This window comes from Oryza brachyantha, chromosome 7, assembly GCF_000231095.2.
Source record: "Oryza brachyantha chromosome 7, ObraRS2, whole genome shotgun sequence".
Lineage (NCBI taxonomy): Eukaryota > Viridiplantae > Streptophyta > Magnoliopsida > Poales > Poaceae > Oryza > Oryza brachyantha.
In genome coordinates, this window is record NC_023169.2 from 4,189,287 (window position 1) to 4,261,375 (window position 72,089).

The window sequence follows — 72,089 nt, forward strand, 5'->3', positions numbered from 1 at the left end:
TTCACAATAAGCTTGTTTGATTATTTAGCATACCTCTTCTCCTGTGTATCCCATAGAAAATAGTAATTAGTGTATCACTGAAATTGAAATATTAACAGATGAGTGAACACTTATGAATTAACATCAGTGCAAAACTGGGTGGGAGTTGTGAAATCCTTTGTGGCCTACTGCTTCAAAGGTATGTTTTGTTCCATGCTTTGAACACAATGACGTTTCTCGGTTTCTGTCGCTGCTTTAGCTTCTTTAACTGATACATATTATATCGGTTTCCATCATGTATGTCAACTTAATTTTAACGCCCTTCTTCTTGATTTTCCTTATTAATTAACTAAGACTGATGTTTGTTTTGATCTTTAGAGGTATTGTAATTGCACAGCAAATAGTTGGTTTTTTTGGTTTGATACGGTATCATATTTTTGTTGATGTGGATGGGGAATTTTTGTGCTTTTCTTTTTTGGTTGAAATTGGGAATTCAGAGTACAATGTAGCTGCTGCCAAACTATTGGTAATTTTCCAAACTATCCAGAGTAAAATGCGAATTTTACAGGTATTCTTTGGGCGGCAAGGATAACAAATCAGTACTTCCAAACTATTGGTATGGTTGTTTTACTAAACTTTCTTACTTTGCGATACCATTAATTTCAACTATATATTCGTTGAATGTGAGAGAATGAACTCCACAAAATGATAGTCGGGTTCTTATGACTGTGGAAGATTTCCATTTGACGATTGATAAGGAGGTAGCTGATGACATCCATTAAGATGACATATTTGTTCTGATTCAGTGAAGAAAGTGTTAAAAATTGCTTTGCATGGTAAGTTTACTGGAATGTGTGGGAAATTATACTATGAATTAACTATTTGACTATTTTGTCTTGCAGGTGCTCCCACGTTAGCAAGTGTTTTGGTTTATCCCAATAATTTCACCACAAGTGAGGAAGGTAAGCAATTCTGGTATTCCCTCTATTCATCCAGTTTACTTTATGTTCACAAGATGCAACATGCAACCTTGGAAGTTGGAACTGCATTATTCTCTGAAATACAGAATCATCAGCGCTGTATTGTTATCTTATATATATGAACTAATTGGCCTAGAATTTTCTATGGGTCCTTTTAAATCTTGATAACACAAGAATCTGCAGCATCTGCATATCTCAATATCAGAACTGCAAGTAAACCATTTCATTCATATCTTATTATAGCGTATTTACTGTCCAGAGGATTGGTAATGCGTAGCATTTGGATTGACTGATTTCCAAAAGAAGTATTACGGAAGTGTTCAACTGCAAAAGTGTTCAACTGAATTCACCTTTTTTTTTTCCTTCAGTGAACTTGCAAACATCAAGAGCAGCAACTCAATGACTGATTCTTTGAATTGTACTACTTTCTTTCAGTAAAAAATGGAATTGCTACTGCTGTTTTCCCCATCATCAGACAAGTTTGATACTTTATTATATCGTTGTGTTAGTATTCAGCTACCACACTTCCAAAAGATCTTCATGGAATTATTTTTTTCGTGTAAAAAGTTTGTTAAAGATTCTTAGGTGGTTTGTCGGTTCCTATTCTTTGATCTGATCTGAAAATTTTGATTGATAGCCAAATTGTCTTATTTGAAGTATGATATACTAAGAGAATGTGATTAGGGTTTAACTCCTGAACTAATTTTCAGATAAGAAATTAAGTGAATTTCATTTCATTTTTGAACCTGCTATGCTGCTAGACACATAGCAAATATATACATCAGGTAAAAACACTCAAAGATGAAATTCTGAATAAATAGAAGAAGACAGCTTTATCTCTATATAAGTTACAAGATTTTTAGTCGTTGTGGAAAAAGAGGAGTACTATTTGTTGAATCCTGCCCTCCAAATAACCTTTATGCCTATGCAGCAATCAGATTTTTCAATTGATAAGAAAACATGTGCAGCACTAAGTATCATAGCAATTAATTGACTGCAATAACAATAATCTAAACTATCAAGCCACTCACACCAAACCACAATCCCAATCAAGTGTCAGAAGCAATTCATAGACATGGATTAGAATGCATCGATGAAACCAGATAATTGATTAGAGCATCCCCAACTGCTCATCTAAATTTGGTCATCCATATCTTCATTTGGATGATCATCTAAAAACTTTTATCTTTCATATCTCTTTGTACTCCAGTAGATCATCTATATATATGTTATCCTCCATATCTATTTGGAGAATTGGAGAGAGAACATCTAAATATAGAGTTTCTCTCTCCTAATATGGATGACATCCAAAAATAGATGATGGGATAGATGTTCTACTGGAGCTCAAATTTTACTTTTCATTCTCTATTTCTAGAATGGAGGATGGAATGGATGAGCTGTTGGGGATACTCTTAATAGGCAGCCAGCAGCCAACAGTAACATTATATTATCATATTGGTTTATACCTCTAAATCTGGCCACCATTTAGTTGGTTCATCACAAATCATTTGTAAGTTGAAACTGGGAGTAGATTACTTGGTCAGATTTCATCAAAATGGTGGCCTGCAGTATAAAATTATAAATGTAGTTTTGGTTTTCATTTGTAAGTTTGAGCCACTAGACAGAAGCTCCATTGACTGACTGGATAGCTAGCCTAGCTGTACATATGAGCAAAATAAATGGGCAATTTGGCAGGGATATGTGCCTGCCTCTTGTTGCTTCTGAATGATTTTGTCAGTATGAAACCAAGAAAGCGATGCTTCACCAAAAGTCTATAAAGATCAGGCATGCCATCCGTTTTTTCCCTTGTCCACACGCAGCAAGCGATATATATGCAGTGTGAAACTGAAACTAGCCAATTAATTGAAGCAGGCAGCCAGGCTGCAGGTGACATCAAGAGCGGCAACTCAATGACTGATTCTTTCGATTGTACTACTTTCTTTCAGGAAAAAATGGAATTGCTACTGCTGTTTTCCCCCATCAAATGGTTCTTAATTAATTTGATCTTGTGTTAATTACTCCCTTCCAATCTTTGATGACTTGGTCAGATTTCATCAAATCTGTTCCCTGCATTATAAAATATCCTCCTGCTACTGCCTAGCCTTCACTAATCTATCTTACTACACGTTGGGTTGATCAAGCTTGATTTGCATGGTTGGTCGTTAAACATGTAAATATAGGAACTCTGTTGTGCTTGATCTGCATATTACAAATTGATTGGTTGATTGGAAACTATGCGTGTAATTTGGTGGATTTGAGGTTATAGCATTGTTATTGATAGTTGTGTGGCTGAGGCGCCAATTGATGTTCATTCACTGGAACTGAATTTTCTTACAGGGCATTGTATGTCATATTTTGAAGGGACAACCTGGTGATTATATAGACCGTAGAATGCCAGTTTATTTGAGGTTGTGATCTGACAGATTCTGGGAACTTATATGTTTTATCCACTATTACTTTTGTTAGTTTTATGTCACTCCAATATCAACTTAGTGGCTTAGTGCTTTCTTTATGGTATATAACATGATTCTATTTCTAATATTGTTACTTCATTATTCAGTTATATACAGTACATTAGTGTGACCTAAGCTGATTATTTTCACTAATCATTTTTCTCAATGCCATCTCTATAGGTTTCTTTGCCAATCTATCAACTCAGCCGGTGTCTCATGAGCTTCTTCAACAGTATGTATACATGAAATTTTTACTCATATTGCCACCATTTAATGGAACATATGAAAACATGCACTTCATAGCGGCGTGTCCTTCATTCTTGTAGTTTCACTTAATAAAAGGTTTCACTTGATAAAATTATGTGATTAACGAGAGAGTTGTCCTCCTAAACGGTGGAATCTGGACCAACAACAGAACCTGCAAATTAGGTCTACATGTAACTAACTAATCAGTTCAGCTCTAGACATGGTCTGTGAGAAAGTTGCTTCACACTTAATTATCTGCATGGGAGCTTATATTTTTATTTAGCCCGAATATTAGTTTTTTTTGATTGACATACAGTACACTATTTTTAGGTGATAGGGAAAATATTTGTCAGCATGTGGGGCCAAATGCTCTTTGGATGTATAAAATGACATTTTTCTAAGAATTATAATGGTATATTTATAATTAGTTGAATTGTAATAGCATATTTCTAAACTGCATATTTGTAATAGACATACAGATCTAATTAACCCTTTATCTAACCTATAGTGCACCAACCGCGGTCCTCACTTCTATATCCTCACCTCTTAGATCCAACGGTACATAACAGTTTGTCTCAAAATCAAGAGCTCGGATTGTCCGCGTCGTCCCTCACCCATCTACCCTAGCAACGTGCCCTCCCCTTCCCTCTGCCCCAGGCCGCCTGGCTCCGCCCATCATGCTGCCTCCACATCGCCCGCAGCGCCTCCACCGTGTCATCTCCGTCGTCGTCGCCGCTAAATTTTGTATTATATACGTACATATATTATTTAAATTATAAACATGTGTATTCAGATTAACTCACAGGTGATTGCGGGAGCTATTTTTTGACACGGTAGTATTTGTACCACTTCATCCGGTTTTTTAGATGCCGCCAAATTTTGGACCTATACAATATCATAAGTCATTCATAAAATAAATAAACAATTTGTTTGGGTCCAAATTAAATTATTTAATTAATATATACTCATGTATAATCTAATCTACCCTATATAGTGATAAAATATATTAGAAACTTTCTATGAAATATAAATTTGTATTAAAAACTTTATATATGTCATGCATAGACAAAATCAGTCTATATATTAGAAGCTTCCTATAAAATATAAATTTATATAATATATAACTCCTATAATTATGCTATATATACACATACAACACAACCAAGGTGCTGCCTTTGATTTAAAACTTAGTAAAAATCAACCCCAAATTTAGAATATAATTTTATTGATTTTTTTCAAACTCTACTTGTCTTATTTTTGGCCCGGAACTCAAATCAGAAATTGATGTTAAATTGATGTTAGAAAATACGTGAGTCATGTGAAACCTGTGAGTTATGTGAATTTAATATTTAATATTATTTTAAAATTAAATATACTTGATATTTAGAAAAAATGGAGTTATTTGAAACATGTGGTCACTTTTGTTACATTTGTTACAAATCTGATGATTATAGTATGATATAAATAGGTGAGTGACATTTGTTATAAATCCGATAATTGTAGTACATTATAAATAATTTTGGTATCTCATGACATATATTATTTAGAAGCAAATAATACTATAGCTATCATACTTTTCATGATCAGTTATAGTTAGGTGTTGTTTGGTTCGATCTTGTAAACATGAACGTAAATGGGAGTAATTCCGGTGCTATCTGATTACATCATATCAAATTGCATTCTTTGTTTGGTTTGATGCTGTAACGCATACGTATCAGTGCACGTTGTTTGGTTTTGGCGTGTGGCTAGGTAACAAACACGGCATGCGGCCAGGTAATAAACGCATGGAGCAAATAAGGTGACCGTTGAGAATTTAAACTGTGCAGACAGGTAACATAATGACCATTCAAAATTATGTGGCAAATTGGCAGGTAATAAACGCTTGCAGCAAATGCATAATGTGCATAATGACATTCAAAATTCAGAGTATAACCATAATTAGACACAGTTAGCAAACCACATCACAGTTATGAGCTTTAAATTAAGAAATTTGGATATTCAGACTTCGGCTGGTGGTCGTTGTCAGTTCTAAAACTTCACTAGAACAAAAGGGCAATTGCACTCAGTGTTTCACTTTTAGCAATGGAATATGTAACAAGTTCCTGCAAAATAGATGACCTCATGTTTGGATTCAATGCAACAAGAATGTAACGAGCAAACTCATAACTGCTAGTACATCAGTTTTTGTTCCTTCTTTCTTCATCTGGTAATAAAAAAGGCATATATCAGTGAAAAAGAAGATTAGAATATATAATACACAATGTCTTACCAAGTATTCTAATATACTAACAGTTGATACATGGGGACCCATAAGGTAGAGATCAAAGACCTATACTAATCATGCTACACCTCTCTAGCAATTTATATATGGTTTCTCTTGCATACGTGATAAGAATAACCAAACAAAACATATAGTACTCATATAGTTCTATAATTGCCATTTTCTGTTGCATGTTTTGCTTTTTTGGATAACTGAATTACAAGTTTGTTAAACCAGCTAGCTAGGGAGAGTTTAAAAAGTTGGCCTTAGAGTGAAAACGCTATTCTAGTATACAAAGTTGCTGCACAGGAAATTTTGAAACTAACATTTTAAATAAGAATGGATGAGTTTTAAGAAAACATACCAACAAATAGCAAGCACCTCCATAGCTAGCCATAGCTAGCAGATCTTCTTAGTTTCTCCTTTTTTATTCATCTATTGGAAATTTTTAGAAATTAGTAGAAGCAAGATCACATGAAGTTAAGAATTAGAACAATAAAGTTTGACTAGTATTTTCAGAAACTGAAAAGTGATTTACCAGCGAGTATTTTCAGCACGTATTTCCTCCTGAGAGACTCTGGAAGAGCAAGAAGCATACTCATTTGTGTCGGCACTTTTACAAAAGCAGTTGCAGCATTGAAAGCTTACATAATTATAACAACCTATAAGATCTAATTTGCAAAGAATTTAAGTAAACACAAACCTCAATGAGCCCTATAGCTATTATATATCCCTTGAGTAAGAGTGTTGCGAAATTTTGTCCATTCATCAGACGTTGAAATAGCTAAGATAAACTCAGGTTCAGCGAGTTCTCCCTCAAGGACATCCAAAGGTACCTCATCTGATTCCTCATCCTCATCCTCTAAAGGATCTCTAGACATATTTTGCAGAATTAGGTTGTGCAAAAGAGCACAAGCCATTATAATAATACAAAAGTATAACCGTAGTCATTATATTTCTAAGCCCTAAATTTCTTCTCCGTGTTCTACTACTCAAGGGAAGACGAGCCATAATAGTCTACAAAAATATAAAATAAAAAAAATAACGTTATATCCAGAACATATCCAGCTAGCACACATAATTAAAACAATAAATCAAACCAAGATTAAGTGTTTAAAGTGATCTAGAGGAACAATATTTAAAGTGTTCTAGAATACAGAACTAATTGAATACAATATCGATTCGGGAACAGTATTTAAATTGTTCTAGAGGAAGGACACAAGAAGCATCAGACAAATCTGCCGATTGTTAACTATGAATAAATCAATGGCACACCCAGAGTAAGAGCTAAAAGATGAAATGTGCAGCATATATATTAGCGTGCAGTTATATATTTGTAATCCAAATATTTATTTATGAGAAAGTAAAATTTCAACAGCTTAATACGTGCTGCATAGGAGAGAGAGAGAGAGATCGATCAGCTGCTGGCAGCTTGATATTTGTAGATCGATCAGTCAGCTACATGCAATTCTCCATCAGCTGCTAGCTACTCCACTAGCAGCTGCTTAATTGCTGTAAATTAACTCCACCTGATTGGACATTTGGAATGCATGCGTCGACTGTCTCTCTCTCGTCCGAAAAGGAAACAAGCTAATCATGCTTAACAAGAAGTATTTGAATAAGGAAAAAATAGTTTTTCTACCAGGTACCTGAACAAACCGCGACGGACGGACGGAGCGGACGCACGCAGGGGGGTGGTGGTGGCGCCCGACAACGACCTCGTCGACTGCTTCCTTGCCTGCTCCCCCCCCCCCCAACATACCTCGCCACTGTAGAACTGCTCTCCCCCCTCACCGGCGGCGAGTGCGACGGGGGCGGCGGCGGCAACGTGTGCGACGGGGAAGGGGCAGCGGCGGCGTGTGCGACAGGGGATGGGTGGCGGCGGCGGTGACGGTGGCGTGTGCGACGAGGAGGAAGCAGCGCGACTTGCCTCCCGTGCGACGCGAGAAGACCTAGCGACTCGCTTCCCGTATCGTAATCAGATACACCATGGGCCAGGAGCGGTAACGGATCGTAATTCGGCTAGTATTCGATTACCGGCTATCTGATTACGTGCCTCCGCGAATAAACAGCTCCTAACGAATTTGATTACCATGGTAACAGATATGGGCTAAAAAAAAGGTTCAACCAAACAGCTCCTTAGTTATTTGTGTTACTCTTGCTAATAATTATTAATGTACTGCTTTACGAATTACTCATTCTAAATTATATTTCAAATTGAGCACTTTGTATTTAAAAATGATACCTTAAACGCTATTCTTTTATAATATATTATCGAACATATTAGGTTACCGTAGGGTTAGCACGGACACATTACTAGTAAAAGAAAAAAGCAAAAACACTTTTTTGCAAAAAAAAATTTATAGGTAAAATTTTTATATAAATATCCACTCAAAAGCGAAAGTTATAAAAAACACGATGAAAAAAATCACAAATTAAACCCAAAATTAAATTTAAAAATACAAATTTTGGCTTGTAACTGCAATACGATATGATGGCGCTGGGCCAAGAAAAAACCTTCCTACGCTCCCCTGCATCCGCATGGCCCACCACTTCACTTCGTAGCTGCTTGCCCCTCTCTCTCTCAGCCGTTGCTCTCGTAGCTTCTTGCCCCTCTCTCTCGGCCGTTGCTCTCCTCCTCCTCACCTTGCGACGTGATCCCCCCTCGCCGGAAGATCCGCCACCGTCCTGCCGTCTCCGTCGCATCCTCACTCGTCGGTCAGCCTCCGTCCATCCATCCATCCATTCCCCTCATCTCTCGCTCGCTCTATCCACGCGCAGCTTCTTTTTCCTTCTTTTTGTTGTTGTTTCTCTTGTGGAATTTGCATCATGAACCCTAGGTAGGCTCTCCTCCACATCTGGAAGCTTCTCTCTTAATATGGCTTGAACTTAATAGTAGTAGCATTGTTTAGTTTAATTGCTAAATTGTTTTTAGGTTTTGGGGTTCGACTGAACCCCGTGTCCCACATTAGATCTGTCGTCGCACGTCACCGGTATGGTATTGCGGTTCCGCTCCGGTGAGGCGCGAGGTCAGTTTGATGGCTTTTTGGCACATCGCGTGTGCCATAGGGACATTGGTCGTGAGTCCATCGGGTGTTCTGGTACGAGGCAAACACTAGAATAAAATGTAACGTTCTCAATCTAACGTTCTCCGTAAAATACCACTCTGGGATATTTTGAGCTGTTTTTGATTTTTTTATCCAATAGGGTACATAAAATGTCATTTGTACCCCTATTCTATTTGGGTCTTTTAACTATTTGCCACTCTTACGGAGAGGCACTAATGGGATGCCACTCTTCCAAATTTTTTTACAGCAATACCATGAGTAAGAGATACCATTTCTATAAATTGCCAAATTTGCAGATGTGGAGGTCCACACCAGCTTGCCAACATGGATCAGTAAAATAAAATAACACCTAATGCCCCTGAGTTCAGCCTGCTTGTTTATTCCCAAAACAATAAAAATAAAAGGTCTAAGTTGAGTGACCACCTAACTGAACTTAGTTAATATAATATTTTAGCTAATATACAAAACTGCAACAATATTCAACAGTACATTTTCAGCAGGTATACAAGCATATATATGTGGAGAGCCAATCTTTATCCAGTATGAACATGCACAATGCATCAAAGCACACAATCATATAACTGATGGTTCAAGCATTGCAGTATTTCTGTAAGGAAAAAGAAAGCAACCTTTGCGGCCGAGATACATGTAAATTCAGGAATCGAGCAAGTTATGCTACCATGAGCAGAATCATCACACAGAAAAGTTCAGAATAAGTAATTCAGCAAATTATTTAGAAAAAAAGGTCAGACTGTTGTCACACACAACAAGCATTTACACAAATTGAATAATAAGAATCATCTAGCTAACATGAGCATCCCTTAAGCCATATGAAGCATCCAGTAGGCCATATGAAGCATCGGAGTCGCTCGGCTCGACGCTCGGAGCAACGGCGCTCGCCCGGAGCGGCGCCGGTCGGCGGAGCGTCGGTCGGCGGCCGACGAGAAGCAGAGCAGCGGTGAGCGCCGACCGGCGGAGTGGCGACGACCACCAGGTGATAGAGCATCGGCAGGAGGGAGAGGCGCGAGGCACACGCACGGGAGGGTAAGGCAGTGCGATGGTGTATTCCATTTAACCAGGGGCAAACATGTCTTTTCATTCCACTGGTCTACGTGGCGAGCTGATGTGTACATTCACATGTGTAATGTCTCTTACCCATGGTATTGCTGTAAAAAAATTTAGAAGAGTGGCATTCCATTAGTGCCTCTCCGTAAGAGTGGCAAATAGTTAAAAGACCCGTCCTATTCTGGATAGATCCAGAACCAGATCGGCCTCTCTTCTCGTCTCCTCGTACTCCCCGTCGGCACCTCCTCCCGGTCGCCGGCGCCATCTCCGGCTAGCGCGGCCTCTCACGGCTCGCGGACTGCCCGGCGTGCCGGCTGCCGCCTTCAACCCCGGCCGGCGCGCACTCCCCCGCCTCGCCGACTGCACGCCCGCCCCCGTCCCCCCGGTTCCCGCCTTCGCACCGGCCACTGCCCCGGGTACCCGGCTGCCGCCGCCACCCCTGGCCGGCGCGGCCTCCACCGCCTTCCTCCCGTCGCCGCGGCCTGCACGGCCTCGCCGGCCGGCGCGGCCTCTCCCGGGCGCCCTTAACTCAGCCTCCAGCAGACTCTGGCCGGCCCGGCCTCCACCATGGAGCAGCAGAGCAATAGGTAATCTCCACCATTGTTATTTACTTCTTGAATTATTTGCTTAGTGTAGTGCTACGATTTGAGTTAGTGACATGATTTTAGTGCTTTGGATTTGATTTTAGGCTTCTCTAGGTAATCTCTGCTAGGGTTTAGGGTTCATCATGGAGAGTAGCAGGTGTTTCCATGTTACACTTTGTTGACGTTTAGATGAGTCATAAATCTACACTTGTTGATACTTCCATGTTTATCTCAGTATTGTTTTGAGGAAAAAACTATGCACGTTTTGATCGTTTCATCCATGGTATCTAAGCTTGTGCTATTGGATGGTGAGCGGAATCCTTGTGTTAAGCACATAATAATTGACTGTTTTGTTTACAAAATAGAGCAGGGGCACTATAGTCTTTTCACATTTTATTTGATGGCTAAAATAAAGGAAAACAGCTCTAGAAACATCATAATGACATTTTGTAGGGAATGTTACAGTGAGGATGACATTTTAATGGGGAACATGTAAAGGGTGGCATTTTATAGAGAGCACATGTATGGAGTGGCCTATCATAAATTTTCTCAGATAGGCTCTCCTCCAGATCTGGAAGCTTCTCTCTTAGTATGGCTTGAACTCAATAGTAGTGGCAGTGTTTAGTTTTGTTGCTAAACTGTTTTTAGGTTTGGGGGTTCGGCTGACCCCCCCGTGTCCCACGTTAGGCTCTCCTCCAGATCTGGAAGCTTCTCTCTTAGTATGGCTTGAACTCAATAGTAGTGGCAGTGTTTAGTTTTGTTGCTAAACTGTTTTTAGGTTTGGGGGTTCGGCTGAACCCCCCCCCCCCCCCCATGTCTAAAGTTAACAACATTATGGGTAAGCTTGTAGATTTTTTCCTTTTCTAAAGTTAACAACATTATGGGTAAGCTTGGTTCAACACGTGGACCAGTTGGCTGCCTGGGGTTGAATTTTCTTGATCTTTTTTTTTTCATATCTAACCCAACATTTATATCTGAGCCGAGTTTGCCACGTGGGCCAATCAGCTGGTATCATTCCGGCCAGCCTGAGATTATTTGATTTAATGCGTGCGGTTGTGCTCATCTCATAGTCGACAAAAGAGATTGTGGGTAAATGACACCTACATTGTCACAAGAACATGCAACCCCCTTCCCCCTATTGTGCACAGATACCTGGGTAACCCTTCCTATGGGATGCCATCCTGTAAATAAATCACCATCTTATTCTTTTTCCCTTATCGAAAGTGACTTTTATCGAAATACACTCTAATCTAAGGTAGTGAGTGGGTGTTATTCTCGGTAAACTTTTGGTTATCATAAAGAATCCAACCATCACTAAGCGTTGTTAATCTTTGTTTTTCATGTAAAATGGTCTCCACCCATCTCGTTATTATTGATTCTTATGTAATAAGGTTGCTATCTTTAACTTGTTGCTATAAAAGAAGCTATTTCTAATATTAGCTTCATGTGAGATATCCATTCAATCTTTGCGCTAGTTGACCCTCATCTACGGGTGTTCTATTGATTCACGTTGGTATTTGTCATGCTTTAGTAATTCTTAGTCTTTTCATGTTGATGTTTATTTACTTAATCCATGCATATTATGTGTTGCAGTTGTTATCTCAGGATCTGTGATAAATGACCGAGCTTCCTTTTAGATCTTCTGTTAATTCTTCTTGGTCAGTAAAACAGATGATTTAAGAAAAATGCTGGATTACATAAACATATCTTATACTGAAGGCACTGAAGGGCTCCCTTTTACCCCTTTACAGCTTTATCTAAACATGACTGGTAAACAAATCTAGAGAAGATACAAGGGAAATAGCGACATAAAGCAAAAGATTAAGGGTGGCTTACAATGGCTGGAGGTCAGCAGACAACTTCAGTTCCGATGGATAATGCAGCAGTTGTTGATGCCAAACCCTTGCGGACATTGACTCCCATGTTCCCTGCAGCACTTGGCCTGCACACTTTCACTGCAAAAGAAAACTCATCTTCGATTGTCTGTGTCACCCCGTTTGGACCGTATGCTGGGGGCACTGAACAGGCAATGCCTGCTAGTATTCCACCAATGTTTGCATCACCAGCTGCCCCTACAGAGCCCAACCAGAGGCAGCCGTATATGGTTCACTTGAATGGAGCTGCTCGTGCTAACGGTACAGCGAACAACACAGTGGTCATCCCTGATTTGCAAACATCTGGAGCAGCCACGGCTGAATCTGGTAAGAGGAAGAGGGGTAGACCCCGGCGTGTGCAAGATTCTTCTGTTCCTTCAGCTCATTTGATTCCTCCAGTTTCTTCAGCTCCAGGAGGTAATTTCACTGCTGTCCAGGCGCCTTCTTCAGCAACCACAGATGCACCTGGTAAGAAGAAGAGGGGTAGACCCAGGCGTGTAGATGTTCCTATACTGTCAACTCCTTCAGCTCCTCAAGTACATAGTACACCAGTTCTTCAGACACCTCCTGCATCTGCTGTAAATCAATCTGGTACAAGGAAAAGGGGGCGACCCAGGCGTGTACAGGATAATGCAGATACTTCAGCTCCCCCAATTCAATCAAAATATAGTGAGCCTGTTTTACAGACACCTTCTGTTGTCACCTCATCAGAGAATGGTAAGAGGAAGAGAGGACGGCCAAAGCGTGTGCCTGATAGTTCACTGATTTCTTCAAGTCATTCAGGTTTTTCAATTGATGATGATTCTGGTGACATAACAACAGGGAAACGTGGACGGCCTAGGAAAATTGATGTCAATCTGCTGAACCTGCCATCTTTGTTTTCAGATGATCCTAGGGAATCTGCTGATAATGTACTTATGATGTTTGATGCATTGAGGCGGAGGCTCATGCAGTTGGATGAGGTGAAGGAAGGAGCAAAGCAACAACATAACTTGAAGGCTGGGAGCATCATGATGAGTGCTGAACTTCGCACAAATAAGAACAAGAGGATTGGAGAGGTTTCAGGTGTTGAAGTTGGTGATATGTTCTACTTCAGAATTGAGATGTGTCTGGTAGGACTTAATAGTCAGAGCATGTCCGGGATTGATTACATGTCTGCTAAGTTTGGTAATGAGGAGGATCCTGTGGCTATCAGTATCGTGTCAGCTGGTGTGTATGAGAATACTGAAGATGATCCAGATGTGCTGGTTTACACTGGACAGGGCATGTCTGGAAAGGATGACCAAAAGCTTGAGAGAGGTAATCTTGCACTTGAGAGGAGTTTACATAGAGGTAATCAAATCAGAGTTGTTCGAAGCGTAAAAGATTTGACTTGTCCTACTGGTAAGATATACATTTATGATGGCCTTTATAAAATAAGAGAAGCGTGGGTCGAGAAAGGAAAATCTGGCTTTAATGTGTTCAAACACAAGTTGCTCAGGGAACCTGGTCAACCTGATGGCATTGCGGTTTGGAAGAAGACTGAAAAATGGAGGGAAAATCCATCCTGTAGAGATCATGTTATATTGCGTGATATATCATATGGCGCAGAAAGCAAGCCTGTTTGCCTTGTAAATGAAGTGGATGATGAGAAAGGTCCTAGCCACTTCACCTACACAACTAAACTGAGCTACATAAATTCTCTCAGCTCAATGAGAAAGATGCAGGGCTGCAGTTGCGCAAGTGTATGTCTTCCTGGTGATGACAACTGCTCTTGCACACATCGGAATGCTGGTGATCTGCCCTACAGTGCTTCAGGCATACTTGTTAGCCGGATGCCTGTGTTGTATGAGTGTAACGATTCCTGTAAGTGCTCACATAATTGCCGGAACCGAGTTGTACAGAAAGGTTCCCAGATCCACTTTGAAGTGTTTAAGACAGGAGATCGAGGTTGGGGACTTCGTAGTTGGGATCCAATTCGAGCTGGCACATTTATTTGTGAATATGCAGGTGAGGTTATTGACAAAAACAGTATGATTGGAGAAGATGATTACATCTTTGAGACACCTCCTTCTGAGCAGAATTTAAGATGGAACTATGCGCCAGAATTACTGGGTGAACCTAATCTCTCTGACTCAAGTGAGACACCTAAGCAACTGCCAATAATCATCAGTGCAAAACGAACTGGAAACATAGCTCGCTTTATGAACCACAGCTGCTCACCAAATGTCTTTTGGCAACCAGTTTTGTATGATCATGGTGATGAGGGGTACCCACATATCGCATTCTTTGCAATTAAGCATATTCCTCCAATGACAGAGCTTATGTATGATTATGGTCAGAGCCAGGGTAATGTTCAACTGGGAATCAATTCTGGATGTCGGAAGTCCAAAAACTGCTTATGTTGGTCGCGCAAATGCAGAGGTTCCTTTGGCTAAAAAAATGTGAAGCCTGTAATGGAAACATTAAAGCATAATCTGCCATTACAAGGTGAGTGATCGGCTGTTTTCTTATTTCTTCATCAACAGTATTATTCTTTACTGAAAATTGCATGTTCTGATTTGTGAAATATACTCTGTTATTATTATGTTATGGAGTTCATGTCGAGCATAATTTAGTTACTTGTACTTTGAAGGGTGCATAGTTTTCTGCCTTTTGAAGTAATTGGTAGATTGAAATATTCCAATCAAAATGGATTTAACTAATTTAGTGCCTTTGGGTAAAATTAAATTGATATAGCTGGTTCTACGTTTATGTGATGCTTTGTGAGGTAAAGGCTGCTCTTTTGAACTGTCATTTAGCCCATGTTACCTGTACCACTGATTTATATGCTACTAGAAGTGCCCAATTTGGAAAACTTAGTAAATAGGAATCGTTTGAGAACAAATGTACATTAATTTTGCGCATACATAATCTTAAAACCATAGAAAATATGTCTCTTCGTACCACTACCAAATATGAATTTTCTACTGTCAGGCACAAATAGTATGACCAGAAATCAGACACCCTTATTTTTTCGCTTATGCTTATAAGTCAAAATTTGAATTTTCTTCCTAAAATTTGGAGATGATTTTGGGGTTTTTCTCCTAAGCTTATTTTTCAGTCTTGGCTTTTAGGTCACTAAGAATACGTATATAAAATTTTGATTCACAAATTATTTTCGTTTGCAAATATGCCGTTTTCTGTTTTCCATAAAAGAAAACCAAACAATCACCGCTAGAAGCATCAGATGTTATGTAATGCATTTATAATGGAATATATTCAGAAACGTCCGTAGAAGCTTGGTCCTCCTTACAGCATTCTTGTAGATCCATGTTGAATTGTTGATTAACAAAGATTTGATACTTTCAAATGTATTTCTTAGTCTCCATTCTGATGATTTGAACTGTCTTCATCTACAGTAGCAGGCGATTGTTGTAGTGTTATGAAGCAGCAGGGTGCATTTGGCGTTCAAGGTGGCATTTAATAAGGTTGGTCTTTGTCAGATGAGATTCATGAGAACGCAAAAGAGGGTATTTATTGCACAAAGCGTTGGCATCGTACCAAACTCTATTGGAATAACTAGTGTTTAGCGTAGCTTTTGAATTCCGAGAAGGTTGGACCTGTGTTACTATGTTCTTGTAGTGTTGTAGTTTCTCCTGTTTAAGAGAACCTTACCGACTGTATAACGCCATGCATGGTTGCACTGCAAGATCTTCCTGGGCTTCACATGCCAGTCGTGCACTCGCCATTTGTTTTTCGTAATATTAATGGCCTACATAATGCTTCCTGTAGTGCACTCATCATGGCAGTAGCTCCAGTCATCTGCCGAGGTTGAAATGGTAGAGTCCTGCTCTTGCATACGGTTGTGTGCTGTCAGCAGATGTTTGCCTCATGTGAATCTGCAGGTCATGTGTTACTCCCTCCCTTTATTTCATATTGTAGGATTTTTTAAGCTTATCAGATTAACCTAGTTGCGTATTATTGGTATATATATCTAGATTTCATTAGTATCCAATCTATGTACGACTAGTGTGAAACGGATAGAATAGCTTATATTATTCTCACAGAGGTTGCATCGTATGCTGTTGTTTGCAGCAGAGCATATCTGATATCTCTACATCAGCAGGTGAATCAGTTTTTTATGCATGAGCTGAACGATGCAGGATTAGATTTGATTTCTTTGGGTTGGTTTCCTTATCTATGGTCAGAAAGGTCCTTTCTGGTCAGGCTGGTATATGGCAATTCCTCTTATGCTTTCAGAGAAGGTTCAGCTATGATTCTTCAGAGATTTAGTAGGTAGAGCTGCAGTTATTTTCCTCTTCCCAGATAACAGTGTGTTTGTAAAAGCTAGAACATAACATGTTGAAGAGGTCTTTGGAGGATAGAAATGGTGGTGGTTCTTCTTTCGTGTCTATGTTGACGAAAGAAGTCTGAACCTGCCTCCTATTTCCAGCTACTGTTGGCCGTCTGTCTCTACGTTTTGGAAGCGACAACCGGATTGATGTTGGGAGTTGGGCTAACGACTTGGACCAAGTCTGATCGATGTGGCCGGCCCATTTCCGAGTAATAACATTACAAATTTGCAAGGGATTTCTTCTACTAATCCCCTTTCTTGATTCTTTCTTCTCCTAATCTCCTTCCTTAATTCTTATACCCCCTCAGTTCCATACTGCAAATCTTTCTGTTTAAATTCAAAACATCGACAGACGAATATATATATATATATATATATATATAATCTGTGTAAATTCATTAATACGAACATTAATCTGTGTAACACACAGATTAGGAAATCTTATAACGGGAACGGAGGGAATTCTAGTGTAGGGATAAACATATACACAAAACAAACATAATCATACCAGTGTATACTGGTAAAATTGTAAATTTGTCGCTAACAATGGTTGTTAGCTTCTGTCATCAATATATGACGTTTTAGACGAGCTAATGCTAATTAACTACCTTTTCTTTAAGTTGTTTAGCCAACGGTATATATTAAATACCGGAGGTAGTATAAGTGCTAAGAGTATCCGCAACAGCTCATCCTTCATCCTAGGAATAGAGCTCCATCCTAGAAATAAAGGATGAAGAGTAAAAGTTAAGCTCCAGCAGAACATCTATCTCATCATCTATTTTTGGATGTCATCTATATTAGGAGAGAAACTCTATATTTAGATGTTCTCTTCAATCCTCCAAATAGATATAAAGAATATCATATATAGATGATCTGCTGGAGTACAAAGAGATATGAAGGATGAAAGTGTTTTGGATCATCTAAATGAGGGATGCTCTAACCAAACAAAGGTTGATCGAAGAGGCAATGTGATGTGACGGTGCTAGCACATGTCAACCTTACGTGCCGGCCATATTTGCCAAGTTGTATTCTGTATTCGATGTCAAATAATATTTTGCATGCTTACGAAATTACACTGCTAGGCAAAGCCCTGACAGTTTTCCAGGTCAAATAATAATAATATTTTGCATGCTTATTTTGAAAGAAGTGATATTGTGCGTTTGAATCAAATGGGTTTCTTGGGCGAGTGATTATGATACAATTTCCCCGGCATCCATTTCATCCTTAATAAGGGATTAAGGCTAATGGTGTCATGTGGAGTTGCCATGTAATGTCTCTAACCATCTATCTAGGTTCAAAGCATAAAGCTGGTTGTTATGTCAGAGCACTTAGTCATTTTCTGAAGAAACGCATTTTATCTAAAGATTGTATAAATCATGCCATCTCTTTTCATTGTCATATTTAACAGTAAATCAAAGTTGCAAGTGCCTACTCTTCAAGGTTAACTAAGACTACATGTGTGTGATGATGATGGATCACAACATCTTAGTTCCACTGCTGTCATCCCTCGTGATGTTAGTCTTGGGACCTTTGATCATAGATGTGATCTCGGTGAGCAAGAAGATTGGGAAGTTCTTGACCACAGCTTCGAGGTTCTTAGCACATGACAGTAGTGTTATCGACTCTATGACCGTAGACGACGATGATCCTCCTCCTTCGTCGTGGTTGCTAGGAGAAGGAAGGATGATATGTCGTGATGCGACGGTCGTCATGACGAGATTAGGTTTCAGGTGGAGAATGAGCGGGGAGCCATGGATGCCGCCATGGATGAGCTGCTGGACAGGAAGACGGCGAGCGAGGGTGAGCTAAAGGAAGCCTTCTGTGTGTTCGATGGCAATGAGGATGGGTTCGTATGCGCCGTGGAGCTATGGAGCGTGATGAGGAGGCTAGGGTTCAAAGAAGGACGAAGGTATGAGGATTGTATGAGGATGAGCCACATTTTTGATGAGGATAGAGACGGAAGGATCAGCTATTTAGAATTTAGAAGGATGATGGAAGGTGTAGTTTAGTTAGCTGCTCTGCCTCACAGAAGTTTTTTTAAAAAAATTTGGTGTTGCTGTTGTTGTAATAATTACTTGTTAACTATGTAATATGCTAGACATGCATGTACTATGTTGGAATAACTTTGGAGATCACACATTACAGATATTATAGCCTAGTATGAATGGTGAAACAAATGTGCATAATGCACTCAATATCACTGAATACACATTGAAACTACTTGTTGGATAAAAATATAAACCTTGCAATGTTCATAATATCTCTAACATTGTAAATCTCACTACATTATGGCCATTCATAGAGTTAGTACAATATTACATGAATACATAACATGACATCACTAAATCAGGTTTATAATCAGGAAGTATGTTAGGGGCAATTGTAAATTTGCCATTAGTTCAAATTATTATTGCAAAACTCTTACTAGAAAATTATCAAAATACCGCCAGAACTATTGTTTGAGTAGCATTCTTAGAAAATAGAAAAAAGTTAGCGATAAAATTCCAAATGCCCCAAGGACACCACTCATGTGTTCGATTTTAAAAACATTGAGAGTAAAATGTACCCAGTTCAAGTTTAGGATAGAAAATACAGTTCGAGCGAAATTCAGGGGTTAAAAAAATTTAAACTTGACCGATAAAAAGAACATAAAGTAAAAAAAAAATCTTCCAACTGATACATCGTTTACATTTTTTTTTCATATGGAGAGATATTTAGTTGACTTCCAGTGTCGAAAAATCAGCTCGACAAAGGGATTGCATCCATGTGTATGGATGGCAAAGGAAGGCCGGTGAACCGTGTTGTGCTAATTATCTTGGTACAAACGCTGCCACTAATTGCATGGGAGAAAATATTGTCCCTCTAAACTTTTCAGCCTCAGATCGATTACGTACTGTGAGTCGGCTCGCATTAGATGCAATTTGGCGCTTGATAACAGTTCAATGAGATTTGTTTCGGTCCAACAAAAAATGCCATAGGGTACCGGTGCCTCTAGGTACCAAATCAAATAATTAGATTGTAAAAAATTATATATTAATATAAATTGGTTAGAAAATATTTATGGTGTTAGTATGAGTGTGTTACAAATATGGACTAGGTTGCGAGGACTTTTTGGTACAAATAGATGGGATGTTCATGCCCTAGAGACATAACTTTTGAAAGAGAAAAAAATGTTTGAGAGAAGTGCTTTTATGCACCGTGTAAACACAATTTGATGGAATAAAGCTGATTTACTTCTAGTGTATATTTGGGCAGAGTTTTTTTAATTCTACTAAAAAGATTTGATTTTTGGTTTTTCTACTGTTCACCCCCTCATATATGTTTGGTTTCTTGAGTTTCGATCCTATAATTAATTAATATAGAGTATTAGAGAGAGTATTAGGGGGAAGCACCTAGACTCGTGTGCTTATATTTTTCCTTAACTTTTTGTGCGCATATTTTTCAACCTATTAAACGGGATATCTTTTGAAAAATATTTTAATATAAAAGTTCATTATCTTACCTTTCTAGGGTATATTTCAACTTTGTAATTAATTTTATTATTTATACTATTAGACAATGTACAAGAATAGTAAAAAAAATCATACGAGTTTACGCACAGGTGGCTGTTCTATCAGTAGAATTTGAGCGTGTGTTTGGAGGCGTATCTCGGTGTGCAACTATAGTTCGTGCGCATGGTTGGTGTGCACACGTTCTTCTTTAATACTCTTTCTTAAAAATACTCTCTCCGTCCCAAAATAAATCAAATTTTTAGTTTTTTATATAATTTTTGACTCTTTTTTTATTAAAAAAATTTACGATTAATATTTTTATTTTTATTAAATGATAAAACATAAATAATATTTTATATGTGACTATTTTTTAAAAAAAATTGATTGTTTTAAATAAGACGGATCATCAGGCACTCGATAAAAAACCGAAAAGTTGATTTTTTTTAGGGACGCAGAGAGTACAGTCGAGACAGAGATAGTACTAAGTTAATAGATCATGGGACGGTAGCTTTGGTTTAGCAGCTGGCCGGTTTTATTAGGCGGTTAATTTGGTTATACACCCACATCAGTACATCACCATCAGTGATGACGGCTAGACGAGTGAACGCCGATGCTCCTAATTTCACTGGAACGATGACACGATCCCTCCCTTCTTCGCGGCACTCTCGTCCCGCCGCCGCCTGCAGCCCTACTGCCTTGCCGCCGCCCGCCGCCCTACCGTCCCTCCATCACCGCCTCCACCGCCGAGTGCGCTGTCTCCGGCTCTGCCTTCGTCGACCTCGCCGGCTGCGCCGACTCCCCCGAGCCCGCCGCCGCCTCCTTCACCTCCTCCATCGCCTAGTGCGTCGAGCCCCGCCGCCCTACCGTCCCTCCATCACCTCCTCCATCGCCGAGTGCGCTGTCTCAGGCGCTGCCTTCGTCGAGCTCGCCGGCTGCGCCAACTCCGCCGAGCCCGCCGCCGCCTCCTTCACCTCCTCCATTGCTGAGTGCCCTGGTCAGTGAACGCCTCTACGCCGGCCTGCAATTTTGAGTTTTAAATTTTGAGTTTTAAATTTTTACGCGCAGGTGGCTGTTCTATCGGTAGAATTTGAGCGTGTGTTTGGAGGCGTATCTCGGTGTGCAAGTATAGTTCGTGATCATGGGATGGTAGCTTTGGTTTAGCAGCTGGCCGGTTAATTAGGCGGTTAATTTGGTTATACAGCCACATCAGTACATCACCATCGGTACCTCCTGAATTAATTAATTGTGATGACGGCTAGACGAGTGAACGCCGATGCTCCTAATTTCACTGGAATGATGGCAGGCACGAAATGAGTGAACATTTTAAATTCTGGAAGCAAAATACAATATATGCCATGGAGTCTCAAGGTCAGCTTGTCATTGTCAATTTGTCACTAACACAAGTGGCAATTAATATTTTGTCTCGTTTGACACACTTGGACGTAAGACAAGTTGATGTTGTCCAGTTTCATGTCTAGAAAATTATTTATTTTAACGAAGAGATCGAATACTAGCTAACACAACTCATATTTACATGAAAAATCCAAGCTATGGCATGTATGATAATTACTACACTTACTATTAGACCATCTTAATATACAACACAAATCTCAACGCAAGATGGATATGATACTGTCAAATTTCTCAAGTCCAATCTCGGTTTAAATTACAGGCCTGAAAGTGGCCCAAGGTCAGTAATCTCGATGTAGCAACAAGCACCTTAATTGTCTTACTCCCTGATTTTTTTTACCGTTGACTCTTTATCTACGATTGATCCTTCGTCTTATTAAAAAAATTATATAATTATTAACTATTTTATTATGATTTGATTTATTACTAAAGTAACTTTAAGTATGTTTTATAATTTTATATATTTGACTAAATATTTTAAATAAGAAAAGAATCAAACATAAATCAAAAAATCAACGCTGTCAAAAAGAAAAACGGAGTGAGTATTATGGTGTAACGTGTTATCTAGTGAAATTTTTTATTTTTTAAACCTTTTAAAGAAATAATTTTATTACTAAACCTTCAGGGAAAATATTTCCAATGCACGAATTTTTTGGCCATGCCACCGTCATTGGCATGTCCAAACGGCTTGCCACGCCATTATCGATGGCGTGGTAGCATTGTCTTGCCACGCGACACCAAAAAGGCTGTGTGACAGCGTTGTCTTGCCACGTCAATGTTAATGGCGTGGCCAAAAGGTTCAGATTTGGAAATATTTTCCCCGGAGGTTCAGTAATAAAATTATTTCTTAAAAAGGTTTAAAAAATAAAAAACTTCTTATCTATTCCCCATTCTATATTGATGTTCCGACTAAGCTAATTGTGACACGTAAAATGACACGAACCAGATTAACGCAGGTGTGACTATTTTACAAGTGAATGAATTTACAAATCTCCCAGCCAATCCATAAGATCTTCTCTTCGGTACTCTCTCCGTTACGTATTATAACAATGTTTTGTCTGCCTAGATTCAATCATGTATCAATGTATATGTTTTGTATATGTGTCTAAATTCATTAACATACATATAAATATATGTAAGGCTAGAAAATATTATAATATAAAACAGATGTAATAACTATTTTAAAATTACACTAAAAAAGATTATCAAATATAGACAAATACAAAATATAGAAAATCGCCAAGAAAAAAGGAAGAAGAGAAAAAAAAAGTTTACTAGAGTTCCCTAAACTTGAATACGAGTTTGTTTTTCGTCCCTTAACCACAATGCTAGAAATATGTACCCATAACCTCATATAATCTTTTAAAAAAGATTCATCGGCAGTATTGACTATTTTTTTGACCGGTTTTACTGACGTGGTCACCGATGGGTCCCACATGTCAGATTTTTTTTTATTTTTTACTCAATCCTCTCTCCCTCACAGTCACGGCCTCACTCTCTCCCTCACACAGCACATGTGGTGGCGGCTGGGGCGGCGTGGCACGACAATGGCACACGACAGCCCACCGCGGTGGCCATGCGACGCAGCACGACGACAGCAGGAGCGGTTGCACGAGGAGATTGCCGGCATGCACTGCACCCGCCCTCGCAGCTACAGTTTCCCCGCCCGTGCGACCGTGCTCATGCCCGTGCTCGCCGCTGCGCGCCCACACGCCGTAGGCAAGTGACAGGTAGGTCTCATAATTTTTTTTAATATATTTTTTGCTAGCTAGGATGTCACGTCAGTAAAACCACCCTCCAATACTGCCTATGAACCTGATTTGAATGGTTTTCATAACTTCGAGGGCCAACGTTTCTGGTATTGCGGTTGAGGGATGATTTTATACTTCGTGACAACTTGAGGAACCTAAAGTGAACTTATCCCAAGAGAAAAATACAGATAAACACGAAAAGCTCAGAAGAAAAGCCCACGGCCCACCATGACCAAGGCCCAACACATAAGCCCGGCCGGTTAGCGGCACGCTCACACATCCACCCCGTCCATTCCGGCTCCCACCGCATCGGACGGCTGCGATCCGTTCCGCGGCGCAGTTGCCTTAGCTATAAAAGCGAGCGCCACCCCCGTACGCGCGCCGCAGCGGAGGGTGGAGGCGCTAGGGTTTGCTCCCAGGTGAGTCGAGCTCCTCCTCCTCCCATGGATCGATCGCTTCGCTGCATTCTATCTATGCCTTGTTCGAGCCGGCGCTCGCTTCTTCTTGGTAGGGCTTCGCGAGGCTTTTGTTGCGGGCGGCGGCGGCTAGGTTTTGTTCGTGGTGTATAATCGACCCAAGTATTTGGTTGCGTCGATGCGGCTGCTCTGGATCTGTTGATGTAGTCAGTTTTGGGTGTTGAAATCGTGTCGACGCGTAATCTCGCATCGAAATGCTGCAAATTTTTTTTTTGCTTGCAAATGTTACTTGTTTCATCGGGATGTATGTGCTAGTTGTGTTGTAGCTTGGTTTGGATTAGATTAGTTTGCATATTGCTCTGTATAGCAACCTGATGTTTTGCCTGTTTGTCTGTCCCCAATAATTAACTCTCGCTGACCGCGCCCTATGGGGATCATCGAATCGATAGCAATAAGCCCCGTTTGAAGGGGTTCATATACAGAACGCCTGGAAATTATACCCGGAGCAGGAGATTCAATTAAGCGAGATTCCGAAGCTACAATTTCGCCTCTCCCATCAATAGGTTTAGCCAGAGCATTTATAACACGACCCAAGTAAGCCTCGCTCACGGGTATCCAAGCAATTCTTCCTGTTGCTTTTACAAAACTGCCCTCTTGTATCATCAACCCATCGCCCATTAATACAATCCCAACATTTTTGGATTCAAACATGAACCTTTCGCTCGTTGGGGACGGTTTATAAATCATCAAATTCCCACAAATGGAATGAGAAGTGGGTCCATGTAAATGATCGAGACCTCGCAAACAACAACGTTCCTTCCCCATATGGAGTTCGGAACCCAAAGGCAATCATTGAGTGAACTGTATCTTGGAAGGATTCCGTGGTAGTCTCTGACTCCCTCCAACTCAATCAATATCAAGAACATGTCGTGAGCATGGGGGTTTGGCCGACTTGAGATTACTGCTGGGGATTTTATCATATGTGCTCTTAACGGTTTGTGATGCTGTAATTTGCAGGTAAGGTGAAGAGGCGTTGGTGAGGCAGCCAAAGATGGTTCTCAAGTATTTGTTTTGCACCCTGCATTCAATTTCATTGTTCTGTGCCACATGTAGATAGATATCAGTTTCTGTCTTTCTGACCTAATTTTGGAATTGGATTGTTCTGATGCACAGGACAGAGCTGTGCCGTTTCAGCGGCGCCAAGATTTACCCAGGGAAGGGTATCAGATTCATCCGTGCAGACTCTCAGGTGATAACTTTGGCAAGATGGATACTCAGATGTATGATTAAAAATCTAGCCAATCTCTAATCAATTTCTTATGAAAACAATATCAGGTGTTCCTGTTTTCGAACTCGAAGTGCAAGTGCTACTTCCACAACCGTCTGAAGCCTGCCAAGCTTACATGGACGGCCATGTACAGGAAGCAGCACAAGAAGGTAAGGGGTCATTGTAGTGATGGACTGTTAGCATTTCCTCACACCTGTAAATGGGCTGAGATAACCTTGTGTTGGGTTAGGTTGTAACTAGTTTTCTTGGCTGTTATCATCTGTTTAATTTGTTCCCGATGTGCTGAAAGGTACCTTAACACTTGTCTATCTTAGCTAACCCATTGTTTATTTATATGGTGAGCTGCTCCTGTATTTAAATTTGTGTTATATGCATTTTCCTTCAAATATTTATATTTACTTTTGTAATTCAATATTTTGCAGGATATTCATGCTGAGGCTGTCAAGAAGAGGCGCCGCACCACCAAGAAGCCGTACTCCCGGTCTATTGTTGGTGCCACCCTTGAAGTCATCCAGAAGAAGAGAGCCGAAAAGCCAGAGGTTCGCGATGCAGCCAGGGAAGCCGCTCTTCGGTATGTTCCTCTCCATGATCACTCTAATTTTGTTTTGACACCCTCCATGTATATGTAGTTTAAGAAGCCCATGCATGGAACTCTATACAGTCTTTGCTTTATTAATTATTGTGTACCGAGATATGATAGGCTTGACAGCTGGTGTTTTATGATTCTTGAAAATCCTTGTAGCCTGTCTTTGGATAGTTTAAAATCCTTGTAGCCTGTCTTTGGATAGTTTATGCGCAAATGTGCATTATTATGGCTATACTGTTGTCGTTTTCCCTGTTATGATTACTTATCAATATTATTTCCATCACAGTGAGATCAAGGAGCGCATCAAGAAGACGAAGGATGAGAAGAAAGCCAAGAAGGCAGAGGTGGCAAAGTCTCAGAAAACTTCTGGGAAAGGCAACGCTCCCAAGCCTGGGAAAGGCCCTAAGCTCGGTGGTGGTGGTGGGAAGCGGTAGTCCCATTTCCTGAGATGATGTTATCTTCTAGATCAAAAATCTAATGTTATGTATCCAGTCGCTTTTTTGGAAGAAATTTTTGCACTGTCAGTTATCCTGAGTACCATACAAAATGGAGGAACTTCAATTGAAGCATTTTTAGAGCCTTTTTTTTTCTTGTCTATCTGAAGTTCATGCTTTTGATATGCATCAAACTTGTATTATGTGCATTATTTCTAAACTGATTACATTGTGAAGGCCTTTCCAAGCTGTTCAATCTTATATTTGCAAGCCCGAGAGAGAGCCAACAGAATCCGACCGTATCAATTTATCAGGCCGTCTGCTTAAGGGAACAGAAGTGTTCTGATTGAAGGAACACAAATGTTTTGCTCGTCTGATTTATCCACCAGGCGTCGATCTGGAGCTGGGTTTGTTTTGCAGATCGAAATCAGGCCAAGAAATTGAATTCATATTCATACTCCATAATAAAAATGTTTGTATAATTAATTAGTTGTATACAGACAATCCTGTGCGATACTGTTTCATCTGTTTTCTGCATCAACCGGCCATATAGCACAGGCACAGGCTGCCTTGTTGTATAATAACTTCGTGTTTTGATTTATGTGTCTAATGTTTTGACCATTTCTTTTATTTAAAAAATTTATAAAAAATTAAAAAAATAGTCAGGTATAAAATACTATTCATGATTTATTATCTATTCACAAATTTTTTTAAAACATTGTATTCAAAATATAAAAAATAAACTTATTTCGGGACGGAGGTAGTATCTTTTTTTAAGATAATGGACAACGACTAAAACAGGTCTTGGCAAGACCCTTAACGGAACGGGCTTCTTTTTAAGCTATTTGCGTTAGGGCCCCCCCAAACCCCCCGCGGGGGCTTTTTCTCCCTCCGGGGGTAGAAGAAGTAGTGAATAGAAATACATTAGCCTTTCTTTCTACGAGTTATCTAACCCACTGTTGTGTATGCAATAAAATGGATTCCTATTTAGGTCTAACGTGCGCAGGTTCGCGCATAAGAAAACGCACATTAATACAACATAACAAACAAGAAGGAGCCTCAAAAATACCCCCTCGATCCTCTTCCTAGCAAAAAAGAACTACCTAAAAACTCCCCACCTAAGAAACCAAGAACAAACCTCAATTCATAACCACGAGCTGTCAAGTTACTCCCCCATGATTTCTAACCAAAAACAAGTACGGCATAGATAGGGAAGAACAAGAGGATTTGTGGTTTTACCTTTGCAACCAAAAATGCCCAAACCTTGTTTTTGAGAATGAAGAATAAAATGGATAGGGGCTAGGAGGGGGCGGCGGCTCGCGGTTAAGTCACCTAGGTCAATGCTAGGCACGATGGCACGACCCCCCTAGCCACATCAGCTGGCTCATGCAATGCCACTATGGCAGCGTCAACAGCACCAACGACTGTGGTGCTGGAAAATTCTATCTCAACACTGCTCTAACTGATGCAAAGCCCACTATCATGATAGCGTATGTGTTATTAGTTATTTCTCAGCTTGCATGCTTTTGGCTTAGCAAGCAACCAGCTGGCCTAGAAAAATTATACATAAAAGCTTCACACACACAAATATATACTTTATACTTGTAATATATGGATTCCATACTATCTCAAGAAAAAAAAAGGAACGCAGTGGCTTGTTCACGTAGACGTCGCATATTCATGTATCAGACTTTTTTGATGCCAGACTCCCAGCTACTCGAAACTTGGCTCCTATAGACGTTGAATTCGTAGATTCCTTCCAAGCCTATGTTTGTCTCCATTTTTCTTTTGAGTCATAATGGCCAAGTACTAGCAAGAATAGACAGCTTGTACATTTATCTAGTCTTACCATTTGATTATTTCCTAAGTGAAAATAGGACTGGATCTGCTACAAGACACTGATATATATGGGCTATTCCAGTGTCTGGAGTGCATATAATTGCACCTGTCTATAGTTGAGTGTATTCAGTGATGAGCATGTGCAACCTAACCTCCAGGCAGGGGTAACAATTTCAGAGGGTGGACCGCAGTAAATCCAGAATTTTGGCAGGAAATAGATTAAATTTAAAACAAATTTTGGTCGATTTTTTTTTCTAAATTATAAAATAAATATAATTTTGGATGGGAATTTTTCATGCGGGATGACCGAAATTTCCAAAATTTCGGTAATTTCAAAACAAAATTGCAAATCCTGACCTCTAGAGTCGAGAGACTTGATATGCATCAGCATCATGTCATAGGCACAAGGACAAATGTGCAAGTAAATGAAATATACATTGATGCAAATAAAAAAAATGCAAAGACAAATATATGTACCCTCAAAACACTCGGTTATGATATGTTTAGGGGGCAACACGCACATCACAAACTATGATCATTTCAGCAAACAGAAAATAGCTGGATTGACGTCCATACAAGGGCTGAGTGTCACATCAAATGTTTGACCAGATATCAGAAGACTATTTCGGTGACTAACTAAAAAACTAGTTACATAGAGTGTCAAGAAACCATGAGACGAATTTTTAAGCCTAATTAATCCGTCATTAGCACATGTGTTTTATTGTAGCAGTTATGGCTAATTAATCATGGACTAATTCGGCTCAAAAGGATCGTCTTGCAAATTCCTTCTAAAATGTGCAATTAATTATTTTTTAACTATATTTAATACTCTATACATATATCAAAGATTCGATGTGACAGGTGAACGCGAAAAGTTTTGAGAACTAAGCAGGGCCTAACACAATAAGTACTCCAGAATCTGACAGATGATTGGTGATATAATATTCTTAGTCTCTTACAAGCATGATACTAGGAACCTTGATCAACTGTTTGTAACATTAACTATATTTGACAATTGATCATAATATTTTTCCTGATGCAGTGTCCGACATAGACTGCACTAATCATATTCTTAACTGCATTCTCGCACGGTTCACAATTTCGGACTGAAATTCCTAAAATTTCAGTTCCCCCTTGATATGCTTTTGCCTTTTTGATTCTTTTTGTTTTTATTTTTAGAATTAGCTCTCTGTAATTTCAAACCCTATTCTTCATAACTTGATGTTGTTGGACAGCTAGCCTACTTGCAAGTGTTAGAATAAATTAAGGGAAATCTGCAACAAATATTAACAAATGATTCCTTATTTTTTTCGTGTTTTTTTTGCCTATGGTCTCTATCCATTTAAATCACTTGCTTAATTATTAAGATTATATGTGATGCTCTATGCACGTTTTGGATATCTGGGATGAATTGCATTATTAGACCATAATTTCAAATCTGATTATCTGAAGGGGATAATTTGAGGTTTTTGCGGTTGTGAAATCTTTGAAAAAACAAATGAACATGTCAGTGACATACAGGGTTCAACGGGTAAACATATACAACAGCTTCGTGCCACATATTAAAGTCCAAATCTAAGAAAGCAAGTTTGGCCTAACGTTCTTGCAATTCATTTTCTTCTATTTCTTAAAGAACTCTACTACTGTTTTTTTGTATGAAAACAGACTCATGGAATCTAAATAAAGAAACCATGGATATATATTTAGGAAATTAATTTTAAAACTAATGAGTAGTTTGCAAAAGTAAAGAATAATAATTTATATCGGAACATTTGAAATAATGTACTTTTAGGCTTTGTGTCATTGGTTTATTTTTTATCTAAAAAAATTGGCATCATCTAAGCATATGATTGCGTTCCTTTTTTGCAAATGATCTGGGCCCTGTTTGGGGGGCTTCTGGCTGCTGCAACTTCTCACAGAATCTCCAGAAGTCAGAATTTCTCTCAAACAATACCCAACTTCTGAAAATCTGAAGTTATAAAATCCAGAAAATGAACTAGAAGCCAAAAGCTATGAAGCCTAGCTTTCCTAGATTATGAGAAGTTCTTCTCACCAGCTACTTCTTAGAATCTTAAGATGCCCCAAACATGGCCCTAGAAAAAAGTACAGAGCTTTGTTATGCTTCTTACTTTCTACCTATCATATATTGAGTTTTGTTACTAGTGTTCAGTCTCTTGAACTCTTCACAAGAATGTGACTATCTAACAGGCTAGGAAATTTGACACCTGCATTGCACCCCTCCCATGTGTGATAGCCTATAGAAAAGTAAATGAACCTAAAAATAAAGCTATGGTCACACTGGCTCTTGTTCTACTTTATGGCAATCTCATACCACCAGCTATTAATTTGGCTTCTAGCATTTGTTAGTAATTTTAATGGCTTGGCCCCAAGCTAACAACAAAAGTTGATTGCCATATTCAAGAATAAAGACCTCAGGTATTGTTCTCCTGCTAGTCATGATCTTTTGCGAGTTTCGATGAGCCAGAGCACTACGACACTTGATATAGAAGTTATTACAATGCTAAGACGACACTAGAAGTACCAATGGGTAGAATAAAATGCGCTTGATTGTCACATATGACAGCTTGCGTCCAACACAGTATTGTTCCTGATATCCTTTCATTTGTCCCAAATATAAAGTGTGGTATAGATCACCTCGTGAGGAACACTAGAATACTGTTGCATATGCTATCTCTGAAGATATGGCAAATTTACTGATGATTCTCAGTACTAGCTGCTAAAATGACCCAATTATAATACTGCTATATATCTTCCTGCTGCTAGGAATTCCACATGGTTCAAATTTCCATAGAAAATTGTCACCGCATGCTTTTGTGAAAGTGAGGAGACTTTCCTTTGGCAAGAACATGAGGATCATTAGTGACATATATAATAGCCCCTCTGTATTTATATGGTGTACGAGTCCATTTCTATGACTTTTGTTGGATAATCTGGGTCAAGGGAAAGATTTAAATACAGACAGAAACACTGCTCGCTATTGAATTCAAGGTGAATTAATTTGAAGATGACGCAGGCACACTAGAAGTATTAACTGCGGTTTGATTGATCATATCAAATTTGGGTCCTACACAAATAATAAATAATTGATATTTTGGGCCCTGATTCTTATAATGCATAGTTGGCAAAAGTACTTGCCAGTAAACATAGAGATCAAGATTGAACCTCCAGTCTTCTTTCTACTATAGAACTTAAAGCTATAGTCAACAATAATTCTAGTACAAATGTGAACTATTGAAACCAATTTAACGGAAATTCTAATCCATCTGAAATGTGTACTTTTGAAATGAATTTCAAATTGTTCTTAGTATGTTCCAACAATCAATAGGCCAACTATTTCATCCTTCTACATGACAGACTAAGTCTCAACCCCTGATCTCTAATGGTTCTCTGAGAACCAATTTTTTTAGGTGATCTATGAGAACCAATTTAGACCCAAAAGACAGATTTCCAAGATTTAGTTCAAAGCTATAACCCACTGATGATTCCTGATAATCTCTTAACGATTAATAAGCACATAACGTTGGAAACCAAAACATTGCCAAGGTGATCAGTTTTAGGTTTATTCTCAATGCCGTATTGCACCCAAATACTTAAATCGGTCTCCAGTTGCATCAAATCTAGCGGTTGATATTGTGCAAGGGGAGAGATTGACTGCTTTGCTAATTACTCTCTACTGCTAATACTAGACCGACAGAACAAAATTTAGAGGGAGGCATTGCTCACTATCGACATGATGCAAAATATCTGCCTTGATGCAAAACATATGCCTCCTCCTTCCTTATCTCTACCCTCAAGCTTATAACCGTATTATCTCTTCTCCCTCACTTTTGTTGCATATGATCCAATATGAGTTAAGCGACATGTAGATTCTAACTAGTCCACCAAAGAGGCCCTTAGCTAATTGCTACTTTAAACATCACTCCAAAGGACATTGTGTTCCTAGATTCCTCCCAATCCTACCTGACTCATTTTTTTTCCATGAGTCATAGTGGCCAAGTGCATACAACAATATGAAGCATGTACACATTGTTATAGTATTACCATTACAAGTCACTAATTTATATGGTCATGTATGCTAGGGTCTTCAGTTCAGATCACATAGTTGACATATGCTCGTACGTACTCCCTCCATTCCAGACTTTCTATGTTGACTAAATGGATTTTTTTACGGTACACCAGGATTGTTTATACCGTTGATTACAACCCAATCTAAGGGTGAACAGTAATCTTACCTCCTATGAGGTAATACATCATAATAGGAAAATACAAAATAGTTTGCACTTGCTATTTATAAGCATGGTCACCCATAAGGCAAGTGATTATTGCAATAGTTTTGTATTCATATTTTGAAATTCAGATTATATACAACTTTATTTATTTTGTTTTAAAATTCATATTATCTGCATGAATATGTATATCAACTTTGGTAAATTTTCTTCTGCTATTTGAAATAAGAAACAGTAAATTTTCTTCTGCTTTCAATGTATGAAAGGACAAGTAATTTATACACGCATGAATAACATTTTAATATTTGTTTCAGATTTTTGAAATTTGATATTTCAATCAAATTTGCTTATTTGATGCACTTAATTAATATATTTTTATACATATATAGTTTTTGTGGATTTATACTACCATTCACATATTATTTTTAATATGCCAAACATTTATTGACCGACTGTTGCCAATTTTGTTAGATGCATGCATCGCTAAGCATGGAAGGTATAATAAAGTGCATTAACCAGTCTCATTTTCTGCCATTTACTGATTAGAGAAGCTAATTTATTTTTTAGAACAAAAAATAAATCAAAATAACCCATGGTCAAGATTTATCCATTAGTCTTACTACTATAGGAGTAAGGTGGAGTACCTTAAAGGGCTCTGACTAAATTCATATAAATGCTAAAAATACATATGCAAGCTACATATATGGATCAATTGATTAATCTATATGAGATAAGAAAGTCTTATAACATGAAACGGCGAGTGGTTGGTGAGTGTGCTGAGTGAGCATGTGCAACCTCCTGACCTGCTTCACACTAGCATCACATCACAGGCCCAACGAACAAATGTGTAAGTAACTAAATATATATGTAAAAATGCAATATGTTTACCCATACAAAACTTGGGTAGGGTATAATTAATACGTGGCAGTGGCAAAATACACACTTCAAATTGTGATACTTCAGCAGCAGAAAATAGATTGAGGTTTGACACAGAACAAAAGAATGAAGTTTGGAGTCACATAGAGGTTGGCCTACCCTATACTACCATTGTTTATAACCTTGATAATAACAACATTGATCAACTACTTTCAACCGATCGTTATGTCTTACAATTGATCATAGTAATTAACTTTCTGATGCATAGTTTTTGGACCTCTTAACATAAGACAGGCATATTACTGACGCACCCCAATCCATGCATGGTTGCAAAACTTAAGGACAAATCGAACTTCGTGATTGTGAAGTGTTGGAAAAAATTCCACATATTACTAAGATAATGGGTTCAATTTATACAGAAGATTCCTGGCACATGTTAAAGACAAACATCTTTTCACTTATGTTTATCCTTACTAATAATCCAAAGTTAAATTTTAAAAATTAAATTTAAAGTTGATTTTCAGGTTTTCATTGTACTTTATTTTTCAGCCTTCGCTTTTAAATTGCAAAAAATACATACATAAAAGTTTTGTCCATTAATTATTTTTAATTTACCAATAAATTGTTTTGCTTATGCTTAATATTTTCTAAAAAACATTTTTCTTATTTTTGGAGAGGTACCATGAGGTACCACTGTTTTCTATGTACCAAATTTTATATAGAAAACAATATTAATTTATGGTACCTACTCAATGATGAGAAAATTTCTTTTTAAAAAAACGGCCGTTCATCATCATCCATATATATTTTTTTTGTGTGCGTGATTTTATATGACATTTTGGTCGTCGTTTACATGGATTTTTCACCTAGGTTAAGTTTCCACCGTATATTTACCTGCTTAATTATGACTGAAGCAGCAATATTGTGTTTTCAACAGTCTGTGTTATATATACGGTGCCTGCTCGCAGTGTGGTCTCCACTATGGCGATCTTCACTGAATGCGACCAGCTTTCAGCAGTGACGGATCTTTCTAAACTATTTGAAGATAGTAACGTGTAGGGAAGGTGTACTGTAGCTTCAACGAATTTGAGATGGCTAAGGGGTTGTTTAGATCACGAAAATTTTTGGCTTAGGTGTTATATCTGATGTTTGATCGGATGTCAGAAGACTATTTAGGTGACAAATTAAAAAAACTAATTACAGAGGGTGTGAAAAAACCACGAGACGGATTTTTTAAGCAACTAATCTGTCATTAGCACATATGAGCAAATTTCTTCCAAACCGTGCAAATAGTTATTTTTAAATTATATTAATGCTCTATACATTTGTCCAAAAGTTCGGTATGATATGTGACCACGAAAATATTTTGGAACTAAACGGGCCTAATTGTGTGGTTCACTTTTTTTTTTCTTTGATAACGGTAAAGAAACGACCTCTACATCAATGGCGAATGTACGCAGCACACAAGTTCTTGGTAGAGTTCTTAGACCCATAAATCTACAAATATGGACACACAAACCCCCAAACGAGCATTTAATTAGGCTCCAACGGAACAACACATACCTAAAATCTTGGAATAATCCCAAGCATAATCTTAAAATACATTACACCACACGAATATATCATTAAGCTTCCAATCTTCTTCTTTTGTTCCACATTGTGTGGTTCACATGCATCCACAAAAATTAGAGTGAAAAAAAAATGAATTTTGCCTAAACATAAATATATGCTTGTAGTCCCTCGTTCTGCCCTACTTCATCAGTGTTCTAATTTACTTTCGTGTGCAATCTCATACTACTAGCTACTGCTACCTCCTTTTCTTCATGTAAGAGGTTTGACTTTTTTAGTTGCAACGTTTGACCATTTGTCTTATTCAAAAATTTAGTATAAATATAAAAAATGACAAGTCATGTTTAAAGTTCTTTTGGTAATAAAGTAAGTCACAAGCAAAATAAATAATATTTCTATAATCTTTTAAATAAGACAAATGGTCAAACCTTGTAAGCAAAAAAGTTAAACATTTTACATTATGAAACGGAGGGAGTATTAGTTTAAATCTATCTCTTAGTACTTGTGCATAATTTTAAAGTCTCAGTAACAGGCTTAACCTCTCCATCAGTTCGTGATGGCCATCCTGAAGAATACAAGATAGTAGGTATTGCTTTCCTGCTAATTATGGCCTCACACCAATTAGAATGAGAGCCCAAGATGCTAGACAATTCATGACAAACTAGTTGGTCGACGATAAAATGTTGGTGAAACAGAATACCCTGGGGGCCGGCACATATGGCTGCTTGAGTTCAACAGAACATTCTTTCTAGTATGCACGATCAGCTCAAAATCGACGATATCTCTGAGAAGATAAATTTCTTGACGATTCTAGATAAATTTCTTGATGATTCTCAGTCCTAACCGGTAAGACCCAATTTGGGTATCAAATTAAGATCGCTACTACATACTTCAGATTTTCAATGAAAATTCTCAGTGTACGTTTTCCTGAAAGTGAATGAGCTCACTGTGGAAAGAAATGAGGGTCATTGCTGGTTATATATAGGATGACTATTTAGTTTATATGGTGTGACTTTCATTTGATTATCTGATCCTGAAGGAGCTGATTTAATGCAGATTTTTAGATAATGGAAGCTTTACTGATCTCAGTGAAATACATCCATACGATACAACAAATCTGCATAACTAATATGTACACAACCATAATTTAATACAGATATAAGCACTACAACCATAATTTAATACAGATACAAGCACTAGATGCTCTTTGATTTCCAATTCATTGATCACGTCAAAATTGGATTCTACACATTTACATATATAATTCATATTTTGGGCTCCAAATTCTGCTGATAAATACCAGAAGTACCTGTTATGTTGCTAGTAAACATACAAGTCAAGGTCGAAACTTCACTCTTCTGCTAGGAAATTCATTGTTAATCCACGGATAATCTACTTCATTTGAAACATGTACTACTTGAAACGATGTTCATACTGTTTACTTCTTACATTCCTTAGGAAGTTCTGATAATATATACCAGAATCATCGCACAGTTCTACGTACAAAACACCCAAGTTTCGACCCCTAATCTTTGAAGGTTCTATTACAATCATTTCAAGAGTACGAGATTTAGGGGTTTTTTTAGATGTGGCTAAACTTTTTAGCCCCATGTCACATCGGATGTTTGGACACTAATTTGAAGTATTAAACATAGACTAATAAAAGAACTAATTTCATAAATGAAAGCTAATCCGTGAGACGAATCTAGTGAGCCTAATTAATCCATAATTAGCAAATGTTTACTGTAGCATCACATATGGTAATCATGGATTAATTAGGCTCACTAGATTCGTCTCACGAATTAGTCCAAGATTATAGATGGGTTTTATTAATAGACCATGTTTACCATTTATAAATAAGTGTCTAAATATCCGGTGTGACTAGGGGCTAAAGTTTAGCCCCTAGAAACAAACACCCCCTTAGCCTGCAAGTCATAAACCGTTAGTAATTTGTGCTAAACTCACACAATTAACAAGGACACATCCTAGAGAATAATCAGTTGCACTGTTGAACCATCGCGCATGGCCATGTTTACTAAATCGACAATATTTTTTTGCACTAAGAAGTAAAAATATTGCTGGATGTAAACAGGTATTTGGTTTCTTTGACGATGGCGTTTTCACCTAATCAATCTCTAAGCTCCACAAAACCCAGTTAGTGGTGACAAGTCTTTCAGGATTACTTCATGCCTTCCTGGGTATAGGCCTGGTTCTGTGCAAGCTCCTCAATGAGTGGCTCAGACACGCCAGGTAGGACCAAGCTATATATAAGATACTTCTCCTACAGTGCACGGTGCTTTAAGTAGGCCCCACGAAAAATTTTCTTACTATTTTTTACTCCTCCTTTTTCCTCTCTCTCCCCTGTCTTTTCGGTTCCCCCCTCTCTTGGCTCCCTCTCTCCCTCTCTCTTCGGTCTCCCCTAAGCCTCTCTCCTTCTCTACTGGAGGCAGCGGCTGCCGGCATAGCTCGGGCAGCGGAAGAGCGCACTGAGGGCGGCCCGGATTTGCGGTGCAGTGGCCAACAGCGGTCAGAGCGGCCTGGATGTAAGGATCGGCAACCGTCGGCGCTCGCAGCTGCGTGGATCAATGGGGCGGCCGGTGGCGCTCACTGCTATGGGGATCGACAACGCGGCGGCTGAGGGCGCAGATCGAGTTTGGTGACGGCAGCTCCCGGTGGCGCTCGCTGCTCCGGGGATCGATGGCGCAAATCGAGCTCGGCGACGGCAGCTCCAGTCCGGGCGACGAGAAAACAAGCTCGTGCAGTGGCGGTCGTCACCGGTTAGGAGATCGTGGTTCGCGTCACCGGTCACCCTTCCTATGTCTTGCTTCCTAGGGCGACAATGCGGTGAGAGCCATGCCTTTACTAGGGTACGACCCTAGCCTAGCTGGAGAACTCCTATGTGACGAGTCGAGACTTCTCGCTACATAGGAGGACTATGCATGCCTTCGTAGATCTTGAAGTTGGTTCTACAAAATAACCCTATTATCGGATCTTGTGGCAGTTTTGCGAGGGCTAATTTACCGATGCTTCTCAATCCTAACACCGAATTTTTGCTGACTGAAGCAGCAATGTTTCTATTCATTTCAAACATTCTGGTTTGGCTGCAGTTCAGAAGAGAGTTTCCCACATAAGTGTTAGTGAACGACTACATACTGGAATAAGCATGAGTGGTACGGCTATGTTCGTTTGTATAGATTTTTCCAAATTATTTATCGGATTTTGCACACACGTTTTTTTAACCGTTAAATGGTGTGTTGTTTTGCAAAAAGTTTCTATATAGAAACTTATCATCTCACCGTTCTAGAATAGATTTTTAACTCTTACTATTCTAAAGTAGATTTTTGATTCTATTGTTTATACCATTAAATAGCAAGAAGAAATTAGATAATCTTTTATCTTTCATCTATCAAAAGAAAACGTAGCCTATATATAGATGGCACCTGATCGACCTATGGTGTGCTCTTAAATATTGTGATTTCCTCGAATGCAATGTTCACCCTAAAATACAGTGGTACAAAGTGTTATAGTTTTTTTTTATCCTTTTACAGTACATTTTACTAGTGATGATAGTAGTGTAGTAGAATTAATCAAGATGGTTAATTTGACTTTAGACTTCCGTTAATGTGGTAATAGGGGTATTTTGTCTTGTTTTCTAAGTAACCCCAAGAAAATTTCTCTTGTTATCTCAGCTGGCTGCCGGCTCTCACAGCTCACACCTCACGAGTGCTGCTGGCTGGCGATTATTTTTAGTTTTGAAACATTTTTAATAAATTATTATATCATTAAAACCCTTTGATTAAATATTTTTACTGTATGAACCAGTTCATCGTGAATTGTATAACTTGTTGTAAAGCACATGTATATTACTCATTCCATTCTATATTATAAGACTTTCTAGGTTTATTTATAGTCTTCAATATATCAATGTATATATTTTATATATGTGTCTAGATTCATTAGCACATAAATAAATCTAATCAATGCCAAAAAATCCGGAGGAAATACTAATTAAAGGGAAAAAAAAAAGATCAGTTCAGCATCCCCGGGCCGGGCCAACGCCATTTCCCCATTCTCTCCTCTTTCCGCCGCGGCCCACCTCGAAGAGCTCCAAAACCCATAAACCCTCCCTCCTCTCTTCTCTTCTCTCCCCCCACCGCTAGGGTTTCGCTCCGCCACCACCACCTCGCCGCCGCCGCCATGGCCGCCGACACCTCCAAGCCCTTCTTCCCGGCGGCGCCGCACTCCGCCCTCGTCCCCTCCGGGCGCAAGGCCTCGCGCCTCTCGCCGGAGTCCTCCTACTGGCGCTCCTTCCGCGCCTCCGAGCTCACCTCCCCCAGCGAGTTCAACGTCACGCACCTCGCCTTCTCCCCGTCCCCGTCCCCGGCCCCCACCCTCGCCGCCTCGTGGGCCACCTCCGTGCTCCTCTTCTCCGGGGACCCCCTCTCGCCGCTCCCGCGGCTCTCCGTCTCCGACGACGTCACGTTCTCGCCCTCCTTCCGCTCCGACGGCGCCCTCCTCGCCGTCGGCGACAAGAAGGGCGTCGTCCGCGTCTTCCGCCCCGACAAGAAGTCGTCGGGCCCGCTCCGTACCCTCAGGGGCCACTCCGCCGAGACGCGCGTCGTGCGGTACCCGGTCGCCGGCGGCGACAAGGTCCACCTCTTCACCGCCGGCAACGACGCGCTCCTCTCCTACTGGGACGTGCCCTCCGAGACGCCCGTGTTCACCGTCCCCGCCGCCCACCGTGACTACATCCGCGCCGGCGCGGCGTCCCCCGTCGACCACAACATCTTCGCCACGGGGTCCTACGACCACACCGTCAAATTGTGGGACGCCCGCACGGGGCAAACCCCGTCGTTGTCCTTCTCACATGGCGAATTGGTGGAGAGCGTGCTGTTCCTGCCGTCGGGCGGGCTGCTGGCGACGGCCGGCGGTAACATGGTCAAGATTTGGGATGTCATTGGTGGCGGGCGGCTCGTTCACTCGGTGGAGAGCCATGTCAAGACGGTGATGGCCCTCGCGCTAGCGAAGATGAGCAGCACTGGGGAGACCCGGTTGCTTAGTGCAGGGAGTGATGGTTATGTCAAGTGCTTTGATTACGGTGAGCTTAAGCTCACGCACTCGATGCGATACCCGATGGAGCTGCTTTCTTTGGCGTGCTCGCCCTGCGGGACAGTGCTGGTTGCTGGTTCTTCAAAGGGTGTGATCTTTATGGGTAGGAGGAAAAAGAAACAGACGGAGGATGATGAGGAAGAGGGCAAGGGTGTTGGTGGTGAGTTTGATTGGGCACCACCCAAGCCAGAGAAGACACGGTTGACGCCATCTAGCCATAGGTACTTCCTCCGCGGACAGAATGCGAAGGCTAAGAAGGGCGACTTTGTGATTGAGAAGCCTAAGAAGGTGAAGTTCGCTGAACACGATAAGTTGCTGAGGAAGTTCAGGCACAAGGATGCTCTAGTTTCAGCCTTAGCACAAAAGAATCCAAGGAGTGCTGTGGCAGTGATGGAGGAGCTAATTGCAAGGAGAAAGCTGGTCAGGTGCATTGGAAATTTGCAAACGAAGGAGCTTGAAAAACTCCTGCTGTTCCTGCACCGAAATGCAACCTTGCCCAGGTATGCAAGGTTCTTGATGGGGGTGGCAAACAAGGTGCTGGAGATACGTGCGAATGATATCCGGTCAGATGAGAATCTAAGGGGTTGTATTAGAAATCTTAAGAGAATGGTGACAGAAGAGATTCAGATACAGCACACATTGCAGGGGATTCAAGGGATGATTTCACCTATGCTTGTTCTTGCCAGTAGATGAACAGGTGCTTTTCTTGTATCGGAGTTTTTGTATCTGTTAGATTACAGTGAGGGATGCCATACATGATGATGTATGCTAGTTCACAAACTATTCTTGCCACTAAAATTTTGGCTGTCAGGTTGATCGATATATTCTCTTGTGCTGCGAAAAGTTTTGTTCAGTTCATTTCCAGCTATGGTCATCTTTTCACATTGTCTTTTGAGTGTTGCAATGGATTGTTCATTGTGCGATTTAGCTATTTTTTCAGCTAACTTTTCATGATCCACTGTCTTTGTGGTGTAGCAGCAATGCACGCCATGCTTTTGGTCAGTTTTGTTTGCGGTGCACTGGTGGTTCGGTTTCGAACCGCCAGTAGGATTTTTGTTGCGAGTTGTGATGCATACTCCTACACTATTTGTAATGTATTTCATGCACCGGATATCAGTGTGGCACATTTTCACTGTTACTATTATCTTTTGTGTTATTGTGAACGCCTGAACAGCAATTTTATGTTATCGTGGAAAATAATGGTAATACTTGGGCCGCAATGCTTAATGCTGCTCTGCACATTGTCAAAGCTCATTTCATTGCGGCTTTTTGGGTGGATTTGTGTTTTTCTTCTATATAATTTGTGAGAAAAATCCTGATGTCTCGTCTTACACTATATATTTTCATATTGTCGCAGTATTGTTAGTATAACATGTTGTCGATGCATATATCTTTGCAAATAGAACAAGTAATGTTGAGTGAAATGGCCCTGATGGGGGCACCTGGGCACCCAACACAGTTATCACCAAAATGTTGATATGCTGTTGTAATTGCAGTCACATAACTGCAACTTAGACAATAGACAGTCATAACGATCTGCATGAGTGCCAAGTAGATTTTCTTTTTGTTCTACAAATGTATGGTTCATTCAGATGGCATGGCTAATAAGATATCACAATTTTCAATGTACACCTAAGTGCATAATGTTTTAAGTGAATTTTGTACGAATTGGTTCATTTTTGTGGGAGTGGGAGAGAAAAATCATAACTAAAGTCATCGACCCTAAAGGGTACAAGAAATCAATTGGCCAACTTGCACAAGTAGCTGAATTGGAGTTCTCATGGTTTGATTTTGATATAGTTGCGGATGTTTCATTTCTCTATTGGATGAGGCCACTAAGGCCATGCCCAACAAAATGACGTGGCTGGTGGACACGCCTTGTCAAAGCTAATATGGCTATGTGGGACGCCTTGTCGAAGCTGATATGGCTATGTGGGACTGCTCTAGTGTCTCAAGCGTGCCTGAAGTGATAGACCATGATTTATGTGAATGTGAACTGGTTTATTAGGTTAAGTTGAGACCACACGAGGTTGAGAGGTGGGCTTTGGTGTACCTAATGTCTAAGGCCGTGTTAGGCACTCCTCCTAATCTCAAATTCTCTTGATTTTCGTGTACACACTTCTCAAACGGCTAAACGATGTATTTTTTGTAAAAAAAATTCTATAGAAAAGTTACTTTAAAAAATCATATTAATATATTTTATATCTTTTTAATAATTAATTAATCATGTACTAATTTCTTATTATGTTTCCTACACCGGATACTAACCCCTCCCTTCCACCATGCCGAACATGGTCTAAGAGTAGGTTGGGGGAGCGAAGCCCACTGGATAAGGGATGAAAAGGGTCATAAATGACCAGTAAATAGGCAAAACATTTTCACATCCGTATTATTTCTTAGGAACAGAATGGGAACCGATAAATTAGAAATAAAAACGATGTTAGAAATATCAGTACATCAAAAATGTTATTATTTGATCAGAATTATGTGGGTAACGGTCGGAAGATTCCAAACAGTTAATTCTATTTCGGAAAATGAACTACATGCATGTTAAATTGATAATACGTTTGATAACAACGATATTTAAGTCATAAACTATGATAAAAGGAGATAGGCAAATAGAAAAGTACACAGCATATATTACATAAGAGATACTAAACAATACTATACTAGTTATTATGTTGGATAGCAGACGGTTCACAACCACATATGGCCAACCATTCCGTTCACCAAGTTCTTATCTTTCTATCAATCATCGCTCAGCAATTGAGTTTTTGGTTGGGCATGGACCTTGTGAAAATATGTATTTTCCTGTATTAGTAAAGTGAGAATTAACGGAATAACTCCGTTTGCCGACAAAATGGTCAGCAAATAGCAAAACTATTTTCAATACCATTTCAGTATTATTTATTATTTTCATTTATCGTTTTTAGCCAACAATTTCATTTTCCTTTGGTCAGTAATTTTCAAAAACGATAGACGGTAGATCGAGAATTTTTGTGACCGCTTGCACCCCTAAGGTGAGGCTTCTTGGGTTGGGATAGCCTAACACAAATGAGATTATCTAACTTTGTGTGGAAAAGTTACCTAACACAAGTAAGATTTCTAGCCATTTAATTCGCAACCACCGTGTGAGACTAATCTCTACGGTATATATGCTAGAGTGTTTAAAGTCAGAATACTATAGCGCTAGACAAATTTTACTATGCGCTTTTATGATTTTTTTTAACGGTCAAAGAATCCGGATTGTCATTGACATGCCTAACTTATAAGAGCACCTCTAATGCAGAGTGCTTAGTGAGGTACTTACCAACATAATTAAGCTAAACACTATACTCATTTTTACACAAGCACCTCTCTTGAGCGCCGCTTTGGAGGTGCCCTAACTGCGATCCATTACTTCCACCCTTTATTTATAATTTAAAATTTAAAATTACTAGGGCCTCTTTAAGATACATTATTTTATATATGGTATGAATCACCTCAGTTTCTGTATTTTTTTTCCCAAATTCCATATCCCAAAGAAGTCCTTACAAATTTCCATGTTCCTCAGTCCAAGAAAAAAAATTAATCCATTTACGTTCATCCTAAAATTTGGGCTCAGAATTTAGCGTCTCCTCTCGCCCTGCGAAAATTACCGTTGACAAGCCGGATTACGGCCATGTCACTCGCTAGCCGCCTCCACCTCCACCTCGCCACGCCCTCCTCGCCGGCGGCAACCTGCCCCTCCCCGCGTCGCCACCGCCGCCTCGCTTACGCACGATCGCACCGCGCTCCGCCCCTAGCGTGCGAGAATCCGGCGCCGCGGAAGACGCTGCCGTGGTCGTCGTGGCCGTCGCCGAGGCGGCAATGGCGGTGGAGGGGCGGCAGCCTCGGCGACGCCTCCGCCGCCGCCGAGGCCAGCGCAGGCGGTTCCGCGGAGAAGAAGAGCTTCTGGGCGGCGGTGAGCCTCATCGTCGGCACGGCGGTCGGTCCGGGGATGCTGGGGCTGCCATCCGCCACCATCCGCTCCGGACCGGTTCCCTCTACGGCAGCCATCGTACTCTCCTGGGTCTACGTGGTGTCCTCGATCGTCCTCGTCGCGGAGCTCAGCTTCGCCGCCATGGAGGACGGCGGCGTCGACGAGGTCAGCTTCACGGGACTTGCGTCGAGCACCTTGGGGGCGACAGTTGGGGCGGTAGTCGCCGTCATCTACGCCGCCCTCAGCTTCGCCCTGCTCGTCGCCTGCGTCGCCGGCATCGGCTCGCTGGTGTCCCAGCTCTTCCCGGCGGTGAATCCGGCCTTGGCCAACGCCCTCTTTCCATGCTTCGCCGGGACCCTCATCGCGTTCTTCCCGTTCAAGGCCGTCGATGGCGCCAACCGCGCGCTCTGCGGTCTGATGCTCGTCTCCATCGCCGCGCTTGTGGTGACCGGGGTTTCCGTCGGCCGGAGCAGCATGCTGAAATCGCTCGGCTACGCTAGCTGGCGCCCTGCCACCATCTTGCCTGCGATTCCGGTTACTGTCCTGACGCTTGGGTTCCATGTCATCACGCCATTCATCTGCAAGATTGTGGGGGATTCTGTGTATGATGCAAGGCGGGCAATACTAATCGGTGGTGCTGTTCCATTGGCCATGGTGTTGTCCTGGAACGCGGTCATTCTTGGGTTGGCAAGTTCTAGTGGGAGTGCAGGATTTGATGATCCTATTAAGCTTCTCCTCTCAGTGAATCCAGCAGCATTGCCTGCAGTTCGAGGCTTTGCGTTTGCTGCATTGGCAACAAGCTTGATAGGGTATGCGGTGAGCTTTCCGAAGCAGCTGGCCGATACTGTGGAGCTGATTGTTCAGAGGATTTCTCCAAAGCATGGAATTGGGCAACTATTTGAATCTACAAGTGCCCATGGAAGAAATGGGGCTATTCTGACATGGATAGTGCTGATCATTCCTGTAGTTATTGCATCATTCTTCTCAGCAGCCTTCTCCAAGGCACTGGATTTTGCTGGGGTTTATGCAAACTGCTTCCTTTTTGGAATCCTCCCTCCTGTAATGGCCTGGATTCACCGATTGCAGAAGAGGAGGTAACATCAATTATATCATGTCTCTTCTAGAAGATAAAGTTTACAGTTTGCAATATACCTGACAAAAATTCAGAAAACAATTAAGGATGATAGAGAGATGCTCAAATATTGTGTAATTTTTTTAAATATAATTAATATACAAAATTTTGAAGTAGCGACTTCTCGTTATCTTAAATAATGTCTAGCAGAACTGCAACATGGTAACTATGCAGAACTGGTGCATGGTAACTAAACAAAAGTTTATGACAAGCTACAAGACTGAGATTTTGTGTTGGTATTAGGTCAGGTAGGAAATTTAGAAAAGTCAGAAAAGCAGCAATTATGAACTGAAAGCAATGTTGACATACTGAATATGAAAACCATCATTAGACACTAAATCATGCATTTGCTTCAAGGAGGACCATTTGGGCCTGTCCACACCCTCCAGCCCAACAGATCATTCATAACACCACCTAGTGATGTACTTTCTTTGTGAATCATGTGCCTCTTTTTTTTTTTTTCACATCTGCAGCAAACCATTATTACTACTGAAGTTAGCCTCACGATAGGACATCTCACATATTTTTCTTAAGACAATCGCATGGTTTTCGAGACATTAGGTGTACATCCTTTCTAGATTTGAGCCTAACTCTTCAAGAACTGTGCTATCTTCAGTTGTAATTGTGTAACAACCAACCCAGCTTTATATCATGCTAAAATTAAGTAGCTATCCATCCCTTTCATTCTGTTGGCAAACCAGAAATATGCTTGACTTGGTTTTACATTAAATTGTGACCTTTTTTTGTCTTATTTATGTGAGTAGCATGATGCAATATACATAGGACCATTGGTTCCAGATGTAAGACATGTTTTTGTCTAAATCATTACACGATATTGTGGTTACTCATTTTGAAAAATATAAGGCATATTAGCTTTTTACATGGTCTCCATTTTTTTTGACTATTAATTTCTTTTATAATTTACCAGCAGCTATAAAATTAACATCATATGAAAATATTTTTAAATACAAATCTAGTGGTACTACATGCATGAAAAAACATATATATTATTAGCTCAACTATTATTCAAATTTTGAAATGTTGACTTTGCGGAAAACAAGGGCACCTTATATTTCCAAACGGTGTGAGTATCATACAAAAAAAAAGTGAATTTGTAAACTGTTGGTGCAGTATGAATTTATGATGTTCAACATATCATCATTTGAGTCTAATGACCCTACCGTGGCCGTGGGTATGCTTCTTACAGATCGTCTGGTTCATGTGAGGATATTTTGCCTGGTGGAAATGTTGCTCTCTTGATACTTTTCGGTATTGCTGTCATCCTAGCATTCTGGCACTAGATGGTATGCACATCATTAACAGATCTTTTTTCTTTATATCAAATGCTTCGTGAACTAATCATGGGTGTTAAGTGTGATAGAAGTATAGAACTGAACTGGTGTCATGTTTCACACATCCTTGTCAGATGCTCAGCTACTTGTTATTTATTATTAAAATTTTTCTTTAATAATTTGTTTGGCGCTTCTATGGTATCTCAAACTAAATTGCACAAGCTTTGACATAGTATTGCTCGTAGAGTCGTAGTGGAGTGGTCAGTTCATGCAATTCACACATTTTCAACTTTTTCCCAGATCGGTGTTTGTTTCACTTTTGGATAGGACACTGATGCATCCACTCACATTTTCTGTTGTCGTGAAGGTCTTTACAAGTTGTACATGTTACAAAAATTATGAAGAACACTTTAATTTTAGGAGACTCTCACCTATAATTTACAAGATTCAATTTATCACCGAACCTACAAATACTCGCATGATGGATATTACTTCTACAAAAATAACTCTCAAAATGAGTAAATTTCAAAAAACTATTGAGATGCAAGTGTTAATTTATAAAGAATTGAAGGCCTCAACATACTGGCCAGTCCAATGCTACTAATAGCTTTCTTGTTTTTCTACATTAAGGCAGCTAAGCACCCAGAAATTGGATAGGTAATACTTTGTGTTTAATTTTGAGGCACGTGTTAGTTAAGATCAAAAAAGGCCCGTGATGGTTTGATTTTTTTATAGGTTTTGTGGAGTTGTTGTAGTCCCAACCATTCTATTTTTCCACGACATTTTTGCAGAGTCCATTCTATGTTTCAGAATGGGAATTTTTTATGGGTTTCGTGGAGCTATTGTAGTGTCTATTTTTCCACAAGACACTTTTACAGAGCTAATTCTGCGCTCCAGAATAGAATCCCTCTTTTACCTTTGGCTATATAAGTATATGTTGACTGCTGGAGCATTAAACACACCAGATATTAGTACCAAAAGGTAATCTGTTGCGCGGAACTGGTATGCTAGTTTGTCATGAATAATCTTACATTATATGAATATTGAAACAAAACTTGGTCATGTCTTTCTCACTGGTAACTTATCCACCTTAGACTCCTGTAGAATCAGTGACAAACCCCACATTTAACTGATTAATGGTGCTAACTTGCTCCAGCATAGCTCCATTGGTGCACTATCATCGTCAGTAAGCGTGAAATACGTGCAGTCTTTTGATGTGATGTACACTAACCCAAAATCTCATGTCGTCTTATATCTCATATATCTTGTCCTAGGTGACTACTCTACAAATCTCAGTGCCTAACCCTTCTGGAAGACATTAGTGCCTGTACCTAGGTAAGACCATAAGATAAATGTGCCAGATATGAGATGATATGTGTCTTTCTCTCCATCTCCATCTCCAATTCAGATTACCTCCATTTGATTCTTTTGCTTTTGACATTCAGGTACTGCTTTAGAGACCCTTATGACTCCCACCAGACAATCTGAATATTCTGCACTATTTACATGTAAAACGTTCTGGACTTCACAAAAGTGAAAAGCAGTAGCTGGTCAGAAGTTCTAAGTGCTGATTCGTTCAAGTTGAAAGGAGCCTGGATAGTGGAGGCATCTGCAAGTCGCAGGTTCCCTATCTGGTAAATTGATTTGCTGCATGCTTGCCTAATTTGTGCGTAAGTCCTACTATTATGCCTGGTAAAAAAATATGTTAATGGTTATGGACTTATGGTACTTTCTTTCTGATTTTGATGTGGACCATGTGGCAATTCTAATTACAGTCAGCAGCTAAAACCTGTTTACAGTAACAGGCTAATTATTTAACTATACTTGCTATGTTGTCTCTACTGTTGTATGAAGGTTTAGTGGTTAATTCCTCTGTTAACCTAAGAATATTTGTTATCTCATCTTCTGTTTGGTAAACCCACTTCATTTGTCAGCTTCAAACACTACTAGACAAGACAAAATCTAGGTAAAGAAGTTAAGATAATTCAAGACTAAAAGTGCCAAATTCTCACAGGTAGTCGTGCTCACCAAATCCAAAAGGTCTTGTGTCCTTTTGTGATTCGTGTACTCTTAAGTGTCTTGAAATCGCACGAGGGCAAATATCTTTCTCCATGGTTTACATGAACAAAGCATTTTTTAAACAGTTTGGATGTAAAAAAGTTGAAGAATATTCTGGAGTAATCAGAGACTTTTTTGCGTGGATTATGCTCAAAGTGGAAGGAATCCGAATATATATGGAGGCATATGCAAGATGCAGCTTAGCGTAGATGCTGTCCTGTCACCGGTGAAGGCATAGAATATCTTGAGGTGAACTTGGGATGCTCGTTGTCAAGAAAGTTACCTTTGTGATAAACATGTACTTTCTCAGCGATTTCCCTCTCTCTAAGTAGTAGGGTTGAAAATGATTCGGATAATTTCTGTTCGACCGGATCGTTTTTCCGATTCGGATAGCTTCGGTCGGATAGTTCTGGAAATTTTCGGATTCGGATATTTTTTTTCGGATACGGAAACGAATACGGTACGGGTGATATCCGTCGGATTTGGATATCCGTCGGATAGTATCCGGACCTATGCATTAACCATTCAATCAAATCAGCTCGATCTAAATAAGTCCATCCCAACAGCCAAACTAGTATTAACCTTAGCTAGTTCTAATTAACTGACTTCAAGTAGTCTAGGCGTTCATGACTATACAACTGCAATGGATATTTCTTTTTACGGTATTAGTAATTACTTATATTTAAAAATATTGATAAGTTATATACTTATATTAAAAAATAACAAGTTATATTTCTTCAATGATACGTGAAGCTTAGTTTAAGAGGTTTTTATGTTCCGATTAATATTCGTCACCATATTCGTTTCGATCCGTATTCACTCCGTATTTGTATTCGATAATATTCGATTCCGTTTTCATATCCGAGCTTCCGATTCCGATTTCAATTTCGAAAAAAAAATATGAAAATGAATATGATAGAGCTGGTTTCTGACTGTATTCGATCCTTTTTCATTCGTACTAAGTAGGTTGCAAAGGTCTAAAGCTTGTATTTGTTACAACTTTTTTTCTGAAAATCTGAAGCTAATCAAGTTGGATAATGAAAGTGACGAAGATGCTCCTAAATCAATTTCTAAAATTTGAACTCATCTTTGGCTTCTAAGAAAAAAAACATTCCCAAGCACAACTCAATTTTAGAGAGGCTTTTACAGTATGGCTTGTACAATGTAAACCTAGCTGGCACACACAAACTGAGCATCAGCTACTTTGGCTCTTTTGTGTTAGAACATGTCCATCCGAATTCAAGACATAAGTCCTTAGCAAAAGTGTTAGTCATGGGTGCATTTAACCTATATCCGTGTATCCATCCTATGTGCTAGGCCTCTAACCTCTTTACCTTTTTAGACATATATATGCTAGGACACATTTACATGGGGTATGGTATGCGTGAGAGCGTCAATGTGTGTGTCCATACAAGGAAACAAGGCTTTGTGTTTGGTTCAATGGTGAGGTTGGATGATATATGACTATTCATTTTTGTTGGATATGATGGTTTGCCAAGGTATTATATATAGCATACCCTATAATCATAGAAACAACCACCCAGAATACCACGTACTTAATGTAATGAAGAAAGCAACCGTCAGATATGGATACAATATAAATAAGGATAGATTGTGCATTGGATAAGTAAATTTTTATGTAGTCTGATCCGAGTACCCATATACGTAAGAATGTCCCAATTCTATTTGGAGGAGTTATCCATGGTATAAATACAAGGACTCTCAACAGGAAAGGGCATCAAACAATCAACAAAAGACTTACTCTTTGTACCTAAGATGCATTTTTATATAATATTCACTCCATTCCAAATTGATCATCATATAAAAAAAAACTAGAAATCTTAAATTGATCATCATATAAGAGAAGATAGCCTATTATGTATTAATTGTATTGTGAAAAACTCTTTGATTAACACGCACATTAAATGCTTGCATCCATCTACCCAATCAGCTTTGATGTGATTTGTAAATTTCGATTATGCATGTATACATGCAGGTTGAAATTTGTGACTTTAGTTTTCCAATGCTAATTAAATAGATTATTGGTCTTTGTACTTAGACCTTATATGATGATCAATTTTGGAGGAAGGGATTATTTAATTTGTGAGCTCATATTATGATGTACGTCTAACTACGATCTAATGCCCCGGAGCTCGCCTAGTTTACTTTATGTGTAACTTACTAACTTATGCTTTGTTATGGTAAATATAGTTTTCTATATTTGTTCTGAATATGGTCATTAGATCCTGACAACACTAGAAGATGTATATAGCACCCACTCTGTGTTGGCTGAATCGATGGAATGAAAAGTAAATTATTGATCATATCAAAATATTCTAATCTTACCATAATAAATACTAATTAACAGAAAAATATATTAATTATCCCCAATCAACACTACTATTATAATGATAACCACTAATTAATAACAAAACACACTAATTATCACCAATTAGTTACTAATTATGGTTGTTAACAAGGACGAATGCCTCATCCAATCAAATCAGATAGATTCGTCTATCCAGTATATTATATTTAAGAAATATTATTTGGTGGTCGTCATATCTATCCCTCTATCCCTAGTTTACGAACTAAACACTGTAAAAAAATGGTGGCCATACCAATCCACCCATATCCACCTACCAAAATCACCCTACAAAGACACTCAACGACTAAAAAAGAGAATGGTATATATAACAAATGACGAGATATTTTTTAAAAAGAATATTTAATATGCTTGAAAAGAATACCTCATTTACTTCCACCTATGTTGTCACCGAATATTTTCAATTAAAATAATAGGGTTATTAGTACTATTACAAAACCATTAAAATGCCACATAATAGTGTAGTACAGAAGTTGCTCCGTACCATAATATAGCTACATTAAAATTTTCTAAAGAGATCAAGGACTCGAGTTCAACATTAAAAAAATCCTAATTATAATGTATGGCATGGTGCGAGGGCCAGTTCTAGTTGAGGGTTCATTGGGCTTATGTGATCACTAAATGCAAGATAGGAAGCTTTGTGCCAAAATCCACCGTTTATCTCTGATAGATATTTATATTTGGGATAAAGTTGGATTTCAAAGAGAGATGTAGGGTCATCTCTTTTTTTTGAAAAATCCAAATAACATATTTACAAATAAAAAATAATCTACGAATAAAACTTTTATATATATGTTATAGCGATCTAAAAGCCAAGCCGCTGAAAAATAAACTATAATAAAAAATCTCAAAAACAATTTAAAATTTAAATTTCAGCCTATAAACAAAACACGAGCAAAAGAAAGCTGTGGGTGATATTTCACAGAGTCAGACGAAAGGAGTAAAATATTAGTACTCAGTTTTATTAGGACGTAGAACGTCACGGTGAAAGCAATCAATTGCATATATACATTAGACATGCACGCGACGCATCGAAGCAGGCAGGGCAGACAGCAGCCTCCGTTATTTCCCTTTCTTCGGAATAATTAACTTTCTGTTACTCTTAAAAATAACAATAACATATTTACCATTAGACCCACATACATGAGGCCTCACGTGTCATGTTATACACAATATGAGATAAATATGTTATGTACCATTTCTATTAAAAAATAACAAAAAGTTAAATGCCCCAAATTAAAATCGAATCGCGGCAATGCATGCAGGAATATCGGTCGATCGGGAGCTCACCCTCGCTGGCTCGACGGCTGGAAACTTAAATCAAATCCATGTCCGTTATAAGTAAGAGAGAGGAAAAAAAAAGACAAACGGTATATTTATAAATAAAAAGTAATATATAATTACTTTTAATTATATAGAAACTATGACTTAAAAATAAATTATGATAAGCAAAATTAAAATCAAACTAATTAAAACTTTTAATTTTAATTTATAAATATAAGCAAAAGCTACTAATAATGTACCGGCTAGTCCCTCGTCATGGTCAACATCGGCATGAGGCGTGCAAGTGCAACCAACAGGGTCCCGACAGAGCGACAGGGAAAGATCACCATGGTCGCATGCACCCACTACCCACACCCCCACCCCTAGGATCTTCTGTCACGTATTCGTAATGGTCCGAAAATACTCTAACCGTTTTATGTGTATTCTTTGCTTGAAAAAAATATAATGTATGGTGATTTAATTTATACCATCAACGCTACCAATTTTATAAGGTTTATGCTTAAGTTTTTTTCAAGAATTATTGGCACATACGATAATTTCTTCAGAAATTCTGGATGTAAAGAATACACCTCTAAAACAACAGGAATAACATTCTACCATTCCTATTCTATTTTTGGACAATATGGAATCAGAATAAGACAATTGGTAAAATGAAAACAATAGCAGCCACCGTCAGTGAATTCCTTAGCATTTTCATGTCTAGTTGGACAGCTGCAAGCTTGGTGGGCTTGAGACGCCATAGACCATAATTTTAGCTATATTGTTTTCATCTAATTTGTACTCACTTATTGTAGAAGAACTAGCATGATACTGCATCAAAAGTTACAAGCAGTTCACTGAAAAAAATGTTTATATCATAAAAATAATTTTAATATCAAGGATGCCTATATCTTAGAATAAATAAAAATAATCTTTTCAATAATATTATTCTATCATGTATGTCTACAAGATCATACTACATCCGTTCAAAATTTGTTAATGTGTTCAACGTTTGACTATTCATCTTATTTAAAAAATTTATAAAAAAACCTCAGAAAATTTATCACGTGTAAAATACTTATCATTTAATAATAATAAAATTATTAATAAAAAAGTAAAATAAGACGAAATATCAAATATTATATTCATAAACTAAAATATAAATTTATTTTGGAACAGAAAATATAAACAGAACCCCATATATAATTATATATATATATATATAAAAGGTCGACGCTCGACGGTACTACTAGACGTGCACACACACAGGACCACACATTTCCTTGGCCACAGAAGAAACACGTGCGTACCTACGCAAGCTGCTACTACTCGAAGAGTAATCCTCGGTCCCAAAATAAATTAATTTTTCACCTTTTATCTATAATTTTGGACTCTTGTTTTACTCAAAAAATTATTACGATTGATATTTTTATTTTTATTAGATAATAAATTATAAATAGTACTTTATATATGACTAAACTTTTTCTAATTTTTTTAAATTTTTTTAAATAAGACGAACGGTCAATTGATTTTTTTACCGAGGGAGTAGAGAGAGACGAGTGAGACGAGGGCGGATGAGGTCGGCAGTGACGTCATCCAACATACAGTGGCGTCGTGCTCATGTCGCCGTCGCCTAGATTACAAAAGCGTCCAGAGGCTCATCTTCGGTTCGGTTCCATGAACCACGTCCACATCTCTTTCGCTCCCCTTCTCTTTTTTCTTTTGCTGCCGATAGCCACACGTGCCCGTAGCCGCCATTAGCTGCTACCTCTTGACTAGTAGTAGTAGTAGGAGTACTAATAATACAGCTACTGCAGTTTAACAGCCGAGCTAATTAAGGTGGCCATTACTCATTACCAGCTGTAGTGTATTGCTTAATGGTTTAGAGTTTTGTTCAAATTATGTGACCACTTTATCTTTTTGAGAAGATTCCTTCTTTGACTTGAAAATTTTAACCGATAAATCTCCTAGTTTTGCTCACTTTGAATGTTTCTTTTGCTAGTAGTTGAATATTGAATGAGTGTAAACATATCGGTTTTACCTTGGACACGTAAGAAATGAGTAAATATAGTCTTTATACATTAAAAGTATAGTAATTTGTTGTGTGATTATAGGTTTTGTAAGGTTGATGTGCAAGAAAGTATTGTATGTTAATATTTTAAATATATATTAAAAAATGAGTATCATTTTTAAATGCTCAATTTAAATATGACATTTAACAACAAATTTTATTATTTTTAAGATTTTAATATAAAATTTTTATTAATAGACTATATAAAATTTATTTTTAAAACTAAAACTTTTGGCCGCGTCTGTGTAATTGGCAGTGACTGGTCTCATTTAACTTTTTTATATCTGGATATATAAAATTTACAAGGCAGTTTTAAAAGTTCTTCGGTAGTAAATTAAATTATAATAAATAATTATTATTTCGACACTAATTTAAAGTATTAAATATAGACTAATAAAAAAAACTAATTTCATAAATGAGTGGTAAGCCGCGAGACGAATTTTCTAAGCCTAATTAATACATAATCAGAGCATGTTTACTATAGCATCACATAGGCTCATCATGGATTAATTAGGCTCAATAGATTCGTCTTGTGAATTAGTCCAAGATTATAGATAGATTTGTTTAATAGTCTATGTTTACTATTTATAATAAGGGTTCAAACATTAGATGGGAGGGAAAAATAAGTCCCTTGTCCCAAACACCATCTAATCAAATAGGAGTAAAAGATAAGAGCACAGTGACATTTATTAGAGTAGGTACAATAGCAGGCTATAAGTCAGCTATAAGTATATTTTAAAGAGATAAGAGGGGAGAGAGAAGAGAAGTGAGCTACTAATTTATAGTCAGCTGCAGCACGAACTCTAAGAAATGTATGTATGAGAGCATTCCCAACCCAATAACTAGAATGGTGTTCATAGCATTAAATAAGTTGTCACCTAAGATGAAAGATGATGTGCCAAGTGAATAAATAAGAAAAGAGAATGAAACCATGTCTTGCATGAGACATGATTTCTATACAACATCCAAAATATCATGTGAGATAAGTATCATTAAATTGAAGTATTAAATAGTGGTGTTTGCATTGAAAGAGCAGTGTCTAGTACTAGTTTCTCAATGATGAAAAGTTTATAGAAACTATATTTAGTATTATGGGTTGAGAATATCGTAACCTATGTTTTCTATTTTCTAGATAGCTATTGTAATGAATTTACATTTAAATGAATTGGAGCCAGCCGCCGCTGCTGCTTCTTGCTCGTTCGTGTAGCCACCCGCCCCCATATCTACCTCGACCTCCACCCGTTTTGACCCTTTGACCTCCCTCCCTTCTGCGAACCTTACCACCTCCACCCATATATAAACCACCCCTCCGCCGCCACCTCCCGCACCACCATTCCCAAATCCAACGCAGCTAGCACACACGCACCCAAATCCAAATGGCGGCGATGGCGCGGCGCGACGCGGAGGCGGAGCTCAACCTGCCCCCCGGCTTCCGCTTCCACCCGACGGACGAGGAGCTGGTGGCGCACTACCTCTGCGCGCGCGCGGCGGGGCGGCCGGCCCCCGTCCCCATCATCGCCGAGCTCGACCTCTACCGCCACGACCCCTGGGAGCTCCCCGCCCGCGCGCTCTTCGGCCGCCGCGAGTGGTACTTCTTCACGCCGCGCGACCGCAAGTACCCCAACGGCTCCAGGCCCAGCCGCGCCGCCGGCGCCGGCTACTGGAAGGCCACCGGCGCCGACAAGCCCGTCCTGCACGCCGGCAGGACGCTCGGGATCAAGAAGGCGCTCGTCTTCTACAGCGGCAAGCCGCCGCGCGGGGTCAAGACGGAGTGGATCATGCACGAGTACCGCCTCGCCGACTCCGCCGCCGTCGCCAAGAAGAAGTCCGGCACTCTCAGGGTAATTTAATTCTCCTCTCGTCTTCTCGTCGGGCTTTTGTTCGCCGCCGGCCGGAGCAAGAGTTTCTGACGGGTGGGTGCTTGGTCATGGCAGCTTGACGACTGGGTGCTGTGCCGGCTGTACAACAAGAAGAACGAGTGGGAGAAGATGCAGCGGCAGAAGGCGGAGGACGCCGCCATGGCGGCGCCGTCGCACTCGCCGGGGGAGACGCGGACCCCCGAGTCGGAGATCGACAACGACCCGTTCCCGGAGATGGACTCGCCGCCGGCCTTCAACGACGCCGGCGTGCCCCTCCTGCCGCCCAAGGAGGAGGCCCACGACGACGACTGGCTCATGGGGATGAGCCTCGACGACCTTCAGGGCCTCGGCTCACTGCTGCAGGACGACGACCTCTTCGAGCTCGCCCCGGCCAAGACGGAGCCGCCATTCTTCTGATCACTCTCTCTCTCCTGCAAGAAGACATGTTCACTACTGTACATAAATTCAGAGTTTCAGACATGTTCAGAATTCAGATGGTCTATGATTACTTGATTAGTGTATGGATGTTAGTAGTTTTGTAGAGTAGTAGGGATATACTCCAAATTGGAGATTGATCAAGAATTTGATTCTAATGTGCCGAGTGTTACTCCTCATCATCATCAGAGATTCGGAGGTGTGTCAAAGACTCAAAGTGACATTCTTTTTCCTTTTCTTTTGGTTGTGGGTTACTGTGTTGTACTCATAGATTTGTTTGTCAGATGATTAACTGAGGATAAGCTCATCATTTGCAAATTGCTTTCTGTTTGATGATTTGAAACAAGTTCAGTGAATAACATAAAAGTTCGATACCAGCAATGGAATTGTTTCTGCGTCAATGAGCTGAATCTGGTGATTTGGGCAGTTTCTTTTGACCATCTTGAAACCATCAGATAGGTTGGGCGAGAGATACTCTGAAGAAATTTTTTTATTAGACTTAAAGATCATGGCATTAAACCTAATTACACAGTTACAAAGGAAATCGACGAATCTTTTGAGCCTAATTAGTATGTGAATAGCTATAAGTGTTACAGTAAGCTACATGTACTAATGACGGATTAATTAGACTTAAAAGATTTGTCTCGTAGTTTTTTGACGGAATCTATAATTTATTTTGTAATTATACTAGGTTTAATACTTCTAAATTTTATTAGACTATATTTAATACTCTAAATATATATCCGTGATGAACAATGCCTTATACTATCTAGTATGACTATTTGGGAAATAAAATTGAACGCGACAAAGATGACGTGAACACGGCAGGCTTTTCATCTATGATGAACACAGGACGCTATGTCTGACGAACAGTGTTTCGTGTTCATCTGAAAATCACCTTCAGATACTAGCAACTGGTTGTTTATATGTTTACTCACTATTACATCGTATTGTCAATCAGAACAATTGTTTCTTAATTTTTTTGCCAGGCCAAGAGCCCAAACAGACCTTGGGATGGAAAAGATCCATGAAGAATAAAGGTCAGTTCAGTGCAGCCTTGGCCCTTTGAGATTCAGGAAGGCCAAATGGCAACAATGCCAGGCAGCATCTTGTCATCAACCCTAAACTTGTGCAAGGCAAGAGATTGATGGGTACATAATTTGGTCTCAAGAAGACGCAAATTACAGTCGAACAGCTGGTTCAGAATATGAATACTTCAGATACTACTACTCACTGATTACTGATTATCATATTTTGTTTAAATTCTTCTGAGCTCTGTGTGTGTGTGTGTGGAAGAAGGTAGAATGGCCTTGGTTTGTGACAGCACCACTGTATATAAATTCAGAGTTTCAGACAAGTTACGGATTACTGCTAACAGTGTTACTCCATATTGGTGACTGATTCAGGATTTGATTCTAATATACTGAGTGTTACTTCTCATCAGAGATCAGAGCTCTGACAACCGATAACTCTTGTTTTCTGGTTTACTGTACCATGTTGTACTCAAGATTTGTTTGTCAGGTGGTCATGTGAGGATAAAAACACATCCCTCAGTTTTCCATTGTTTCTGTTCCTTACATTTGATGACTTCACAAAGATTGCTGCCATAATTGTTTTACATTCAGAAGTCGAGTATGAGATAAGCAATAAGATTGTTTTTCAGTCAATGAGCTGAAATTGGTGATATTGGCATACTGTTTCTTTTGACCACCTTGTCACCATCAGATAAAAAGTTGGATGATTTTTCTGGACAAATTTTATGTATACTCTGGAAATAAGCATCAATTAGGTCACGTACTCACGTGGATTCAGTTAGGCTCATTCAGCACGATTTGAGAAATAATATTAGACTCGACAAAGATGACGTCAGCACAGCTTTCACCCATGACGAGGATAATACACTATGTCTGACGAACATGATCATCTTTGTCTTCATCTGAGGCGGTGTTTAGACAGAAAATTTTTAGGAGAAGTGTCACGTCAAATGTTTGATCGAATGTTAGAAGGGGTTTTCGGACACGAATGAAAAAGCGAATTTCACGGCTAGCCTAGAAACTGTGAGACGAATCTTTTGAGCCTAATTAATCCGTCATTAGCACATGTTGGTTACTGTAGCACTTATGGCTAATCATGGGCTAATTAGGCTCAAAAGATTTGTCTCAAGATTTCTTTCATAACTGTGCAATTAGTTTTTTTGGTTTATCTATATTTAATGCTTTATTTAGGTGTCCAAAAATTCGATATGATGTTTTTGGAAAAAAATTTGGAAACTAAACGAGGCCTGAAAAAGCTCGAGATACTGGCAACCGGTTATTGTAATATATATCTATTTGTTCTATGGTCTTGTCCTCAGAGTAATTTTTTTTCTCAAAAATCTTTTGCCAGGCTAAGATGTCTTCTTAATTACTGCAGATTTGATGGCTTAAACCATCCTTGATGCATGGAAAAATCGATGGAAATTGAGGTCTAGTTCATACTTCATAGTGTCTTCTTCAGGTTGGAGGTTGATTAATGATTTGATTCTAATGCACTGAGAGTTACTCATCATCAGAGATTCAGATCTGTGTCAAAGTGACAATTCTTTTTTATTTTTCCTTCTCTTTTTGGGTTTCTGGTTTACCATGTTGTACTCAATGATTTGTGTGTCAAATGCCTTAATTGATGACAAAACACACCCTCCTTCTACCTTAAAAGGAATACAAAAACTACATTTAAAAAACATAAACACATCCTCCTTGGTTTTCCATTGCTTGTGTCCTTTCCTTTTTGATAATTTGACAAAAGTTGAGTGAAAAACATATGAGTCTCTGAGACTAGCAGAGAAATTGTTTGACCATCTGGTCGCCATCACATATTTTGGCCCAGAGATACCCTGAAGAAATTTTTAACTAGACTTTGCAAATATGCGGTGTGATGATTTCAGAAACAAAATTGCACGGGACAAATATGACGTGAACTGGTGAACACAGCTTTCATCCATGACGAACATAACACGCTACGTCTGACGAGCAGGGTTTTTGTATTCGTGTGAAAAATCATCTTCAGATACTAGCAACTGGTTGTTATGTGCTACCTCCGTTTCATATTGTAAGACTCTTTAGTCTTGCTTAAATTCATTAATTGATGAATATATATATATATATATATTCATTAGCATCCATATGAATCTAGACATGGCTAGAAGACTTTACATTATGAAACAGAGGACGTATTTATCGTAAGGTCTTGCCTCCTCCATAATAAATTTTGATCAAAACCTCTTCTTAATGATTGCAATGAAACATCCAATCAAAATTAATGTCTATTCTACAATATGTTGTCAGGATGGCCGAGTGGTCTAAGGCGCCAGACTCAAGTTCTGGTCCTCTAACGAGGGCGTGGGTTCAAATCCCACTTCTGACACTGTTTTTTTTCCCCTATCTAATTAATTTTCCGGCCCATCTCTTTTCATGTAATTGTTTCAATTATTCAGCTCATGTTTTTCCTGTGCTTAACTCTACTAGGATAGAGTTGCCATGTGCTTTTTTTACTTGTTATTTCCTGTGTTCTACATTGCAAGACTTTTTTGATCTTGTTTAGATTTATACATATGTTAACGAATTTAGACACATATTCAAAACATATAGATTGTATATTCATGAATCTAAGCAAATGTAGAAATTCTTATAATATGAAACGAAACGAGTATTATGAAATATTTTAAAAGCTTCAAATTTGAACTTGTAACAATATAAGAGACAAGGTATACAATTAGCTTTGATACTAGAAACTCACCCTGCGAGTTCTTGTACTGTGAATAAAATTCTTTGGATAAAATTCTTCATCTTCCAGTACTACCAGCCCATTCATGCTTCTCCATCTCTTAGACAGTTATGGTATTTATCTAACTGACTTTTCAAATCCAAGTTGCTAATGGTGATATTATTCCGTTCAGAAATCAAACAGGCCCTTCGATTGTATTCACGATGATGCTGCATGCACGATTGAGGGCCCGTTTAGTTCCCAAAACTTTTTTTTTTCCCAAAAACATCGCATTAAATTTTTGGACACCTAAATGAAACACTAAAACATAGATAAAAAACTAATTGTATAGTTAGAGAGAAATTGTGAGACGAATCTTTTGAGTCTACTTAGCCCATGATTAGCCATAAACGCTATAGTAACCCACGTATACTAATGAGGGATTAATTAGGCTCAAAAGATTCGTCTTGTTGTTTTCAGGCAAGCTATGAAATTCTTTTTTTATTCATGTCCAAAAACCCCTTCTAACATCCGGTCAAACGTCTGACGTGTCACCAAAAAAATTCTTTTTTATGAACCAAACAGGGCTTGAGTATGATCCTTACTCACCAAGGTGAAAAAATCTGTTTCTGATCCTTAGCTCAGGAACCATGGAAAGCAATTACAAAATGAAAAATATTCAGCTCAGACAGCGTTCAGACTGATGAAATTTCTTGGACAATCTCAGCATCCCAAGCGGCTTCACTCAAATGTAAGGTACCTTCTCCCTCTAATGGAGGATCAGATAAAAGAACATGGAAGTCATTAAGCTAGAAATCTTTCTTTGATCTAACCATCTCAAAATATAACTACTTATACCCTTTCTTTTATGAGATTAAGGTTTAGACCACAAATGTCTGTGATTGGTTAAGATGAGAAAATAAGTAAAAAAAATGGGTGAATGCTGTTATAGGATTCATAGGAAGTAGCTGGACAAATAGATATTTTAAGCTATATATGAATCTAGAGTAACTATATCTTCAAGCGGAGGAAATAGGAAATAGCAGACCGTGTTCATGTTGACAGAAAGATCCTATAAAATGATTTGATGTAGGAAGGGGAAATTGTTAATTTACATTGTTAAACCTATTTCTTTGATTTGGGCAGTAATATCATTTCCCAATGAAATCACTTTCAAAAGAAGTTTGCTACTAATTAATGCCCTTTCACCAAAACATGCCCCTTAAAGACTTATGATCAAGTGACAATTGAAACTACAATTATGTTAAAGAAGACTGACTATATATTACTTCATGGCTAACACATCATGCAAGAAAGGCTTTTGGGCAATTGATCTTGTTGTGATAATTGATGCATAACATAGACACAAATTTAACATGGAAACCTTTGTGGAGAGTAAACCACGGACGTTGTCCGACAATAATCACTATGAGATGATGATTACGACATATGAGAATACAACGGATCGTCGTTTGTTTTGAACGGGAGTAGTGAGTCATATTTTAAAGTCGCCATGCGAATAAAACTCTAAATTTATTGGTATACATTAGTCAATTTTTAAAGTCGTTATGGGAATAAAACGTTAAATTTATTGGTATAAATTGGTCAATTTTTCTAACAAGTGCTATCAGAGCATTAGAGCAGTGGAGAGTGATCTATTCAATCGACCTGCGCGTGTTTTTGGTCTCATCGAATCAAATCGGCAAGATCGTTTTCTCCGCAGCCAGTCAACTCGAATTCTCATGAACTCAAATTCATGTGAATTTTCTATAGCCACACAACTTGTGCACCAGGATTTTTTTTCTTTATCCTATCATATATTTTAATCTGTAATTTTTCTCCAACGTGTCATCCAAAATTAGATATCGAGAAGTTCGATGTCAAGATCAATTTCAGTATATGGCAGGTTCCGATAAGAGTTTTTTTATTAACACAATCTAGTGTTCACAAGGTAAAAAAACAATTCACGAAGGAGATTGTTAAAACAAAAGAAGCACAAATGTATGCTCATAAACTCATTTAATTAGTTTTATTTTGTCATGTTGGGACTCTACCTCACGTTAACCCTCCTGATAAAGCATGAATGCGTTAGTTTTGTTCCAATTTACTTCAGTTCTCTAGATAGTCGCTGAAACACCTTTATTGCGAACATGGGGTAGTGGGTTGTGGCTGTATGTTTTCACCCACTGGAGTTCAAATCTTGGTTTATGCAATTACACACATTCTGTTCGTTTTCAGTTGGAATTTTATGTTTGTTAATAATTATGTTCATGCGCTTTTAGTAGGAACTTTATTAATTTCATGGGTTTGTCTCACACATTTGCATGTTGAGTACTTGAGTGTGTCTTAAATGGCGGTATGCTCAATTAAGGCCCCGTTTGGTACAGCTCAAGCTCCTAACTCCAACTTACCTAGAGCCGGAGTTACGCCAAACGATGCAGATTGGAGCGGAGTTAGCGGAGCTACTCCTAAAAAAATAAACTACATGCGTGGGCTGGGTTTTTACTGCTTCATATATAGCTCCGCTCATTTTAATTACACAAATCTGTCCCCTCATCTAAACTATTATCTCCCTCCGTCTCATCTGTACGTAAAGAGCACGGCGAACATAGCGGCGCCGGCGTGCGCAGGATACACCTGCTGTTGCGAACGACGTCCAAGGTAATTGCCATCTCTTGTTTGATTTTTTTTCCTATCTGCAATCTGTAAATAATTTTGCCTATAGTTGTAACCATGTAATTGTGTTGTTAAAATTCAAAGGAAAAATAGCGGTATTAAATTACATGAAAAAGAAATATAATTAAATATATGGCTTAATCATGACTACAAATAATCCACAAGGGTATTATTATCAATCTACATTCTATCGTCTCTAACCAAACAATTTTGATCTGCTCTCCAGCTGCTACAGGAGCAGCTCTTACTAGAGTTGGAGTTTGAAACTATAATCTGGAGTTCGGAGGCCTACCAAATAGACCCTAATAAAAGAAATTGTTGTGTGCCCCTTCTAGTTCAATATATATATAGTGTCTTTCGCAGTCTGCTCCAACTGCTCATAATTTTATATTCTAGTTAATTACCCCTCCAGAAGACAAAAAACATCTAATTATTTGTTTAATTTAAATGGATAGATGCATAGAACTTTGAGAATGTATGTTGTATCTGCATATCACAGCTCTCTTAGATAGGGTGCATCGTATAATAGGTTTAGGAGGTATCTAGAAATTAGCATTGACTTGTTCAATTTTATCAGATAAGACAAAGGAATCAATCCACAAGATAATATTGTCTTGAAGAAGGTTGGTTGCATTTGAGAGATTTGACTGTGTTTTTGGCTGCTGGCTAACCACAATGTTTCTTGCGCTAAGAAATGTCTAATCCACAACTAGATTAAGTGTGTATAATTACTTCATGCAAATCTTTTTGCCATTACAAGGAAATGGAGGTTGGCATAGCACTGGTGGTGAAATTTAATCTCGCATGAATTACCCTTCAATTGGATTACGGTACTTTTATTACTACTTTTATTACTTTTGATAGTAGTAGGGTAGTAGAAGTATAACCCAACGTTGAAAAAAGATGAAATTATTATTTTGTATTACGAGTATATACATACACAAAAATTAAAAAAATATATACATCTACCACATTGGTCCCGGTGACACGGTACCATGACACAACCTGTCACCACCCCTCGCTGTTATTCGTATATGCGGTGCAACCACACACAGTCATGGATTTAGGATACAAAGGGTGGGAGAAGGTTGGTTCCTCCACCCCGTGGCCCCTCCTCTTCTTCTTTCTCCTATCTTCTTTTCTCTCCTTTTTCCTATTTTTCATGGGTATCGGACAGGTAGGGGGCTGGAGCCCCTCACTGGATCCGCCCTGAACACACCGTGTTATATCCTCATCCTGGGACACATGCATGTTTTTTAAATTAGGGACCTTTGTATATACATGTGAAATGAGATAAAAAAAATTATATACCTTCAATTTTTTTGTCCAACCGTTGATCACCGTGGGTATTTAGACATGCATTTAATTTAGTTATTGACAAGGATATTTTAGACTTCTAATTTAATCCTTTGGTACAGAAGGGTATCACTCAACTTTTCTTGACCCAGTATCGATACTCCTCGCTGGTTGAACGTCTGGTGGCGCCGCTGCCTGCTCGCCATTCCCTTCCACAACTCAGCAAAAAGCACTAAATAATATTGACTCGCATGTAAACCAGATTGTTTCAGAATCTCCTGCCTTACATCGGTACAATTGGAAGGGTCCTATTTTCTCGGACACTAATGTCACTATCGTTTCGCTTCTGCTTATACCTATAAACCAAAAGTTAAATTTTTAACCTTAAATTTAGAGTTGATTTTAGAGTTTTTTAGCTGTAGTTTATTTTCTAGCCTTGACTTTTAAATCGCTAAAAATATATATATAAAAATTTTATTCATAAATTATTTTTCATTTGCAAATATGTCGTTTGACTTTTTCTATGAAGAAAACTAAACAAGCAATGTTCCCATCCACAACTAGGCCATGATAAACCTATCAACCGAAACTAGATGGATCTACATCCCTCAGATGAAAAGGATACTCCCATCCCTCGGATGAAAAGAGATGGATGACTTATAGCTATTAGAAGGTAAATCATGCCGAGCAATGTTGTTCTCTACCAGCACCTTTGTCATGTATCGCACCACGGCGACGGACAGGTTTGAACTACTCTATAGAAAGGATACAGTAATATGACCCCTAAACATCCTCATGAGCCGAGTCCCAAGTTCCCATTGCCTCCTATGCCTAATAGGCTTTATGCAACTAAAGCCAACTCTGGAAGTTGATGGAACAGCCTTGCTGCAAGACCAATAAATGACCGTAGGCTATGGAAGCAGATGAGCAAAGTCACATGGACTTTATATAGGCCAGAAAAGGCCGGGAACAATTATAAATGGTTATATGGCTTAATTACACATGTTTATTTTTGGAATCACACAGAAGATGCATAAAAATTGGAGATGTGGAATTGGCTGTGTGTTAGTTTATAAGATCCTTCCATTCAAAAGTGTGTGATTGTAATTTTGTTATAACTAGCTAGCAGATCGTCCATGCGTTCAACGGAATTTTGTTAATAAATATCATTAGCATGTTATTAAAGTAGAATTAGTAAAAGTGGTTTGATATATTGGTATTATTTATTTTTCCTTTTAAAAAATATGAGAGGGTTGGTGATGGGGTAGTTTACCACCACCACCCACCACCACTCCTCTTTATTGGAATATAGATCAAATCAGGCCATAGGGTTGCTAATTTTAGATGGTCATATAATCCAACCGTCGAAAAAAGTTTTAATTTTTTTTTTGGTATTACAAATATATACACACAAAATTTAAAATATACATCTACCCTGTTGGCTCCAATAACATGGTACCATGACCATGCTCACAGTAAGTAGCAACATGGTGCCACACTAGGCAGCAGCCTGCCCTGTCACCACCCCAACACTGTTTATTGTTAGCCGTGCAACCATCCTGCGGCACTAGCCTGCCCCTCTTTATCAACAAGGAATGTAGTGACGTACGGTGTCGTCTGATGAGAACATTGTATCACACGCAGTAGTGGATTTAGGATACAAATGGGTGGGGGAGAGGGAGTGAACATTTTTCTTCCAGGGGATGGCCCCTCCTCTTCTTCTTCCTCCCCATCTTCTTCCCGCACTCATTTCTCCTATTTTTATGGAGATCTGGCGTGTAGGGGGCTAGAGTCCCCACGGTGTATCTACTCCTAACCACACGGTGTCATATCCCTATCTCACGATATATGTATATTCTTCAAATTAGGGACATACATGTATATAAATGTAAAGATGCATGAGAGAAAAGAATTATATACCTTCAATTTTTTTGTCCAACCATTGATCACCGTGGGTATTTAGACATGCATTTAATTTAGTTATTACAAGGATATTTTAGGCTTCTAATTTAATCCTTTGGTATAGAAGGGTATCACTCACTTTTCTTGACCCAACATCGATCCTCCTCGCTGGTTGCGCGTCTGGTGGCGCCGCTGCACAGCTCGCCATGGCCTTCCACAACTCAGCAAAAAGCACTAAATAATTATTTACTCACATGTAAACCAGATTGTTTGAGAATCTCCTCGCTTACATCGGTATAATTGGAAGGGTCCTATTTTCTCGTAGACTAACACCTCTATTGTTTCGCTTCTAATGTTTATAAAACAAAATTTAAATTTTTAGTCTTAAAATTAGAGTTGATTTTAGGTTTTTTAACTGTATTTTATTTTTCAGGCTTGACTTTTAAATCTCTAAAAAAATGTATATAAAAGTGCTATTCATAAATACTTTTTTATTTGTAAATATGTCATTTAACTTTTTCTACGAAGAAAACAAACAAGCAAACCCTAAGCAGGACATTATAAACCCATCAACCGAAAACTAGATAGATCCCCTCCACAACTAGGATGTTCCATTCTTCAGATGAAAAGAGATGGATGGCGCCATTGGAAGATAAATCATGCCAAGCAATGTTGTTCTCTACCAGCACCTCTATCATGCATCATACTGTGTTGTTTGACATGTTTGAACTATTCTATAGAAACGATATGGTAATATGATCCCTAAACGCCTTTGTGAGCTGAGTCCCAAGTTCCCATTGCCTCCTAAGCCTAATAGGCTTTATGCAACTAAAACTAACTCTAGAAGTTGATGGAACAACCTTGCTGCAAGACCAATAAAATGACTGTAGGCCATGGAAGCAGATGAGCAAAGTCATATGGACTTTATATAGGCCAGAACAGGGAAATAATATAAATGGTTATATGGCTTAATTACACAAACATGGCTGTTTTTGGAATTACACAGAAGATGAATAAATTGGATATGTGCAATTGGCTGTCTGTTTGTCTTATAAGATCCTTCAATTTAAAAGTATGTGATTGTAATTTTGTCATATCAAATCAGTCCATAGGGTTGCTAAAGCCAGGTGGTCATATAAAGCTTCTCCAATTTGCACATATAACCACTCTGATTCATATATAGTCTTTGAATACTACCCGGGACCAAAAAAAAACTCCCTCTATTTCAAATCAGAAGACTCTTTTGTCTTGCTTACCTTCATTCATTTATCAATGGATATGATTTGTATATATCTAGATACATTAGCATCCATGTAAATTTAGACAAGACTAGAAAAGACTTACCTCAAGCAAATTTTGCCTATTTGTTTACATATATCTCCTATTCATCATACACAAATTGAGAAAAATAAAAGATATGCTGTTTCCTTTTCAGCAAATTATACATTAGTGATAACAGAATGTCCACAGATAAGTGGTCACTGGTTGGAAATGTTATTTAGATATGAACCGGGTGTTCATATGTCACAGATGACACACTAATGACAGGTCATAACTTACCGTCCGCCATAGATAAAACATCTATGATGAGCCATAACTTACCACATGTCACTGATGATGAGTTCACTGGTTGGAAATGTTATTTAGATATGAACCGGGTGTTCATATGTCACAGATGACACACTAATGACAGGTCATAACTTACCGTCCGCCATAGATAAAACATCTATGATGAGCCATAACTTACCACATGTCACTGATGATGAGTTATCTCTGATGAGCTATAACTCACCACATGTCACTGATGATGGGTTATCTCTAATAGGTCAAAGTTACGATGTTTTATGATTTTGGAATTTTACGTCACTGATAATGAGTTATCTATAATAGGTCAAAGTTACAACGTTTCATGATTTTTGAAGTTTAATACAAGCAGTAGTCTTCAATCCATGATTATTTACGTTGATTCCAAATATATGAAGCACATGGGTTTGAACTTAAGACCAAATATCTCCTAATCTAACAGAATACACTCTGACCATCTCATCTATAAGCACATGTTGACTACATTCTTATTGCTATCCATTTGAATATTCTCGTTTTAAATATATAGCATATATTAGACATACCATGATTTCAAATGAAAAGGGCATTGTTACATCTGAGATTGTCTGCAAAATTCAAAAAAAAACCAATTTTCAAAATAGATCTCAACCTTAGAATGTATATTTAGTGATGTCAACGATGTCAAATGTAAAATTGTCAATTCTAAAAGTTGTAGATATAGTTTAGATCTACAGCATTTATATAGGGTATGTCCTCATCCGAAGTTATTTTAAAAATTCAAATTTTTATTTTAAAAATAGATCGCATCCCTTATAATGCATATTTCGTGGTGTAAACGATCTCAATTGAAAACATTGTTAGTTATAAAGTTTTATATATTGTTGAGATCTACAACTCTGATAAAACTTGTCTCTATCTGAGATCATTTACAAGATTTCAAATTTTGAAACTTTACTAATCTGTGAGAGGTCATATCTACCATTTGTTTAATATTATTTGTGATGGGTAGTAATTATGATCACGGATGTGTGGTCTCACTTGTGACAAGTCATACCACACTACACCTATCACATATAACTTGTCGTCTATGATGGGCCATCGTTATGACCTGTCAAAGGTCGTGTACGCTTATAATTGACGGGTGATGAGGATGGCCGGTCATTGATAAAGCCTTACCTAGGATGGGTCAAGCTGCTCGACTTCATCTACAATGGCTCCTCTAGTAATGGAGAGGATCTGTTGTAGTGTATGTTATTACGGTATAATAATATTGAGTATATTAAATTAAATGCACTTGTGGCTCTTGAATTGTCTATGATTTTAAAGGCCAAGGATAAGTTTTTGAAACTCGAAAAACAGACAAGGATTAAACTTTTCATTTGTATAAACCCCCTATAATGCGTAAAATATTGTACAATTGCATCCCACTAAGATGCATTAAATATTCTCCCTCTCTCTCCACTAGCTTCCAAGTCGGTAACAAAGTACTCCCTCTGTATTTTAATAGATGATGTCATTGATTTTATCATACGTTTGATTATTCGTCTTATTCAAAAAACTTGTGTCCTTATCCTTTATTTTATTTTGATTGGATTTATTACTAAATATATCTTAACTATAACTTAGATTTTCATATATTTGCGTAATTTTTTTGAATAAGGCAAATGATCAAACATGTAATAAAAACTCAATGTTCATTAAAATACAGAGGGAGTACACCCTTTGATTAGAGAATAATCTAAGATCACAAGCGTTCGATTGTGGGTCAAGGAAGCAACAAGTTTACATGTTATCACTAAAGCACATCTCTTCTCACTGTTCACAATGTTGTTCTTCCTCCAATCTGAGAATATTTTGAGATTGGAAAATTTTTGGTTAGGGTTTGTTGAGGGTCATGATAATTTATCTATGGTGTGACTTTCTTGTGCAGCATATTTATTTGCCATATTCACAAAAATGTATGGCATATCAAATTGGCAGTGACAACCATAGAAACCATTTATTTTCTTGCTCTAGTTCAGCCTATATAAACTTGACCTGACTTTGCTTCTATTACTCCCATTGCTCATTCATGTTCATCTCATTAGGTTGGCTCTAAAGCCTAGCTACGAGCATGTCTATTCCATTCATTTGCCAGAGTTTAATTGTTAATTAGCAGTGGGCTTAGGAGGCGGCAGGAACTTAGGATTAGGGTGAAGGAAGAACCAAAGTATCATTGTGTCACTATATTCTTGATCTCCAAACCCTACAGACTACAGTGATGGAGATCGTGGACATTGATCAGTAGCGATGTATGGGATGGACTAATGAGGACGTTGATGCATATTTGTTAAATTATAAGCAGTAAGAGAGAGGTACTGCATTTTGCAATTAGGCTTGTGTTCTAGAAAGATATCCTTCCAAGATTCATCTAAAGGTGACAACATTATTTTTCACTTGAATGAGCTAATTGATTATGGGGTTAAACACAACCAAAGAAAACACGCAGTTAGCATAAAGTAAATAATATGGTGTATGATTAAGGATCAACGCCTGATGTATTAGTTCCTTTATGTGTAATAGAGCTCTTCTCCTACATGCGATATATAGAAATTAGAAGTACAAATAATTACTGAGAGAGTAATGTTCTGATTAAATAAGAATCATGATCATTTATCTTTCTAGTGCTACAACACACCTACCACAAATTAAGAACATTGATTAGGTCAAAGAAATGATTGTTCATAGCTGTTGTTACGTAAAGCTATATATTTTTCAACATGAATAAGGCTTAATTGGATTGCACTGCTCCCACAGTCCCACTCATTTGACATTCTATACAGTATGACTTCTGAGTTTTCTTTGTTTTAGTCTCACATATGCATATATAGTACTATGATTCCTTCAGTTTTTTATGTTTAATGTTGATTAGTTCAGTTTTCTAATACAAGGACAATGATATTATTACTATTCATATCATAACAATGGTATGCACATCTAAAATAAACGGTTTGGGAGTTAGGATCTTGTCCAGTGATGAGCACGTATCCATCTGTGGGTAATTCATGACTATCCTAGTTTAACTAAATAAACTAGGTTTTATTTCTGATATCTCAATAATAAAACTTAGTTCATTTAGTTGAACTAGAACCGGTCTTAAAAATGAAATTTAGTTTATTTATTTGATCTAGAGCTAGTAACGGATTACCCGTGGTTTGGCGCACCACCCACCCTAATCTTGTGCATGTGGTTGCACACCCTATGTACTTGCATTACACTTGAGTTGGTTTTTCTCATGACGTTCACAGATTTATCTACCATGTCCATTTGTTATGCCAACTTTAAGAGTGGTGATTCCGATCCCATGATTTTGCATACCTCCTTTTATATAATCACAAGAACACATAAATCCATATTAATGACCAAATGGGAGTCCTTTATTTAATTTTTTCCTCTGTTATAGCCTACATAAAGTTGGCATGACTTCATCTCTACTCCCATTTCTCCGAATCATCTCGTTGCTCTTACTCTAAGACTATGAGCATGTATGTTGCCTCTGCCTGTTAAGAGTTGTTCCCTTGATGCACACATAAGTGTCTAGTAAGCAGAGGAGGCAATGGGAATTCAACCTTCGCGGTGCAGCTTTTCTCCTCCCGATGGAGCAGTGAAAGACAAAGCTGATATCATGGAAGCTATGGAAATAGTTCAATGTGAAGTTCTTCTAGAGTATCATAATTATACCACCGGTTATATTAGTTAAGACAATGGGGAAGCATGAGATTGATACGTAGTGCGGTTGAGAAACTGAGAGCATTCCTATCCATAGAAGAATGGAGACTAGAGAAACAAATCGCTTTGGGGATAACTTTGTAAATGTTCTCTGTAAAACCCTTCCTTTATCAATGAACTAGACAATCATTTTTTTCTTCTTTAAGAAAATGTGTAAGCTGTGATGTTTTGGCCGTCGTGCTGACGAGAAAATCTGTTAAAGTTGGAAGTATGAGAACTAAAGGTATTGCAAATTTGTTGTTCAAAATCAAACACTGTCACTGGAAGAAAGTATGGTCTATAGCAGACAAGTGTTAGTCAGTTAGTGTTACCCAATGGAAACATGCAGAAGCATGACAATTGTTTTAGAAACTACCCTTGAGTTCTAATTCAGTATCCATATATATGCATTATTTAAGTAAATTTTACAGTCTAACATGCCCAAATCCAATGATAAACTTTGCTATTAATTACACACGAGACACGAGAAAATGTTCGTGTTTGGATTTGTTTGCTTAGTTCATAACTTAAAGTTTGCAATATTTTATAGTTCATTCATCGACCACACAAGAGAAATGATTCATGAAATATTGACATAGACTTAAAATGATATATATATCAACCTAGCTCTGGTATGGGCCTTCGTATCGTTTCATACTATTATGGAAAATTAAACAGTATAGCATAATAATAAGCTTAGACTTGTGTTCAAGACATGTGTACAATTTTAATGAACAGGTTAGGACTGTCAAATGCATCATGTAATGTCAGTTACCATAAGCATTGCTGGTGCAGAAGTTCTCAGTTCCCTCAATCTTTCCCTTAATTAAATTCCTGGATCCATTTATTTATATACCTAGCTAC

The 72,089-nt window shown here is 38.7% G+C and overlaps 6 protein-coding genes, 1 non-coding gene and 1 pseudogene across 7 annotated transcripts in view; all 8 read left to right on the forward strand.

The window, feature by feature from the left end:
- The window catches only part of LOC121054911, a 4,191-nt gene extending 183 nt beyond the window's left edge, over nucleotides 1–4,008 (forward strand). Inside the window, exons 2-5 of the mRNA XM_040525870.1 lie at nucleotides 128–178; nucleotides 548–595; nucleotides 882–941; nucleotides 3,593–4,008. Of these exons, the coding sequence (XP_040381804.1) occupies nucleotides 128–178; nucleotides 548–595; nucleotides 882–941; nucleotides 3,593–3,738 (305 nt within the window). The 3' untranslated portion in view covers nucleotides 3,739–4,008. The remainder of the gene's footprint in view (nucleotides 1–127; nucleotides 179–547; nucleotides 596–881; nucleotides 942–3,592) is intronic.
- A 6,565-nt stretch (nucleotides 4,009–10,573) lies between these two features.
- On the forward strand, nucleotides 10,574–16,307 carry LOC102704160 (histone-lysine N-methyltransferase, H3 lysine-9 specific SUVH1-like). Its single transcript, XM_040525788.1, has 4 exons — nucleotides 10,574–10,638; nucleotides 12,229–12,293; nucleotides 12,387–14,978; nucleotides 15,890–16,307. Exon 3 carries the CDS (start codon nucleotides 12,473–12,475, stop codon nucleotides 14,924–14,926), a length of 2,454 nt encoding a protein of 817 aa, XP_040381722.1. The 5' UTR covers nucleotides 10,574–10,638; nucleotides 12,229–12,293; nucleotides 12,387–12,472; the 3' UTR covers nucleotides 14,927–14,978; nucleotides 15,890–16,307.
- Nucleotides 16,308–18,279: 1,972 nt separating this feature from the next.
- Nucleotides 18,280–18,833, forward strand: LOC107304527 (annotated as a pseudogene).
- A 5,023-nt stretch (nucleotides 18,834–23,856) lies between these two features.
- Nucleotides 23,857–26,387, forward strand: LOC102717630 (60S ribosomal protein L24-like). Its single transcript, XM_006657504.2, has 6 exons — nucleotides 23,857–23,895; nucleotides 24,910–24,954; nucleotides 25,066–25,141; nucleotides 25,228–25,329; nucleotides 25,603–25,751; nucleotides 26,053–26,387. Exons 2-6 carry the CDS (start codon nucleotides 24,944–24,946, stop codon nucleotides 26,198–26,200), a joined length of 486 nt encoding a protein of 161 aa, XP_006657567.1. The 5' UTR covers nucleotides 23,857–23,895; nucleotides 24,910–24,943; the 3' UTR covers nucleotides 26,201–26,387.
- Nucleotides 26,388–38,843: 12,456 nt separating this feature from the next.
- Nucleotides 38,844–40,683, forward strand: LOC102718095 (protein SLOW WALKER 1). The gene has a single exon (XM_006657506.1). It carries the CDS (start codon nucleotides 38,929–38,931, stop codon nucleotides 40,531–40,533), a length of 1,605 nt encoding a protein of 534 aa, XP_006657569.1. The 5' UTR covers nucleotides 38,844–38,928; the 3' UTR covers nucleotides 40,534–40,683.
- A 2,725-nt stretch (nucleotides 40,684–43,408) lies between these two features.
- On the forward strand, nucleotides 43,409–48,083 carry LOC102704433 (tyrosine-specific transport protein 2). The gene is made up of 4 exons (XM_015839082.2): nucleotides 43,409–44,895; nucleotides 46,141–46,237; nucleotides 47,500–47,560; nucleotides 47,671–48,083. The coding sequence occupies exons 1-2, from the start codon at nucleotides 43,502–43,504 to the stop codon at nucleotides 46,232–46,234; spliced, it is 1,488 nt and encodes a 495-aa protein (XP_015694568.2). The 5' UTR covers nucleotides 43,409–43,501; the 3' UTR covers nucleotides 46,235–46,237; nucleotides 47,500–47,560; nucleotides 47,671–48,083.
- Nucleotides 48,084–55,337: 7,254 nt separating this feature from the next.
- On the forward strand, nucleotides 55,338–56,687 carry LOC102718375 (NAC domain-containing protein 67-like). Its single transcript, XM_015839443.2, has 2 exons — nucleotides 55,338–55,844; nucleotides 55,938–56,687. Exons 1-2 carry the CDS (start codon nucleotides 55,380–55,382, stop codon nucleotides 56,277–56,279), a joined length of 807 nt encoding a protein of 268 aa, XP_015694929.1. The 5' UTR covers nucleotides 55,338–55,379; the 3' UTR covers nucleotides 56,280–56,687.
- A 2,928-nt stretch (nucleotides 56,688–59,615) lies between these two features.
- TRNAL-CAA lies at nucleotides 59,616–59,699 on the forward strand. The gene has a single exon. It is a non-coding gene; the product is annotated as a tRNA-Leu (tRNA).
- Nucleotides 59,700–72,089: the final 12,390 nt, after the last annotated feature.

Bases quoted from the DNA above. Each gene is read 5' to 3' on its own strand.
- LOC102718375 (XM_015839443.2), top strand. From the start codon at position 55,380: ATGGCGGCGATGGCGCGGCGCGACGCGGAGGCGGAGCTCAACCTGCCC. The intron at 55,845-55,937 runs GTAATTTAATTC...TGGTCATGGCAG, and splicing joins AGAAGTCCGGCACTCTCAGG to CTTGACGACTGGGTGCTGTG.
- LOC102718095 (XM_006657506.1), top strand. From the start codon at position 38,929: ATGGCCGCCGACACCTCCAAGCCCTTCTTCCCGGCGGCGCCGCACTCC.
- LOC102717630 (XM_006657504.2), top strand. The intron at 25,330-25,602 runs GTAAGGGGTCAT...AATATTTTGCAG, and splicing joins ACAGGAAGCAGCACAAGAAG to GATATTCATGCTGAGGCTGT. The intron at 25,752-26,052 runs GTATGTTCCTCT...TTTCCATCACAG, and splicing joins GCCAGGGAAGCCGCTCTTCG to TGAGATCAAGGAGCGCATCA.
- LOC102704160 (XM_040525788.1), top strand. From the start codon at position 12,473: ATGGCTGGAGGTCAGCAGACAACTTCAGTTCCGATGGATAATGCAGCA.
- LOC102704433 (XM_015839082.2), top strand. From the start codon at position 43,502: ATGTCACTCGCTAGCCGCCTCCACCTCCACCTCGCCACGCCCTCCTCG. The intron at 44,896-46,140 runs GTAACATCAATT...TGCTTCTTACAG, and splicing joins CACCGATTGCAGAAGAGGAG to ATCGTCTGGTTCATGTGAGG.